This window comes from Muscardinus avellanarius (assembly GCF_963383645.1).
Source record: "Muscardinus avellanarius genome assembly, chromosome: 5".
Classification (NCBI taxonomy): domain Eukaryota; kingdom Metazoa; phylum Chordata; class Mammalia; order Rodentia; family Gliridae; genus Muscardinus; species Muscardinus avellanarius.
This window is the reverse complement of record NC_137790.1, coordinates 51,266,500-51,338,588: the sequence shown is the minus strand read 5'-3', so window position 1 is coordinate 51,338,588 and position 72,089 is coordinate 51,266,500. Positions and strand designations below refer to the sequence as shown.

The window sequence follows — 72,089 nt, the reverse complement described above, 5'->3', positions numbered from 1 at the left end:
TTCTGGCTCTCATGACTTGGTTTGGGAAGTCTGGAGTGATTCTAATTGGTTTGCCCCTAAATGTCACTTGATCTTTTGTTTTTATTTCTTTTAAAATTCTTTCCTTGGGCCGAGCATGGGGGCGCACGCTTGTAATCCCCATGCTTGGGAGGCTGAGACAGGAGAATCACACGGGTTCGAAGCCAGCCTCAGCTACTTAGTGAGGCTTTCAGCAACTTAGTGAGACCCTGTTTCCAAATAAAATATAAAAAAGGTCTGGGAGTATAGCCCAGAGGTAGAAAGCCTCTGGGTTCCACCCCCAGTACCACCAAAAAAAAAAAAAAAAAAAAAAAAAAAAAAAAAAATCTCTCCTTGGTTTCTACATTGGTCATTTTGACTATTATGTGGCATGGGGAACCTTTTCTCTGATCCTGTCTAAAGGGAGTTCTAAAAGTTTCCTGGACCTGTGTATCAACTTCTTGCTCTATGTTTGGACATTTTTCTGCTGTTACTTTCAAGAGACTATTGATCCCTCTGGTTTCACCTTCTTTTTTCTTCTCTATGCCAATTATTCTTAGGTTAGCTTTCTTAAGATGGACCCATATTTTTTCAATGTCTAATTCCTGTTGTTGAATAATTTTTTCTAAGCTATAAACTATGCATTCAAGCCTGGCATGGTGGCACACACTTGTTATCCCCGGGTTCAGGAGGCTGAGACAGTAGGATCGCACAGGTTCAAAATCAGCATTAGCTACTTAGTGAGGCTCTCAGCAACTTAGTGAGATTGTGTTTCCAAGTAAAATATAAAATAGGTCTGGGAGTATAGCCAGAGATAGAAAGCCCCTAGGTTCCACCCTCAGTACCACCAAAATAAATAAATAAATAAAATAAACTATGCGTTTGTTTTTGGAGTGATCATCTTCTAGGAGGGAGATTCTATTCTCCATGTGGTCTAATCAATTATTTATGGTTTGAGTTGATGCCTTTACTTCAATGATTGCATCCTTTATTTCTTTCAGACTCTCTCTAAATTCTTTTCTAAAATTCTGTGTTATTTCTACAGTTACATTCCTGATTTGATCTTCTGGAGGTCTCTGCATTTCTGTGTTATCAGGTTTGGTTATTGTGGGTTTGTGAGAGCTCATTGCTCTGTTGTAGTTCCTTCTTCCCATAATTTCAGATGTTTGTACCTGTTGCTTTTGGTGGATTTCTCTCAGTCTTTTTGTGTCAGCAGGTATATTCAAGGGCAAGTTGTACTGTATTCAACACTGAAGGTTGAGTAAGGAGGGAAGTGAAGGAGATGATGGAAGAATAGGGTAAGGTCTCTGATAGGGTCGAATAGTTTGAATATATGAGTTTGGTAAGGTAGTATATAAAAGAGATTAGAGATAGTACAAATATAGTAGTATTCTTGTAACCACTGTAGAGTTTCTGGTATAGTGATATGAAGTGGATTTAATACAAGACAAGGGATCAATAAAAAGAAGAGAACAGATAGAAAGGGATAGAGAAGAGAGAGTACATATTTACAAGGGAAGAAGCTTGGGAGAGGATTTTGGAAGAGGGTTAAAAAACAATACAAAATAAAACAAAACACAGCCAAGACCTCCCCCATAAACTACCCCCAAAAGAAAAAAAAACAGGTATACCCTGTCACACACAAAAAAGAACGAAAAACTCCAAACAATCCCAATAAGTAAGTAATGCAATTCTACAAATAAATGACTACTCAGCAGACTCTCTGTGTAGATATCGAGTGCCTCCAACACCTTTCCCTCTATAAGTCTGGTTCTCTGAATCTTCTCAGTCTATGAAGATGGTTGATATCAATGGGGCTGGATTTAATATTGAGTATAGGGCACCCTCCACGCTTTCCACTGATTTAGAGTCTAGGTGTCTCCCTGCCTCTGTTGGTAGCATATGCCTCTGAGACTAAATGTAGGAGTCTATGTTCTCTACAGCTAGGGCTGAACTAGTCTGACTTTTCCCTGTTCACCACAATTGGGATGTCTGTGGTGTTCCGGGACATCCTACTCACTGAGTTTAGTGTAAAGCGTAAGACTCCCCCAGGCTTTCCACTGATCTGAGCCTGAGTTTGTCTGAGCTTCTGATATGATCAACAGCAGATTTCACTCCCACCTTCTCTGGGTTTTTCTCTGGTTTTTCCCATGGCTTCACATTGTGCTCTGGATCTCTGGAGGATGTGATAGTCTCAGCAGCCACCACTCCTTCCCTGGGTTCTATCCCAAAGTCTCAGACCAAGGAAGTTAGTCACAACTGCGCAAGTACCTGAGGGTGTCGGGTGAGGCATTTTCCCTTGGGAAACTGTGACTAGGGTGTGGTAATCTCTGCCACCAGTACTCCTTCACTGGGTAGATCTCAGACCCAGGGAGTTTATCAGTGCTACGTGGGTCCTTGGGGGTGCAGCACTGAGATTTTTACTTTAGGTGCCACTATTTCACTTACAATTGTGGTCAATGCTGCTGGGGCTCTCATGGGCATGGTGAACTTGAAGCCACTGCTGGCAATATGGCCTCAATGCCACACCCTCAGCCATGAGGCTGGTGGATTTCTTTTCTGGTTTTGGGCTCTGCTCTGAATCCCTGGAGAAGAGCATGGCCTGGCCACTGGGAATTCTAGCTGATCTTTCTGCTGAAAGAACTGATGAATTACAGCCAACTGGACTAGAACTGGTCACTTCAGCTCCTTATTTTCGTCCCTGGAATCTGGTTCTGTGAGGCAAGATGGTGCTGGTGAGCCGGCCGCCACTGCACACACATGGTGGGCAGGTTTATTTTCTACTCTCTGATTGTTCTTCTAGTCTTCTTTTTCTCTGTCCCTTGTATTTGTAGCTTTTATTTCTCTATTGATAGTATTTTCTGGCTTTGTAAGGCGTTATTTTTGAAGCTATGGAGATTGAGTGTCAGCAGTTTTCATAGACGCTGCTTTACTCAGTCACCATCTTCCCTATCCTCAAAATTTAAATTAAAAGTAGAAATTAAAGCAAAAAGGGACCATTATGCAGAAATGACAGAGATATAAAACACAGTACATAAGTGTAAATAGTTTTGGTAAAAAAGGACAAAAATTAAAATATTTTGGAATAAAAAGAATCTTATATGGTAAAGTAAAATTTATTCTAAAGATTGTCTCAAATAAGAAAGAAAAGACTAGGATAAAAATCAAAGCTACCTGCAAACTGGTTGAGTAAATCACAAAATGTTTGTGGAAGATAAAGCTTATAAGGACTTTTGCAAGTCTAATAAAGTTGGTTATATTTTTTAAATTATTTTAAATGTTTACAATAAGGTTAAGATTATTACCTATTTCCTACTGTCTATGTTGCCTTAGATTCTAAATTTCACTTCAAAAGCAAACTATCTGTGTAATTATGATGTTATATTTGTGTTTCCTAAATATTCTAATATTCTCCTCTTGAGGTTTTGTAAGTCCAGGACCATCATACACCTCATTAACGAACCTACTGAAATCTGTCCAATGGATTAGCCCTCAAGCATAGTTTTCTGGACTCAACTTACAAGTTTTGGGACTGAAAGAATTTCCTATTTTTTAATTCTATTCACTCTTTTTGTAGTAATCAAGAGACTCAAGGGTGTGATTCATCATCATCACAAGAAAACGAAAATATTTATAGCCTTCATAAATCTCTATCATCTCAAAACAAAAAAGGGGGAATTGTGGGAAACTATTCTAGGTCTACAAAGTATTAGTTAAAGGATTTATGAGCTTCTTGCTTACTTTGGCAAAAGACGGCCTTTCTTAGAGAAAATCAGTGACCTTGATGTATCTCTGTAATCTATGCTACTTCACTCTTCTATAACTGTTTTGGCTTGCTTTGCTGAAGGATGGAAGGCTTCCCTAAGGAGAAAGCTAAAAACAGTAATCTCTTAAGCCCAGAAATTACTGCCAGACAGGAACTTACTTTCTAAAACACTCTTAACATAAGGCCCTACTTCTATAGCTAGAGACAAAAACTGATGACCTGATCATAACCTTGTAAAAATAAAATAATAGAAAGAGCTGGATTTTGTTCTGGGAATTGGCTTTCTTACCTTCTTCCTTCTCACCTCTTGAGACCAGGAATAAAGTCTCAAGAGCATTCTTTCATCTCATCGTCCTGTACACAGCTGGTACAGAGCCTGGCAGATAACAACAGTTAATATAGTAAGTAGAAGCCAGGTGTAGGGGTACATACCTCTAATCCCAGTAATTTGGAAGTTGAGACTGGAGTAGTACAGGTTCCAGACCAGCCTTGGAAACTCTGTAAGATCCTATTTCAAACCATAAAATAAAAAGGGCTGGGGGAATAGCTCAGGGGTAGAATGCCATTGGGTTCTATCTCCATTCTAAAAAAAAAAAAAAAAAAGCAAGCAAACAAAAAACTACTAGGTAGGGCTGGAAGTGGTGTCTCAGCCTTGTAATCCCTGCGCTTGGGAGGATGAGACAGGAGGATCACACAGGTTCGAAGCCAGTCTGAGCTACTTATTAAGACTATCAGCAACTTAGTGAGACCTTGTTTCCAAATAAAGTATAAAATAGGTCTGGGAGTATAGCCCAGAGGTAGAAAAATCCGCTGGGTTCCACCCACAGTAACACACACACACACACACACACACACACACACACACACGAAAGAAACGAACAACATTGGTGAATAGTAAGATTTAACTTGTAAAAAAGAAAATATTTATTTTATTTTATATTATTTGTATTGGGAGTTGAACCCAAAGGCATTCTACCTTTAAGCTACAATACAGCCCCTTTTTAAATTTTGAAACACTGTTTTGATAGGTTGTTAGAGTCTCACTAAATTGCTGAGACTACATTTGCAAATAAGGATAGTTTTAATTCCTCTCTTCCTATTTGAATTTCTTTGATTCCCTTCTCTTGTCTTATTGCTGTGTCAAGAGTCTTAAGGACTATATTGAAAAGGAATGTGATAGTGGACATCCTCGTCTTTTTCCTGAGTTTAGAGGGAATTCTTGCAATTTTTTCCCATTCAATATGATGTTGGCTTTCATTTTATTGTATATTGTCTTAATGATGTTGAAATACATTCCTTCTATCCAGTTTTCTGCAGTGTTTTTAACATAAATGGGTGTTGGATATTGTCAAATGCTTTTTCAGCATTTATTGATATGATCATGTGGTTTTTCTTCTCAGTTCTATTTATGTGGTGAATAATGTGTATTGATTTGTGTATGTTGAACCAGCCTTGCTTTTCTGGGGTGAAACCAACTTGGTTGTGGTGTATAATTCTCTTGATATGGTTTTGAACGAGTATAGCTAGTATTTTGTTTAGAATTTTTGCATCTGTGTTCATTAAGGATATTGGTCTGTAATTTTCCTTTCTTGAATTATCTTTATTTGGTTTGGGAATTAATGTGATACTGGTCTCCTAGAAGGAATTTGGGAGAATTCCATCTCTTTCAATTTCCTGAAACAAGTTGTGAAGTAATGGGATTAGTTCTTCACTGAAGGGTTTTGTAGAATTCATCAGGAAACCCATCAGGGCCTGGGATTTTCTTTGATGGCAGAATTTTTATTGCTGTTTCTATTTCTTTGCTTGCTATTGGTCGGTTTAGGCTTGCTATGTCCTCTTGGTTCAGTTTAGGTAGTTTATATGTGCTTAGAAATCTATCGATTTCTTCCATGTTTTCCAGTCTATTGGAGTAAAAATTTTCAAAATAGTTTCTGATAATCCTTTGAATTTTCGCACTGTCTGTGGTAATGTCTTCTTTTTCATTTCTGATTTTAAGAATTTGGGTTGATTCTCTCTTTTGGTTAGGTTGGCCAGGGGTTTGTCAATCCTATTAATCTTTCCAAAGAACCAGCTTTTTGTTTTTTTGATTCTTTGAATTGTTTTGTTGTTGTTGTTGTTGTTGTTGTTGTTGTTCTCTGATGGAGGACATGGACTAAGCCTGAAAAATGAAAGATTCTGAAGGATTTAAAAGAGGGCTGGTGAAAGGTCAGACTCCTTCAAGACTCTAGGCAGAACTCCAGTCCCCCTCCCAGTATTCACACCCCAAGGCCCCCCAGTGAAAGCAGGAACTTATCTTAATCCTTCACTGAGCAGCTCTGCCCTCCCCCACACTTATTAGTTTGTTAGTTTTCTTTGACGATTGTATCTTAGTGATTTATGGCACCTTTCCTATCTCTAACATTCCTCATGGTATTGCGGTGTCTGTTTTTTCCCATGAGAATGTGATACTTAACTTAGTTGGGAAAATGGTAATAAAACCATAGTTTCAAAGAATACAACTGTCAGTTTCACAAGAGGCAATTATCCAGGTCCTTCATTTCAGGGCTCTCCCTCCAAAGTTCCAGAGAGGAATCTCCACAGTTCTCTATTTCATTTATTTCTGCTCTGATTTTAATAATTTCTTGCCTTCTGCTGGCTTTGGGATTAGACTGTTGCAGTCTTTTTAGGTCCTTGAGTTGTGCCATTAAGTTGTTTACTTGGTGACTCTCTGTTTTTCTTATGTGGGCACTCAATGCTATAAACTTTCCTCTTAACACTGCTTTCATTTACTATTTTCATTTATTTCCATAAATGTCTTTATGTCTCCCCTAATTCCTGATCTTACCCACTCATTGTTCAGTAGTGTATCATTCAATCTCCAAGTATTTAAATAGTTTCTTTTGAGTTTTGTATTGTTGATTTCTACTTTTATTCCATTATGATCTGAAAAGATGCTGGGAATTATATTACTGTGTGTGTGTGTGTGTGTGTGTGTGTGTGTGTGTGTGTGTATGTGTGTGTGTGGTACTGGGGGTGGAACCAAGGGGCTTTCTACCTCCAGGCTATACTCCCAGGCCTATTTTATATTTTATTTGGAAATAGGGTCTCACTAAGTTGCTGAGAGACTCACTAAGTAGCTGAGGCTGGCTTTGAACTTGCGCAATCCTCCTGTCTCAGCCTCCCAAGCACGGGGATTACAAGCGTGCACCACCAAGCCTGGCATATTACATCTTTTGAATTTGCCATTGCTTGCTTTGTGGCCCAGAATGTGATCCATTTTTGAGAAGGTTCCATGAGCTTCTGAGAAGAATGTGTATTCTGCTATACCTTGAAATATTCTGCATGTGTCTATTAGGTCCATTTGGTTTATAGTTTTTTTTTTAGTTCTGAAGAATCTTTACTCATTTGCCTTGAAGATCGATCCAGTGGTGTGAGAGGTGTGTTGAAGTTTCCCAATATTATTGTATTTGGGTCTATTTGAGATCTGATATCCAGAAGGGTTTGTTTTACAAATGTAACTTCACCCACATTTGGGGCATAAACATTTACATCATTATATCTTCTTGGTGGATTGTTCCTTTTAATAAAATGAAGTGCCCTGCTACATCTCTTCTGATGTGTTTTAGTTTAAAGAAAGTTTTGTTGGATATCAGCATTGCTACCCTTATCCATTTTTGGTCTCCATTGGCATGATATATATTTTTCCATCCTTTCACTTTCAATCTGTGAATTTATTTGGCTGTAAGGGAGTTTATTGCAAACAGCATATATTTGGATTATGTTTTTTAATCCACATTGCCAGTCTATGTCTTCTGGTTGGTGAGTTAAGTCTTATGACTTTCAGAGTTATTATTGAAATTTAATTTTTGTTTTCTATCATTTTGTGTTCTAACTTGTTTGGTATAATATTATTTCTTCTTTTACTTAGAGGCCCTGATGATCAAATTTATCTCTTCTCTGTTTCTGTTACTTGCTTCTTTATGGCTTATTTCTTTAAGTACTTTCTCTAATGTTGGCTTTGACTTTTTTTGTGTGGTACTGGGGTTCCTGGAAGCCCTTCTACCTCCGGGCTACACTCCCAGACCTATTTTTACATTTTTATTTGGAAACAGGGTCTCCTAAGCCAGCGCACGCAGCTGGCTTTGAACCTGCGCGATCCTCTGTCTCTGCCTCCCAAGTGTGGGGATTACAAGCGTGTGCCACCACGCCCAGTTTAGTGTTGTCTTTGAATTCATGATTTTTTTTTTGAGATTCTGCTTATCCTGAAACACTTTTGTTTCTCCATCAATTTTGAATGATAATTTTGCTGCATGTAGTAGTTTTGGTTGGAAGTTGTTTCCTTCCAGGGTCTGAATCACATCATACTAGTCTCCACTGGCATTCATGACTTGGGTTGTATAGTTTGGGGTGATTTTTATTGTTTTGCCCTGGCATGTCACCCGTTCTTTTGTTCTCACTGCTTTTAAGTTTCTTTCCTTGGCCTCTATGTTGGTCATTTTGATTATTACATGATGTGTGGAGGTTCTTCTTTGATCTTGTCTTAATGGTGTTTTGTATGTCTCCTGAATGTGTAAGTCCAAGTCTCTTTCCATGTTTGGAAAATTATTTCTGAAATTATTTCTCTGAAGAGATTACGAATGCCCTTGGTCTGTACCTCTATCCCTTCTTCAATGCCTTTTATTCATAAGTTGACGGGTCCTGTCAGCAGTAGGGCTGAGCAGGAAGGTTGATTGCCGACGGCCGGAACAGAAACACACCAGCCAGGAGTCGAGTCAAGTAGGATCTCATTTATTTCTCTCAGACAACCCAATTTAAAGCAAAAAAACGCAAGGGGGATTTCCAACAGGAAACTATTCTAACCTATCAAGCTAAAGGTCACCCTTGGTGTGCAAAGCACATAACTTGCAGCCAATCATTATCCAATGCATGAGGGGTTCGTGAGCACAGAAGCATTATATGAGCCAATAAGGCTCAACATTACCAAATCGGGCTAGCGGGGGCAAGGAGAGTAGTTATGCCCTCCATATCCGTTTGGCGCTACATGTTGCAGATTCATTCATCGGAAGTTCAGGCGGTTGTGCAGACCTGTGCTGGACGCTAAATGCAGCTGATTCATCGGAAGTTCTGTCAGGCAGTTGTGTAGACGTCAACGTGCTTAGCGCTACATGTAGCTAATTCATCGGAAGTTCTGTCAGGCAGTTTGAGCAGACCCCAACATCTCCCCCTTTCTTTTTTTATACATGAGGGCGAAATGCATGGTCTCTGTCTGAGGTTGTCCTTTTTTGAGGCTCTTACCCGTCATTGGGTACTCATGCTTGATAGCCACTCATAAGCCACCCCATCCCCTGTCTTAGGTTGTCCTCCTCTGAGGATCTTACCCGTCATTGGGTACATGGAGAACAGAGGAGGGATGTTTATAGTCAGAACGCCAGTCATACTGATTGGGCTCTCTCTTGGTAAGCTTTGATATTGGATTTTTACTTGATGTATTTTCCTACAAACTGAACTAATCTATTGAGGATACAGGGGCCCAGGGTACAATCAGGAGAGACACAAGGAGGGCCCAATAAAGGGAAAAAATAAGGCAAAAGCCCATTGAAGCTTGTCCATAATGGGTTGTCTTATAGATCTTGCTGGCATTTTTTTAAGGTCTCTTGGAGTTGCTTTATCTTGTCCTGGGCTAAACACAATTTTATAAAATCAGCATTTTTTCTGTAAAAACAAGCATATGCCTCCCTTTTTGGCTGTTAACAAGTCTAATTCATTTTGGTTTTGTAACACTTTATCTTCAAGGGAGTCTAAAGGTGGCTTGTAAAATGGATTACTCTGGATAGCCTGTCCATCTACTGGGAGTACTGGGAAGGTACCCCCTCCACAATCACAGGGGAGCCCCATCCTTTTATTAAGGATCTCTATTGCCTTACCTGAGTCTCCAAATCCTTGTATACCATCCCTTATTTGTGCTAATAGGATTAGACTGATGAGGATTTTTGTCTCTTTTTGCAATTAAGAAGAGGGAGCTAATATCAGGGATCTCTTTTTCCCTGGAATCACAATTATTAGTTCATGGAGGAAGATATTTCATGTCCCTTGCTGGTACCCACAGGGGTCTTTTTTTCATCTGGAGGGAAGACGCATCCAAATCCCCTTCCAGCCATAATCAATGTGTCTGGCTCTCTCCATATGCCTGTGAATGGGTCTTTCCATTTCACCAAGACAGATGTATATATGATTGAGGACGACCAATGTTTTTGGAATGGTGAAAGTTTGGGGCTGTATTTTGAAAATTTTAATATTCTAAGCTGATCGTGTGGGGGTAATGAGTCCCCCTTTGTTTTCGTAATTCGACCTTTAAGGTATGATTAAATCTTTCTACAATGGCCTGTCCTCTAGGATTATATAGAATGCCTGTAGTATGGGAGATATTCCAGGTTTGGAGGAAAACAGCAAAGGCCTTGCCCATAAAACATGGTCCATTATCTGTTTTTATCTGGTCGGGCAACCCGAGGATGGCAAAACATTGTAGCATATGACTAATATCATGTTTGGTCTTTTTCCCAGCATGGGCTGATGCCCAACATGCCCAGGAGAAGGTATCAACTGAAAAAAAGATATATTTTAGTCTGCCAAAGGGGGAATAATGGGTAACATCAATTTGCCAAAGATTGTTGGGGCACAATCCTTGAGGGTTTTGTAGGTTTTGCCCGAGATTTGTAGGGGGGATATTTGAAGGAAGTGTTGGCAGGATCAACAGTTGCGCACAATCTTTTTTAAATCAGTTGCTGATGTCTGTGGGTATTTATGTTTCAAGCCCCTCCAATTGATGTGAGTAAGTTGATGGAATTTAGTGGCCTCTGTTATGGAGGAAATAGAGGAGGCTAATTTGTCTGCAGTTTGATTGCCTTTAGAGAGGAGGCCCAGTAGATTTGGTGGCCTCACAAATGTTGTACAAATATAGGATGTATTTGTTGATTTAAAATTGTTTCTGTTTGAATCATTAGAGGGGTACTAGGATTGTAATCTAGTTTAATATGGGCCTCCATCAATAAAGGTAACAGATTAGCCACATATTGGCTATCTGAAAATAAATTGATGGGTTCATGAATGGCATTTAACACTAATACTACTGAATATAATTCTTTGAACTGGGGGGAGCCTTCTATTGGATGGGATATTGTTTGAATTGGCAGTGCATCTTGTCTGTTGACAAATGAAAGATATATAACCACAGCTTTCCCCATACACCCCCCATCAGTAAGCACCATCAGAAAATTTGAATTAGGCTCTCAGATAAAGATTTTGGGGGGCCTCCACTCCAATCTAGTAAAATAGCTCATCCACTTATAGGGGCCATAATGACAATCAATGTTACCCCAAAATCCCTCTAATGCTATTACCATTCTTTTATTATTTTTTTGGAACCAGGTGAAATCAGATAATTGGTAGGGGATAATTATATCTTGAGGGTCCATTCTAAAAAGCCAATCTGCTAGGTCTCTTCCTTAATAATGTAATCTGCTACTTGATCAATTATGGAATATACCCGGGGTGTTCCTCGTATAGAGAGGTGTATCCAATGAATGGGCTCTCCCATCTGAGCCAAAAGAGCCATGCATAGGGTGCTTCCCATGAAAACACATAAAATTAAAGGCAGCGTGGGATTAAATCGCCTTAAGGATGTCTCATTAATTGATATTCGTATTTTTGCTTTTTGGGTTATCCCAGCAATAGGGGCTTCAGTAGGTCCTTCATCTAATTTCCTCCGTGCTGTCAAAGCGGCTGTCTGTACCTCGTCTTGGTGAAGGGGGGGGGGGGAGTAAGGCCGCCTGTTGGAGGCCAGTGGTGAACTGATTGCCTGTATCAGAGAGCATACTATAATTTAGAGGTATAACAGGTTGAGCAGCTTGATTTTGTTTTCCCTGGATTTTACAGTTTTTCTGAAAATATGCTGTCCACTTAAGAAAAAGAGTCCCAGGGAGCACAGCCTTAATGAAGTCTCTCCAGTCGCGAAGAACATGCGCACGGTGGGCTAATCCTTTTATAAGGGTGTCTTCCCGAGGTGCGTTAGGCCCATCCTCTGCCACAGCCTTTCTAAGTTCTTTTAGGTCTTGTGGTTCCCACGGGTACCAGGCTGCAGGGCGTTTTTTTCTGGGTTGACATTGACAGGAGAGAGGCCCACAGTTCCTCCGGCTCCCCATTCACCCACATATAGCAGCGGAGCGGAGAGTATAGAGAAGGAATTGGCTGGGGAATGGGGCTGTGGGGAGCCCTTAGCATCCCCAAAGGAATTGGAGGGATTGGGAGGTTTCTTAGGGGCTTCTGGAATGGGTGAGGGTGTATGCTCGGTGGTCCCTTCTTTCGCTGTCTTGGAGCCACAGCCAGCGAAATTTTGGGGGGGCCACAGGGGTAAACAACTTTCAAGCATGGAGATGGTGGGGAGAACCCCTAGTGGGGGAATCTCCCCTTGCTCTGTCTGGCCTCACCTAACCAGACCCTCAACTTGATCCCAGGTATCCCAAACAAAAAGATTACTTTTGGGGAGCCATGGGGCAGATTTTAAAAGGTACCCCCAGGCCTGGGTGGCTTGGTTATCAGCGAGATTAAGTCCTCAGCTCTTGAGAAAGAGTTGAAGGGATTCTAGGGCAGGGTCAGGTTTAGAACTGGACTTCCCCATAATTTATGGGGGGGGAACACTCACCCATGGACCAATTAGCCTGTCAGCGTTTCCTTCAGAGTGAGAAGCGGCGGTGCCTCACACGGGGCACCAGACTGACGGTTCCGCCCATCAACGGTGGGGCTAAGAGGGAAAATGAGTACGAGTACCAATGGCCAGAACAGAAACACACCAGCCAGGAGTCAAGTCAAACAGAATCTCATTTATTTCTCTCAGGCAACCCAATTTAAAGCAAAAAAAAAAAAAAATGCAAGGGAGATTTCCAACAGGAAACTATTCTTTTTTTTTTAAGAATTTATTTATTTTTTTTAATTTTTTTTATTGGTGCACTGTATTCATACATCATAGTGGGATACAAACTTTTGTAGACATACATGCACACATCGCCCATTCAGCCCCCACCCAATCCCCACCCCATTCTCTCACCATCCCTCCTTCCCATGCTTGGCTTAGTGGTTGACATCTAGTATTATAGCAATTTATCCTAAATTAAAAATGATAATTTCACATAACAGTTTCATTTGTCTGATACCAAGCTTTTGATGACTTAAAGATAACATGTCAATATTTCTTTTTGCTTTCTTTCTTACCAGAGAATATTTTTTTCTATTTTTTTTAGTGAAACTATCATATATTTATATATTTATTTTTCAGAAAAAAAATCTATCCTAATATGGAATATGGACTCTAGATACCCAAAACGATCTTGAAAAAGAACAAAGCTAGAAGATATATATTTTCTGATTTCAAACCATATAAAGCTACAATAATTGAAACAGTGTAGTACTGTTCTAAAGGCAGATATATAAACCATTGGAGTTAAATACAAGCCTAGAGCTAAATTCTTCCCTATATTGTCAAGTTATTTTTGACAAGGTTTCCACGAACATTTGGTGGTGGAAATAATAATCTTTTAACTAAATATTATTGAAAAATAATAATTACATGGAAAAGAATAAAATTGGACCCTTACCTAATCCCATATACAAATATTAACTCAAAATAGATAAAAGACCTAAATATAAATCTTAAGACTATAAACTTTTAGAAGAAAATCTGGGTCATAAAACCTCACAACATTGAAATTGGCAGTGATTTCTTGGATATGATTTCAATGGCACAGGCAACAGAAGAGTATACAAACTCCCTAAAAAATAAAAAAATATTGTATATCCAAAGACAATGTAAACAGAGTTAAAAGTTACTAATAGAATGGGAAAAAAATATTTCCAAATACTATATCTGAAGGTATATTAATATTCCAACTAGACATCCTAAAAATTAACAACAATAAAGGCAAACAATACAATTTAGAGATAGGTAAAAGACTAACATAAATAATGAATCTCCACAGATAACCAATCTTAGTTGTCTGTTGGATGGAAAATCTTATTTCTCTGGTTCTGGTGTGTGTTATCTATTTCTTCTTTGTAGTTAATCTCTTTGAGTATTTTCTCTAGCGCTGGTTTTGAAGACATAAATTCCTTCAGTTTCTGTTTGTCATGGAAGCTTCTTATTTCTCCATCTAATTTGATAGAAAGTTTTGCTGGGTAGGAAATTTTTGGCTGGAAGTTGTTTTCTTTCAGAGTTTGGAATATGTTACTCCAAGCCCTTCTGGCTCTCATGACTTGGTTTGGGAAGTCTGGAGTGATTCTAATTGGTTTGCCTCTGAATGTCACTTGGTCCTTTGTTTTTGTTGCCTTTAAGATTCTCTGCTTGGCTTCCACATTGGTCATTTTGACAATTATGTGGCGTGGGGATCCTCTTCTCCGATCCTGTCTAAAGGGAGTTCTATAAGTTTCCTGGACCTGTGTATCGACCTCTTGCTCTATGTTTGGAAAATTTTCTGCTATTACTTCCTTGAAGAGATTGTTGATCCCTTTGGTTTCACTTTCTTTCCCCTCCTCTATTCCAATTATTCTTAGGTTAGCTCTCTTAAGATGGGCCCATATTTCTTCAATGTCAGATTCCTGCTGTTGGATATTTTTTCCTAGATTAGAAACTATGCATTCATTATTGGAATGATCATCTTCTAAGAGCGAGATTCTGTTCTTCATGTGGTCTAATCGGTTGTTCATGCTTTGAATTGAGGCCTTTACTTCATTAATTGCATCCTTTATCTCTTTTTGGCTCTCTCTGAATTCTTTTCAAAGCACCTCTATTATTTCTACAGTTATTTTCCTGATTTGATCTTCTAGAAATCTCTGATTTTCAGTTTTATCGGGTTCTGATGTTGTGGGGTTGTGGGCATTCATTGCTCCAGTGCTATTCCTCTTTCCCATGATTTCAGAAGTTTGTGCCTTCTCTGGGTTCTTCCCTTGGGTCACTATGACTTCGATTAAGGTGCTCTGGATCTCGAGTCTGTGGTATCTCAGACCCCACTACTCCTTTACTGGGTTGTATCACAAAGTCTCCGACCCAGGGAGTCGATAGAGGCTGCTTTAGGCTATGGGGGGTGCCAGGTTGCACGTTCTCCTATGGTGTGATATCTCTGCCACCGCCCCTCCCCCACTTGGTCAAGTCCCAGGGAGTACAGTACTGGGATTTCTCCTCTGTGGCCCGCAATTTGACTCACTGTTCTTGAGTACGCAGATGTAGCTGACTGGACTCGGTGAATTCACTGCTGCTGCCACCGGTGGCAATATGGCACCGCTGCTACGCCCTCGGCCGTGAGGCTGGCGTATTTTTTCTTCTCTGATTTTGATTTCCACTCTGAGTCCCTGCAGCGTGTGCTGAGCTCAGCCACTGGGAGCTTTAGATGCTCCGTGCGCCGAAAGATCCCTCCTGGCTGTTCCGCAGTGGCTCACCTCGGCTTGCTGTGGCCGTCCGGTGAATTCGCCGCTGCCACCGGCAGTATGGCACTGCTGCCGCGTCCTCGGGTGTGAGGCCGGTGTATCTCCTCTGTGGCTCTGAGCTCTGTTCTCAGTCTGCTTTCTCTCTGGAGCCTGGTGATTTTTTTGTTTCTCTGGTGATGGTGTTTTCTGGCTATGAAAGGCGCTGATTTTGTGGTAATGGAGATTGGTTGTTAGCGGGGCTCTTAAGCCTCGCTTTTCTCGGTCGCCATCTTCCCGGAAGTCCAAAGTAGAATTTATATCAACAAATTGCTAACTGTAACAGAAAATGATATCCTAATGTTAAAAGTCAATTTCATTGTATGGGCATAAAAGTTATGAAAATCTGTGTACCACATATCTGTTTTGTGGTGCTAGGGATGAGATCCAAGACCTGAAAGATGCTAGGCAAGTACTCTACCACTGAAGTATACCAACAGGAAACTATTCTAACCTATCAAGCTAAAGGTCACCCTTGATGTGCAAAGCACATAACTTGCAGCCAATCATTATCCAATGCATGAGGGGTTCATGAGCACGGAAGCATTATATGAGCCAATAAGGCTCAACATTACCAAATCGGGCTAGCGGGGGCAAGGAGAGTAGTTATGCCCTCCATATCCGTTTGGCGCTACATGTTGCAGATTCATTCTTCGGAAGTTCAGGCGGTTGTGCAGACCTGTGCTGGACGCTAAATGCAGCTGATTCATCGGAAGTTCTGTCAGGCAGTTGTGTAGACATCAACGTGCTTGGCGCTACATGTAGCTAATTCATCGGAAGTTCTATCAGGCAGTTTGAGCAGACCCCAACAATAAGTTAGGATGTTTCCTATTGTCCCATAGTTGTTGGATGTTTAGGTTTTGTTCCTGTAATTACTCCTGTATGCTGTTGACTGTGCTTTCAGTTTTGAATGAGCTGTCTTCTAACAATGATATTCTATTTTTTATTTCATCTCATCTTCCAGAATTTCTTTCTATTGTTGTCTTCATTTCATTTATTGACTCATTTCATTCCACACTTCTTTTTGATTCTTTCTTAGTGTCTCTATTTCCTCTTTCATTTCCTGTACACATGCTTTGAGGGCTTTCATCATATTGCAGATCAAAATTTGAAATTCTCCTTCTTGCATTTCTTGTAGGTCAGTATTCGTGATTTGTGTTGTTTCTTTACTATTCCTAATTCTTGTATTTTCAAGGTTCTCATACTTGTTTTCAATATTTTGGCATCTTTTGTGGTTATTATGTCTAATCCAGTCTTAGTAGTAGGAATTTAGAGGTGTCAGCAGGTAAGCAGTACTTTTTCCAATGGTGAGGGTTAGGTGATAGAGGAGGACCTGGGGTGATGGGTACAGGAGTTGGATTAGGTAGAGGATATGTTTATATTGAATAAGAATTTAAGTATAATAAGGTAGTATCTTGTTGGGAATGGGAGAAGGTTATTTCCTTATTTGTATCTGGTTGAGAACGGGAGAAGGTTATATCTTTATTTGCAGATGACATGATCCTTTAATTAGAAGACCCAAAAAACTCAACAAAAAGAATTCTGGAGATGATTAACCAATTCAGCAAAGTTGAAGGATACAAAACCAACCTAAAGAAATCAGTTGGTTTTCTTTATGCCAACAATGAATCCACAATGAAAGAAATAAAGAAAACAATTCCATTCACTGTAACCTCAAAACCAATAAAATATCTAGGAATAAATCTAACCAAAGATGTAAAAGACCTCTACAAAGAAAACTATAAAACATTAAAGAAAGATTTTGAAGAAGACCTTGGAAGATGGAAAGGTCTCCTGTGCTCATGGATAGGCTGAATAAAGTCTTTCAAAATGGCTATTCTGCCAAAATTGATCTATAGATTCAGTGCAATTCCTATTAAAATACCAATGACATTCTGCATCGACCTAGAAAAATCAGTCATAAATTTTATATGGAGAAAGAAAAGACCCAGAATAACCAAAGCAATTCTCAGCAATAAGAATCATGCAAGAAGCCGGGCGTGGCGGCGCATGCGCATGCTTGTAATCCCCGTGCTTGGGAGGCTGAGACAGGAGGATCACATGAGTTCAAAGCTACTTAGTGAGGCTCTCAGCAACTTAGTGAGACCCTGTTTCCAAATAAAATATAAAAGAAGGCCTGGGAGTGTAGCCTGGAGGTAGAAAGCCTCTGGATTCCACCCCCAGTACCACCAAAAAAAAAAAAAAAAGATTCATGCAAGAGACATCACAATTCCAGACCTCAAATTATAGTATGGAGCAATAGTAGTAAAAACAGCATGGTATTGGCAAAACAATAGGCATACTGACCAGGAACAGAATAAAAGATACAGAAACAAACCCACACAACTATAGTCAATTAATCTTTGACAAAGAGGCCAAACCCATATCCTGGAGAAAAGACAGCTTTTTCAACAAATGGTGCTGGGAGAACTGGCTATCCATTTGTAGAAAGATGGAACTAAATCATTACCTCTCACCATGCAAAGGAATCAACTCAAGATTGATTAAGGACTTAGAAATTAGACTAGAGATTGTGAAGTTATTAGAGGAGGGTATAGGACCAACACTCCAATAGATAGGCACAGGCAGTAACTTTCTCAATAAGATCTCCAAAGCACAGAAAATTAAAGCAAGAATTAACAAGTGGGATGGCACCAAACTAAAAAGTTTCTTCTCATCAAAGGAAACCACCAAGAACCTAAAGAGAAAGCCTACAGAATGAGAGAAGATCTTTACCAGGAAGCACTCTGATAGAGAGCTAATATCCAGAATATAACAAAGAGCTCCAAAGACTATACACTAGCATAGCAAACAATCCAATCAAGAAATGGGCAACTGAACTGAATAGATGCTTCACAAAAGAAGAGATACAAATGGCCAATAGATACATGAAAAGATGTTCAATATCATTAGCCATCAGGGAGATGCAAATCAAAACTACTCTGATATTCCACCTAACCCCAGAGTGGCAAGCATAAAGAAATCAAATAATGCCAGGCATGGTGGCGCACGCTTGTAATCCCCGCACTTGGGAGGCAGAAACAGGAGGATCATGCAGGTTCGAAGCCAGCCTCGCTGGCTTAAGAGACCCTGTTTCCAAATAAAATATAAAATAGGTTGGGGAGTGTAGCCCAGAGGTCGAAGGGTTTCCAAGAACCCCAGTATCACCAGAGAGAGAGAGAGAGAGAGAGAGAGAGAGAGAGAGAGAGAGAGAGAGAGAGAGAGAGAAGTCAACAACAAATGCTGGCTCGGATGTGGGGAAAGAGAAACTCTTTCACACTATTGGTGGGAGTGCAAACTAGTTCAGCCACTATGGAGATCCATGTGGAGAATCCTTAGAAAACTGGGACTAGATCCACCATATGATCCAGCTCTACCACTCCTGGTTATTTTTCCAAAGGGGTTGAAATCAGAGAACTACAGTAACATATGCATACCTACGTTCATAGCAGCACAATTCATAATAGCCAAAATATGGAACCAACCTACATCTCCTACAACAGATGAATGGATTGCAAAATTATGGGAAATACACACAATGGAATTCTATTCAGCTATAAAGAACAAAATCATGTCATTCACAAGAAGATGGAAAGATCTGGAGAACATGTTAAGTGAGATCAGCCAAGCACAGAAAGAGAAGGGACATATGTTTTCTCTAATATGCCCAAACTAGGGAGCATTGGGAATACCAGAGGGACTCCAGATAATGGAGGGAAAATCTCAGCAAAGCTAGAATGGAAGGATAGGAGAGGAAGAAGGCTGAGGTTGATCAATGGAGGAGCTATACCTTAATTTTTGTAAAAGTATGAATATAGCATGTTTAACCTGGACACTCATTGTTGGGAGGGACAGAGGTATGGAAGGGGAGAGAGGGCACCAAGCACAGTCTAAATATATACCATTTTCAATATCTTCCACATATAAATAAAATTTTAAGAAATGAATAAATTGCTGTGACTACATTTGAACCTGGGATCCTCCTGTCTCAGTCTCCCAAGTACTGGGATTACAGGCATGCACCACCACACTTGGCTATAAAGGTGATTTTCAAATTAGGATTTAAAAGAAGTAAATATAGCTGGGTGTGGTGGTTTATGCTTGTAATCTCAACACTTGGGAGACTGAGACAGGAGGATCACACAGGTTTGAAGCCAGCCTCAGCTACTTAGTGAGACCCTGTTTCCAAATAAAATAGGTCTGGGAATATAGCCCAGAGGTAGAAAATCCCCTGGGTTCCACACCTAGTACCACACAAAAAAAGAAGTAAATATAAAACTTTGAAGTTAAAACTTAGCTATTATTTAAAGAACTGAGCGATGTGTTGTGACACATGCCTATAATTTCAGTACTTGGAAGGCTGAGACAGGAGGATCAAGGTTCAAGGCCAGTCTCAAAAACTTAATGAGATCAAAATAATAATAATCTTAAGAAAGGGCTCAGCCAGGAGTGGTGGCTCACAATTCTAATCCCAGCGCTTGGGAGGCTGAGACAGGAAGATAGCACAGGTTTGAAGCCAGCCTCAGCTACTTAGTGAGACCCTGTTTCCAAATAAAGTATAAAATAGGTCTGGGAATATAGCCTGGAGGTAGAAAAGACCCTGGGTTACATCTCCAGTACCAAAAAAAAAAAAAAAAAAGGCTCAGGGGTAGAATGCTCCTGAGTTAAATTCCCAGTACAAGAAGAAAGAAAGAAAGAAAGAAAGAAAGAAAGAAAGAAAGAAAGAAAGAAAGAAAGAAAGAAAGAGGAAGCTACACACTAAGAGTTTCATGTGTTGTCTGTACATTTACCAAAAACAAGGGCCAAAGCTGGGCATGGTGGCACATGCTTGTAATCCCAGCATTTGGGAGCCTGAGACAGGAGGATCAGGTTCACAGACAGCCTCAGCTATTTAATGAGGCCCTTTGCAACTCAGTGAGACCCTGTTTCAAAATAAAGAATAATAAAAAAAATAGGGCTGGGAGTATAGCTCGGAGGTAGAATGCCCCTGGGTTCCTTCTCTAGTACCACACACACACACACACACACACACACACACACACACAACCCAACAACAAAGAAACAATCAAAAATGAGTCACAGCTCTTTGAGACTATGGCCTGGCAGAAGTAGTCTATAAGCCAAATGAAATTTAGAGTAAAAGTTAAAGAATTTCATGTTTGTAACCCCGGTAGTTGGGAGACGGAGACAGGCATATCATGGGTCCAAGGACAGCCTCAGCTACTTAAAGAGGCTGTCTGCAACTTAGTGAGATCCCGTTTGAAAATAAAAGAATAAAAAATAGGGCTAGGGGCATACCTCAGAGATAAAATGCCCCTGGGTTCCATCCCTAGTACCACAAAAAAAAAAAAAAAGAATTTTAACAATAAGTATGGTGGTGCAAGCCTGTAACTCCAGTATTTTTGGGGCTGAGACAGAAGGATCACAGGTTTAAGGTTAGTCTCAAAAATTTAGCAAGACCCTGTTTCAAAATACAAAGTCATACGGATATATCTTGGAGGTATAATACCCCTAGGTTCAAGGTTCAGTCCCTAATACTAAAAAGAAGTTTTTCAACTCTAGAGGTGTCTAAGAAAGGAAAATAGAAGAGGTTATTACCAGGGAATGTTTGCCTCCACCACTTCTCTTTAGGTGAACTGCTAGCCCACTAGTCCCCAAACAGTGAGACTTCAGTAAGGTGGTCAGACACTCTTAATCCTAAATTGAAAGCAATGTTAGGAGCTGCGTATGGTAGTGCATGCCTGTAGTACCAGTACTTGGGAGGCCGAGACAGGAAGAGTAGAGGATCAAGGACAGCCTCAGAAACATAAAAAGGGCTGGGGGTGTAGATAAGAGGTAGAATGCCCAGAATTCAATACCCCATAACCCACACACCAAAAATGATAGGGCCAAAATGATAAATATATAAGTGTTAGCCATCTCAAGATGAGATTCTAAAATATTTTATTTCCCCCTATATATCACCAAAGATATGAGAGAAAAACGGTGGAATATAAATGAATTCCAAGAACAAAGACATGGTTAGATTGATTGATTGATTGATTGATTGATTTGCTTATTGGTAGAACTGAGGATTGAAGCCAGGAGCATTCTACCTCCAAGATACACCTCCAGTCCTATATTTTATTCTATTTTATTTTTATGTGGGTCTGGGGGTGGAACCCAGGGGCATTCAACCTCCGAGCTACACCCCCTGCTCTATTTTGTATTATTTTGCAACAGGGTCTCACTAAGTTGCAGAGGGCCTCACTAAGTAGTTGAGGCTCTCCGCAAACCACGGTTCTCCGTTCTCAGCCCCCAAAATGCTGGGATTACATGTGTGTGACACCATGCCCAACTTTATTCTTTATTTCAAAACAGGGTCTTACTAAATTGTGGAGGGCCCCACTAAGTAGCTTAGGCTGGCAGCAAACCTGTGATCTTCCTGTTTCAACCTCCCGGGTATTGGGATTTTGTAAAAACAAGTCTACTAATAAAAAGATTTAAAATTTTTCTTCAGATATATTTTTTTACAAAATTGTTTACTTAATATTATATTTTGAAGCTGGGTGTCATGGCACATGCTTGTAATCCCAGCATTTGGGAAGCTGAGATCAGAGGATCGTGGTTCGAGGACAGCCTCAGCTACTTAGTGAGGCCCTTTGAAATTCAGTGAGACCCTGTTTCAAAATAAAGAATAAAAAATAGGGCTGTGGGTGTAGCTTAGAGATAGAATGCCCCTGGGTTCCACCCCCAGAACCACTAATATATATATGTATATATATGTATATATATAATATATATGTATATGTATATATATATATATATATATGTGTGTGTGTGTGTGTGTGTGTGTGTGTGTGTGTGTGTATGTTATACTTTGAATTTTCCAATAAAATGTTGTGGAGATCGGTTTCTTTTCTTGTTCTATAAGGATCCACATAATTTTGCTTCAGAGCACAAGGCTTGAGATATATACCATCTAGTTTTTACAGAAAAAGTTTGCCAACCCCTATTGTAGTAAAAACCTAAGTAAGAATTTAGCCAGGGAAAGGAAGAAAGCTTTCCAGCCAGAGGATAACCTGGGAACATGAAAAAGCTAAGAGTATGTAAAAAATGATAATTATTACAAAGCCAGGTGCAGTGGTGCATACTTGTAATCCCAGTCCTTGGGAGGGGAAGACAGGAGGATCACAGGTTCAAGAACAGACTCAGCAAGTAGTGAGACTCTCATCAACCTAGCAAGACTTTGTCTCAAAATAAAAATAAAATAGGGTTGGGAGCTGGGCTTGGTGGCGTACGCTTGCAATCCCAGCATTTGGGATGCTGAGACAGGAGAATTGCAGTTGGTGGACAGCCTCAGCTACTTAGTGAGGCCCTTTGCTGTGGAAAGCCATTAAGGTTTTCCCCTAAAAGAATATTTCTTTTTTTTTTTTTAAATTTTATTTTATTGGTGCACTGTATTCATACATCATAGTGGGATACAAACTTTTGTAGACATACATGCACACATCGCCCAGTCAGCCCCCACCCGATCCCCACCCCATTCTCTCCCCATCCCTCCCTCCCATGCTTGGCTTAGTGGTTGACATCTAGTATTATAGCAATTTATCCAAAATTAAAAATGATAATCTCACATAACAGTTTCATTTGTCTGATACCAAGCTTTTGATGACTTAAAGATAACATTTCAATATTTCTTTTTGCTTTCTTTCTTACCAGAGAATATTTTTTTCTTTTTTTTAGGTGAAACTATCATATATTTATTTTTCAGAAAAAAATCTATCCTGATATGGAATATGGACTCTAGATACCCAAAACAATCTCGAAGCAAAAACAAAGCTAGAAGATGTATATTTTCTGATTTCAAACCATATAAAGCTACAATAATTGAAACAGTGTAGTACTGTTCTAAAGGCAGATATATAGACCATTGGAGTTAAATACAAGCCTAGAGCTAACTTCTTCCCTATATTGTCAAGTTATTTTTGACAAGGTTTCCACGAAGATTTGGTGGTGGAAATAATAATCTTTTAACTAAATATTGTTGAAAAATAATAATTACATGGAAAAGAATAAAATTGGACCCTTACCTAATCCCACATACAAGTATTAACTCAAACTAGATAAAAGACCTAAATAGAAATCTTAAGACTATAAACTTTTAGGAGAAAATCTGGGTCATAAAACCTCACAACATTGAAATTGGCAGTGATTTCTTGGATATGATTTCAATGGCACAGGCAACAGAAGAATATACAAACTCCCTAAAAAATAAAAGAAAATATTGTATATCCAAAGACAATGTAAACAGAGTTAAAAGTTACTAATAGAATTGGATAAAATATTTCCAAATGCTATATCTGAAGGTATATTAATATTCCAACTAGAAATCCTAAAAATTAACAACAATAAAGGCAAAAAATACAATTTAGAGATAGGTAAAAGACTAACATAAATAATGAATCTCCACAGATAACCAATCTTAGTTGTCTGTTGGATGGGAACTCTTGTTTCTCTGGTTCTGGTGAGTGTTACCTATTTCTTCTTTGTAGTTAATCTCTTTGAGTATTTTCTCTAGCGCTGGTTTTGAAGACATAAATTCCTTCAGTTTCTGTTTGTCATGGAAGCTTCTTATTTCTCCATCTAATTTGACAGAAAGTTTTGCTAGATAGGAAATTTTTGGCTGGAAGTTGTTTTCTTTCAGAGTTTGGAATATGTTACTCCAAGCCCTTCTGGCTCTCATGACTTGGTTTGGGAAGTCTGGAGTGATTCTAATTGGTTTGCCTCTGAATGTCACTTGGCCCTTTGTTTTTGTTGCCTTTAAGATTCTCTGCTTGGCTTCCACATCGGTCATTTTGACAATTATGTGGCGTGGGGATCCTCTTCTCGGATCCTGTCTAAAGGGAGTTCTATAAGTTTCCTGGATCTGTGTATCAACCTCTTGCTCTATATTTGGAAAATTTTCTGCTATTACTTCCTTGAAGAGATTGTTGATCCCTTTGGTATCACTTTCTTTTCCCTCCTCTATTCCAATTATTCTTAGGTTAGCTCTCTTAAGATGGGCCCATATTTCTTCAATGTCAGATTCCTGCTGTTGGATATCTTTTTCTAGATTAGAAACTATGCATTCATTTTTGGATTGCTCATCTTCTAAGAGCGAGATTCTGTTCTCCATGTGGTCTAATCGGTTGTTTGTGCTTTGAATTGAGGCCTTTACTTCATTAATTGCATCCTTTATCTCTTTTTGGCTCTCTCTGAGTTCTTTTCGAAGCACCTCTATTATTTCTACAGTTATTTTCCTGATTTGATCTTCTAGAAATCTCTGATTTTCTGTTTTATCAGGTTCTGATGTTGTGGGGTTGTGCACATTCATTACTTCAGTGTTATTCCTCTTTCCCATGATTTCGGAGGTTTGTGCCTTCTCTGGGTTCTTCCCTTGGGTCACTATGGCTTCACTTAAGGTGCTCTGGATCTCGAGTCTGTATTATCTCAGACCCTACTACTCCTTTACTGGGTTGTATCACAGAATCTCCGACCCAGGGAGTCGATAGAGGCTGCTTTAACCTATGGGGGGTGCCAGGTTGCACGCTCTCCTATGGTGTGATATCTCTGCCACCACCACTCCCTCACTGGGTCAAGTCCCAGGAGGCACAATACTGGGATTTCTCCTCTGTGGCCCGCAATTTGACTCACTGTTCTTAAGTACGTAGATGTAGCTGTACTGGACTCGGTGAAATCACTGCTGCTGCCGCCGCCGGTGGCAATATGGCGCCTCTGCCACGCCCTCGGCCATGAGGCTGGTGTATTTTTTCTTCTCTGGTTTTGATTTCCACTCTGAATCCCTGCAGCGTGTGCTGAGCTCAGCCACTGGGAGCTTTAAATGCTGTCTGCGCCGAAAGATCCCGCCTGGCTGTTCTGCATCGGCTCACCTCGGCTTGCTGTAGCCGTCCGCTGAGTTCGCCGCTGCCGCCGGCAGTATGGCGCTGCTGCCGCGTCCTCGGGCGCGTGTGTCTCCTCTGTGGCCCTGAGCTCTGTTCTCAGTCCGCTTTCTCTCTGGAGCCTGGTGGTTTTTTTGTTTTTCTGGTGATGGTGTTTTCTGGCTATGAAAGGCGCTCTTTTTGTGGTAATGGAGATTGGTTGTTAGCGGGACTCTTAAGCCCCGCTTTTCTCGGTCGCCATCTTCCCGGAAGTCCCCTAAAAGAATATTTCTGACTCAGCTCACTGTCCTTCACCCAGAGTCAACAAGGTTTGGGGTTATGGAAAGTTCAAAGTAAAAGGTCTGAGAGAAGATCAGGTGGTGATGGCACAAGGGTACTGATTAACCTACCTGTAATGTATGTGCTTTGGATTGGCCTCTATTGTATTCTAGTGGTGATAGCACGAGGATATTGATTGACCTGTAACTCTATAAATACCTCAAGAAAAATAAACCCATTGTCAGCCAGTAGGTCGTCCAGTAAGTCAGCCCAAGAGAGAGATGCTATTGACCCAGAAGTCGGAGTCGGCCAGTAGGTCGGCCAGTAGGTCGCCCAATAGAGAATATTGACCTAGGAGCAGGGGTCAGCCAGTAGAGATAGTAGGCTGGTGCCCCCCCACAATGTTAGAATTTAAAAAATTCTTGGAATCAAATTCTTAAGAGTTTAATTCTTCATCCTCACACCTCTCTTCGGAACCCGTGCTTTTCCTGGCTGGCTCCGGCACTTTGCAACTCAGTGAGAACCTGTGTCAAAATAAAGAGCCAGAGCCAGGCAGGTTGGCCCATGCTTATAATCCCAGCATTCAGGAGGCAGAGAACTGAGGATCAAGGTTCACAGCCAGACCTAGCTACTACTTAGGCCCTTTGCAACTCACTGAGAACTTGTTTCAAAATAAAGAATAAAAAGTAGGGTTGGGGGTGTAGCTAGAAGGTATAATGCCCTTGGGTTCCATTTCCAATACTAAAAAAAAATAAAAAATAAAAAATAGGGCTGGCAGTGTTGCTAGGAGGTAGAATGCCCCTCGGTTCCATCCCTAGTAACACACACACACACACACAAAATAAGGCTGAGGATGTAGCTCGGAGGTAGAATGGACCTGAGTTCATTTCCCAGTGATACACACACACACACACACACACACACACACACACATCAAATCACATAAAAATTATTTGTTGGGTTTGCCTCTTTGAATCTATCAGTAATGCCAGACTTTTCCAGAAGATGGCGCATGATACTTAGTTTCCTAAAATATGAAAATTTTTAAATGGAAATATGAAAAAAATTTTACAGTGAAAATTCACGTCAGCCTCTTCAAATCTATTATCAACATTTTAAATTCTTGTTCTTATAACGTATCTACCCATTTATCTATTCTTCTATCAATCCATTATGGTTTTTTTGTTTGTTTGTTTGTTTGTTTGGTGGTACTGGGGGGTGGAACCCAGAGGCCTTCTACCTCCGGGCTATACCCCCAGACTTTTTAAAAATTTATTTGGAAACAGGGTCTCACTAAGTTGCTGAGAGCCTCACTAAGTAGCTGAGGCTGGCTTCGAACCCGTGCGATCCTCCTGTCTCAGCCTCCCAAGCGCAGGGATTACAAGCGTGCGCTACCATGCCCGGCTTCACGTTATGTTTTTTTTTTTTTTTTTTTTTTGGGTTTTTTGGGTAGTACTGGGGTTCCTGGAAACCCTTCTACCTCTGGGCTACACTCCCAGACCTATTTTATATTTTTATTTGGAAACAGGGTCTCTTAAACCAGCGCAGCTGGCTTTGAACCTGTGTGATCCTCCTGTCTCCACCTCCCAAGCACGGGGATTACAAGCTTGCGCCACCACAGCCGGCTCCATTATGTTTATAACGTTATCCATATACTTTTCTTTAATACTTCAGTATGCATTACCTTAGTGCTCAACATTTTTCTAATTTCCTCTCCTTTGCAGTAAAATTTATATACCATGGCCGGGTGTGGTGGCGCACGCTTGTAATCCCCGCGCTTGGGAGGCTGAGACAGGAGATCGCGCAGGTTCAAAGCCAGCCTCAGCTACTTAGAGAGGCTCTCAGCAACTTAGTGAGACCCTGTTTCCAAATAAAATATAAAATAGGTCTGGGAGTGTATCCCGGAGGTAGAAGGGCTTCCAGGAACCCCAGTACCAAAACATAAAAAATAAAAAGTTATATACCATGAAATGCTCAAACCTTGAATATACTGAGTTTTTACAAACTACAATAAACCCATCAACTAAACTGCAATAAATCCATCAACTACTTCAAACAAGAATGTTTACAACAGCTTTATTAATAATAATCAAATACAAAAAACAGTCTGGGTGTTCAATAGATGAATACATAAGCAAACTATAATATTTATATAATGTGCAATATTCATCAATAAAGGAAAATGAACTATTAATTTATATATCAACACAGATAAGTATCAAACATTATGCTAGTTGAAAGCCTTACATTAAGAAGTAAATATTATATGATTTCTTATATATCTTGTTCTATATCATATAAAACTAACCGATGTTGGGGGAAAACTCAAAGCAGTGGTTGCCTGTATAATGTATATTGTTGGGTTTTTTTTTTTAGTGTGTGTGTGTGTGTGTGTGTGTGTGTGTGTGTGTGTGTGTTTTGCTTTTTGGTACTGGGGATTGAACCCAAAGGGATTCTAACTCTGAGCTATACTTTCAACCCTTTTTCTTTTATTTATTTGTTTATTTATTTTGTGGTACTGAGGATGGAGCCCAGTGGCCTGCTATCTTGGGCTATACCCTTATCCCTATTTTAATTTGAAACAGGGTCTTGCTAAAGTTGCTGGGGCTGACTTTGAACCTGTCATCCTCTTGTCTCAGCCTCCCAAGTACTGGGATTGATAACAAGTGTGTGCCAGCATGTGCTACCATGCTTGGATATTTTTAAAAACAGTTTGTTGCACTAGGTTGTTGAGATTTTCACTAAATTGATGAGACTGACCTTGAATCTGAGATCCTCCTGTCTCAGCCTCCCAAGTACTGGCATTACAGGTGTGTACAGACCATGCCCCACAGGAATGTATTTTGTTAGTGGTAACATATATTGATGGGTTAAGGGAGAAAATTAAAACTGTATTTTTTAATGTAAAAGCCATATGTCTTGCTGGGTAAGGTGATACATGCTTGCAATCCCATTACTTGAGAGATTGAGACAGGAGGATCATAGGTTTGAGACCAGCCTCAGCAATTTAGTGAGACTCTCAGCAACCTTGTGAGACCCTGCTTAAAACAAAAACAAAAAAATAAAGAAAAAAGGGCCGGTGGTGTATATCAGAGGTAGAATGCCTTTGGGTTAAACCCCCAGTACCACAATCAATCAATCAGTCAATCAATAAATACCATATGCCTTTTGCCAAAGTTCTCATACCTTTCTCCCCAAGCTTGCCACTCCCAAATTTTTTGTAAATCTGTAAATCTTAGAATTACTGTAAATTCACTCACTTGTGAAAATTACCTTGTGCACTATTAGTTAGCCTATGTAATAAATAGATGAGGTAGAGATATAATTTTTTTAAAATTGATATTCTAGAGTACTCTCCAAAGTCATCTACTTATCAGATAATTGGGACCACAGTTCTGCCTAGGGATACTAATAATGACCAGAACACCATAAAATGTTTTTTAGTCACCAGACTGATGTCATCCCTATATACCTTCTTATAATGACCCTAATTGAGTGTCCTTAAAAAAAAAAGCCCAGGACCAATATGGTGGTGCACACCTGTAATCCACCTGAGAGGCTAAGACAGGAGAATTGGAGGTTTGACGTCAGCCTTAGCAACTTAGCAAGGCCCTCAGCAACTTAAGATACTGTGTTCAAAATAAAAAAGAAAATAGGGCTTGGGGTGTGGCTTAAGAGGTAGAATGCCCCTGGGTTCAATGCCCAGTAACCCTCTTTCTCTCTCTGTCTCTGTCTCTGTCTCTCTGTCTCTCTGTCTCTGTCTCTCTTTCACACACACACACACACACACACACACACACACACACACACACACAAACACACAGAGTCTGGGACCCCAAAAGCATATCTCGCTTTCTTGCTTTATCTACAAAGGGTGTCTCACTCTTCAGACAGCCCACATTTTCCCTTGAATGTATTTATGTTTTCCTAAATCAATCTCTGTGTCTCTAACTTATGCTTTCTTAAATAATTCCTGCAATATTTGTTGAGACCCTCAGTCATCCCAAGTTGAGGTACCTTCTCTGGGAAGTCCTTGGTCCTCCACCAGAGACAGTTCCTAAGTTCCTTGCAAAGTTAACAGAGGTTCAGGTGGGCCTGTAATTAATTTCCTCTTCTAACTAACACTGCTTTTCCTCTTCTGGTCACAGGACTTGGTCTGTAAAATAAATATCTTACACCCTAAACCCAGTTTAAGTAACTGCTTCCAGAAAAGCCAGGCTGTGACACTAGCCAATGTTATCCCACATATATTCTGTCACCATAGGTTCGTTACTCCCTAATTATATCCTATTCCAAACACTCCTTTGAACTTCTCACTACCCAGCTTTATTTTCTTGTTCTGGGAGCATATTAAACCCAGCTTTCCAAAACTGACCTGTTCCCTGCCTTGCAAACCTGCTCCTTCCTCTATCTGTTCTTCCTTGACAAATAATACCACCATTCAACAAGCCCCCATCATCACTTTTTTTTTCCCCCCTTTGGTACTGGGCATGGAATCCAGTGGCAATCTACCTCCGAGCCACACCCCCAGCCCTATTTTTTATTCTTTTTTAAGCAGGGTCTCACTGAGTTGCAAAGGGCCTCACTAAGTATCTCAGGCTGTCTGCGAACCACGATCCTCCTGTCTCAGCCTCCTAAATGCTGGGAATACAAGCGTGCACCACCATGTCCGGCTTCCATCATCACATTTTCTTCATCCCGTATTGCTATGTAACCATTTACACACACCCCCCCCAAAAAACATAGCTTTGTTAATTTTGTTTTGGGTACTGGGGATTGAGCCCAGGGACATCCTACCTCCAGGCTGCACCCTCAGCCCTTTTTATATTTTGAAACTGTCTCTCGCTGTACTTGTGAGAGTGCCCTTGAACCCTAGAATTTCCTGCCTCAGCCTTTCAAGTACTGGGATTACAGGTGTGTGCTATCACGCGCTCAGTTTTGTTTGTTTGTTTGTTTGTTTTTTTTTTAGAGGAGGTAATCCTATTGTCAGGATTGGCCTCAAACTCCTTAGCTCAAATGATTCATCTGCCTTAGTCTTTTGACAAGTTGGCACTACAGGCACGTCATGGTGTCTGGCTTTAGTGGTGTAAAACATTCGTCAGATGTGGTGGCCCACATCTAAAATCCCAGAACTCGGGAGGCTGAGATAGGAGGACCGCAGGTTTTTGGTCCGCCCCGCAATTGAGTAAGATCCTGTCCCAAAATTAAAAATAAAAAAGAGGCTTGGGGGTGTAGCTCGGAGGAAGAACACTCCTAGGTTTAATTCCTAGCGTGTTTTGGGTCCAGGGGGTGGAACCTTTTATTTTTGTTGTTTGGGTACTGGGGATGGTACCCAGGGGCATCCTAGCTACTCTCAGCCCTTACATTCCTGGCAGCAGGATGTGGGCGCCACCGCGCTACACCGGAGAGGGGACTGCCCAGGACTCCCAGCCAGGCGGCCTGCGGCGCGGCCCCTCCCCACCCCCAGAGCCTTAGCGGCGGGCGGAAGTCTACGTCATCACCGAGCGCCGGGCTGCGAGGGAATTCGGGGAGGAGATTCCTCCGCGACGCTATAAGGCCTCTTCCCATGATCCTCTCTGCCTCTTCGCCATCTTTCCTCTTCCCTTTCAGCCGCCGCCATGAAGTAAGCGGGGCCGAGAATCCTAATCCTCTTCCATCCTCGGGCTGAGCGCCCCTGCGGCGTCCCGGGCATGGCTCCTTCTTGCCGGCAACACCCTCCTTAACGGGATTTTGTTTTCCCTTACAGGGTCGAGCTGTGCAGTTTCAGCGGGTACAAGATCTATCCCGGACACGGGCGGCGCTACGCCAGGACGGACGGGAAGGTAAAGGGCCACATCGGCTCAGCGCGGCTTCTCGGCCTCTGAAAAGGGTGCTCGGGCTGGGCAGGTTCATTTCCCGCGCGACTGCCGGTCCCTGAGCCTCCGGGGCGGTCTGTGGATCAGAAACCAAGTGAACTAGTGTCGAGCTTTAATGTTCTTGTAAGGGAAGTCGCGAGGTTGCCGACGGGTCTGGTTTGATGGGTTCCAGGTCCTTTTGGGATTCCGGAGGGACTAGAGCAGGATTCCTTCCAGAATTTGACACCTCACCCTCGATCACGCGAGCAGACAAGGCAGAGACCAGCGGGTTGCCGCCCAGTTACTTCCCAGTTTTGGCCTCCGCAGCCCTCAACTGAAAAGACAGAGCTAGAATATTTTCTACTGGTTAAGTTCACCCTCTTGTAATTGTGTAACTCAGTCGGTAATTACTTTGAATTTGTTATACTAGGTTTTCCAGTTTCTTAACGCAAAATGCGAGTCGGCTTTTCTTTCCAAGAGGAATCCTCGACAGATAAACTGGACTGTCCTCTACAGAAGGAAGCACAAAAAAGGACAGTCGGTAAGTAGTCTCTATTTGGGTGTCGTGTTGTAGTCTCTTGAGACATTTAAGCTGAATGTTGGTTTCCACTCTGTAAACAAATTGTAAGCCTGCTGTGGTGGACGCTGAGATTGGAGGATTGCAGATTTGATGCCAGCCTTCAAGTAAATACATATACTGGAAGTGTAGCTGGAAGGTAGAATGCCTTGGGTTAAATCCCCCATATAAAAAAGAAAGGTGCTTAGAAAAACTGTAAAGCATCAATCAATGAAATGAACAAGGTCATATGAAATTGTCTCCAGCTGGGTACAGTACTTGGGAGGCTTAGACAGGATTCAGGTTTCAATCCCAGACTCACTTTACAATTTAGTGGACACTGTTTGAAAACAAAATAGTGCTAGGGGTGTAAAGTGCTCTGGGTTCAGTCCCTAGTACCAAAAAAAAAAGTGTCTCCTTACATATTTAGGTCACTATCAAGTTGGAATTTTAAAGTATCCCTTTATATAAGCTAGACATGTTACATTAAGCATGTTTGAGTTATAGAGCACCATGGAAGAGTTGAAAGGATTTCACTGGATGGAAGTTGGGTCGTGATGATAACTTGGTTTTTATTACAATTTTTATAGGATTGGCTCTTAATACAGACATCAGTGGGGTCTTAAAACATGCAGTACTGGTTCATCCTGAAGTTTGAAGTTTTTGGTGTGTTTTAGTATCCTTTAGCTGGATGAAGGAGATTAGGAAAAGTTTAAGGTGGTGATAGAAATACAGGGTATTATTCAGGTTTAATTAATGTAGATTCATTTAGCATCTCCTGGGTGGCTACTAGGTATGGGAAGGAAAATGTGCTGTCAGACATAAATTTTGTTAAAGGAAGGAAAGATGGTTCAGTGTGGTGGTGCATACTTTTAATCCTAGATACTTGGGAGGTTGAGGCTGGAAGATCTCAAGTTTGCATTTAAAAGGTGGTGATATAGCTTAGTGGTAGATTGCTTGTCTAAAAAATGTTGGAGGCTCTGGGTTCAATTCCAGCAATAATGAAAAAAAGACCTAGTTGTAGTTAATTTTATAAGTGGATTTGACAGGCCCATTAGGGTAGCTATTGTCACAAAAATGGAATATTACAGGTGTTCATGAGAATATGGTGAAACTAGAACCCTTGTGCATTGCCAAATGTACAGTGGTGCGGTTGCTGTGGAAAAGCATTTAACACAAGTGCTGAAAAATCCTAACACCTCCTGACTCAACTCTGTATCTACCCAAATAATGGAAACTTGTACACTGATGTTAATAGCAGCATTGTTCATGATAGCCAAAGGGTAAAAACCAGCTGTATGTATATCGGTCTGTCTGTCTGATCAAATGATTAAGAAAATGGTACAGGTTGAATAGTTTCCATCCCAAGTGCTTGAAGCTATATTAAAGCCAAATATGGTTTCTTTTGTGTGTTGGAGGGTACTGGGGATCGAACCCCCGGGCCTTCTATCTCTGAGCTACATCCCTAGCCCTTTATTTTTGTTTTTAAAACAGGAGGATCCAAGTTTCACTCCCCTTACTGAGTTGCTGAGATTCTATGTTGCAGAGGCTGACCTAGAACCTGCCATTGTCCTTTCATTGTCCTATGTACTGAGATGACAGGATTGTGCCACCACACCTTGCTCCATTGTTTTCTAATAATGAATTTTTATTTTTAAGATTTATTTATTTATTTGCGGGTCTGGGCCTGGAACCTAGGGCCATTTGACCTCTGAGCCACAAATCCCCTGCCCTATTTTTTATTCTTTATTTTGAAACAGGGTCTCCCGAAAGCTGGAATTACAAGCATATACCACCAAGCCCGGCTTTATTTTTAAGGAATTTGGAATAGTTGTATATACATGGTGAGATATTTTGATGAGAGGACCCAAATCATGACATGTTTCTTATATGTTTTTTAGACACACACCCTGAAGGGAATTTTGTGCGCTATTTTTAGGGCATTTGCATTGTGAAAGCAGCCCCTCACTTGAGGTTATATGTTCATTCCTGGTACTGGGGATGGCACCCAGGGGCATTCTACTTCAGATCTACAACATGAGCCCTATTTTTTTCTTCTTTATTTTGAAACAGGGTCTCACTAAGTTGTGGAGGGCACCTGTGATCCTCCTATCAGGCTCTCAGGTACAGGATCCCAAGCCTGGGCCACCACATAAGACAATGATTCCACTTTTATGAGATACTTAACATCTAAAAAGTAAAAGAGGGAGGCATGGGACGTTAATGTTTAATGGTTGCAGTTTGGGATGATGAAAATATTCTGGAGGTGTTTAGCATGGTTAATAGTGATGGTCAGAAAGCCAGGCGTGATGGCACACACTTGTAATCCCAGCATTTGGGAGGCTGAGACTGGAGGATCGCAGTTTGCAGACAGCCTCAGCTACTCAGTGAGGCCCTCTGTAACTCACTGAGACCCGGTTTCAAAATAAAGAATAAAAAATAGGGCAGGGGGTGTAGCTCGGAGGTCGAATGCCCCTGGGTTCCACCCCTAGAACCACAAAAAAAAAATAGTGATGGTCACGCAACATTGTAATTGTACTGAATGCTCCAAGATCAATGCTTAAAATCATATTTATACTGAATTATAAGAATGTTTTTAAATGGATTAGGGATAAGAAAAATTTAAGAAACTTATTTGGTGGCATTTCCCTGTAGGAAGATAAAATCTTTGTAAAATGATTAGGAAAATGAAGACTTATTCTAAACAAGCGTGCCATGTTTCCTCCATATGTTTTTTGTATATCTCTTTGAATAGTATTTGTTCTGGAACTTAGAGGTGCACCACAAAGTCGTTCCTCATAAGCACTGTAGTATAGGTTTCCAATATAGAACTTGCAGGTAAAGTTGGATTTCTGGATATTGCCTAATGCTTGGCTTTCCTGTCATAAACCATTGTATTAAATCATGTGAGTTGAGGTTTGATCATTTTTTGGTAAGTGGATGATAATTTCTTTCTGTGTATGTGTACTGGAGGTTAAACTCAGTACCCTTGCCCAATTTTATTTATTTGGATGGTCTTGCTAAGTTGATGAGAGTCTCACTACTTGCTGAGGATTGTCATTGAAGCTGGATACTCCTGTCTCAGCCTCCCAAATGCTGGGAATACAAGCCTGTACCACCATGCCTGGCTCCTAAGTAGAATCTTAAATGTATAAATCATCTTTTAAGAGCATTTTAGAGCTTAGTATGTAGCTCAGTGGTTCAGTGCCTTGCCTAGTTCGGCAAGACCATGCTAGGTACTATCCCCAGTTCTGGGGGAAAAAAAAAGACAGGTCTCCTGAAGTCTTAAAAGTTCATAATCAACAACAGAATTCATGCCAGTTAAAACATTCATTTTTTCACTTATTGTGGGAGCTATATCCCCAGTCCTATTTTTTTTTTAATTTATTTTGAATCCGGGTCTCACTGAGTTGCAAAGGACCCAGCTAAGTAGCTGAGGCTGTCTTTGAACTGTGATCTACAAGCATGTCTCACCATGTCTGGCTAGGAGCCCTGTCTTAAAAGACTTAAAGCTGGGTGTGGTGGTGCACAATTGTAATCATAGTACTTGGATGACAGAGACAGGAAAACCTCAGCAACTTGGTTAGGCCCTCTACAACATAGACTCTGTTTCAAAATAAAAAATAAAACAGGACTGGGAGTGTAGCTTAGTAGAATGCCCCTAATCTCCAGTAGTGAAGAAAAAAAAATTTGGGTTAAGCCAGAAGTGATGGGCCACTTCTGAAATCTCAGTACTCTGAGGCTGAGACAGGATCACAGGTTTGAGGCCAGCCTTCGCAAGACCCTGATTCAAAACAAAGGGCTAGGGTGTAAGGTTCAGAGGTAGAACAACTGGGCTCAATCTTTAGTACTAAAAGAAAAAAGGGCTTAATAAGTATGTTCCCCATGTTTTTGTTTTGTAGGAAGAAATTCAAAAGAAGAGAACCCGACGTGCAGTCAAATTCCAGAGGGCCATCACTGGTGCGTCTCTTGCTGATATCATGGCTAAGAGGAATCAAAAACCAGAAGTTAGAAAGGCTCAACGAGAACAGGCTATCAGGTAAGAATGTTCTGCTATGAACATTCCACCAATTAGGTGAATGTTGTTACATTATATGGGTTTATAGATAAGGAACCCAATATGACATATTGGGGTTATTAGTGTTCATAATGAAGGAATTTATACCACAGCTTTAATTTATGTTAAAATCCTATATGCAGTTAAAGTTATTATCCAATCAGATGTTAAAATAACTTGGAAAATAACAAACCCCTTAGAGTTTGGATTTAGCCTACACGTACAGAAATGGAAAAGGAATGTGATAGTTCTACTTTTCCAAAGTTCTATCTCCTTGTTAATGATATGTACCATTATTTTTAACTCAGGGCTGCTAAGGAAGCAAAAAAGGCTAAGCAAGCATCTAAAAAGACAGCAATGGCTGCTGCTAAGGTAATTGTGGGATTTCTTAATATAACAAGATGTTTTATTTTCAATCCAAAGGTTATTAAATGAATGTTTTTTTAAAAAATTAGTGCAAGGGTCTACTAGAAATTATATTTGTAAAGCTGGGTGTGGTGGTACAGGCCTGTGATCCCAGTACTTGGAGGCTGAGATAGGAAGATCTTAGGTTCAAAGATAGCCTCAGCAGCTTAGTAAAGACCCTGTTCCTAAATAACCCAGGACTGGGGTGTAGTTCAGAGATTGAATGCCTCTGGGTTTAATTCCTAGCACCACAATATATATGGTTTCTGGGTGAATCAGATCTCTGAAGATTTCTCTAGGAACCAGTGAGTCTGTTAATATTAGACAACTGAGAAAGACGGAAGAACAGAGTAGCTTTGGTGTGAGTGTGTATGTTTTGCCAGGGATTGAACCTAGAGGCATTCTATCTTGTAGCTATATCCTCAGTTCCTCCTTTTTTTTATTATTTTTTTTTCTCGAGGTATTGGGGGTGGAACCTAGGGGCTTTCTGCCTCCGGGCTATCCTCCCATACTTATTTTATATTTTTTTCAATGTGAAAATATGAAAGTTTATTTGGAAGCCAAGGAAAATAAATTCTAGAAAGAATATATTTTCTTTATTCTAGAAAGAATAGCTTCTGCATAGGGTAGAGGTTCTTGAAAGAACATAGCCCTAGCTGGGCATGGTGGTGCATGCTTATAATCTGGGTACTTGGGAGGCTGAGACAGGAGGATTGCACAGGTTCGAAGCCAGCCTCAGCTACTTAGTGAGGCTCCCAGCAACTTAGTGTGAGACCTTGTTTCCAAATAAAGTATAAAATAGGTCTGAGAGTATAGCCTGGAGGTAGAAAAGCCCTTGGGTTCTACAAGAAAGACAGGGAGGAAGGAAGGGAAGGAAAGGAAGAAAGGTCATAGCCCCTAAGCTTTATTTTGAAATAATTTAGATTTAGTAAAGTTTTGATAACAGTATAGTGTTCAGTTTTCCTCAATTTTGCCATAGTAAAAATTTTAGAACCAGAAAGTTAGTGTTGGTTGCTATTAATAAAAATAGTATTCTTTTTCTATTAGTATACAATTTTGCATTTACTAATTTTATCTTCTTACTCTCCTCCAATGTGTGATACTCTTGGTCTTTAATTGTAAAGAAGTGAACATTTAACAGGTGGGGGGGTTTACATAGAGATTGATATTAGGAGTAATCTAGGATATATGTATATATAGCTGGACATAGAGTGGGGTGCTTGACTTTCATGAAGTAATGTTATTTAACATGTTCTTTTTACAGGCTCCCACAAAGGCAGCACCTAAGCAAAAGATTGTGAAGCCTGTGAAGGTTTCTGCTCCCCGGGTTGGTGGAAAACGCTAAATCAGCAGATCAGATTTTTAAATAAAGATCTATAATTCTCAAATTACTGGATATTTTACTTGAAACAGGCATGTTGGGATTACATGGTAATAGGTACACTCTAAAATTACCAACTTAGACGCTATTGAAACCAGGGACATTCTACCTCTGAGCTACATCTACAGCCCTCTTTACTGGGATTTACATACAGGGGCCACTACACACAGCTAAGACAGGCATCTTTTAAATGTTTGCTTTCTGGGGCTGGGACTGATGCTCAGTGGTAGATTGCATGCTTAGCATGGGCAGGCCCTCAGTTTGATCCCAAAAGCAAAGGTTTTATTTCTCAGGAATGACCCCACCCAATGTAAGCTGCTTGGTGAGATGTTAAATAAAACAAGATCTATCTGATGGCTGATTGCCAGCTTTGCTTAGTTGTGGTGTGTATGGCATATTATACAGGCTACTGTCTTTTGTTTTTAACACTTTGATTAGGTGGCCCAAAGTACAAGAGTACCGCATAGATTTATTCCAGGTCAGTTATTAAAAGATGTTCTTTTTCTTTTCATTTCTGTCAGCCATAGACTTGTTTATTTTATATTGGGACTGCCTTCTATTTACCGGGATCTCATATCATTAGCTGTTCGGTGAATTGAAGTGGCAGCTATAGCTGGGTATGGTGGGGCATGCATCTAATCCCAGTACTTGGGAGGCTAAGACAGGATTGTAGGATTGTGGACAGCCTCAGCTACTCAGTGAAGCCCTCAACAACTTACACCTTAAAAAAATAAAGAATAAAAGGGCTAAAGGTGTAGCTCGGAGGTAGAATGCTCAAGGATTCAATACCTAGTACTGTAAAAGCAAAAAAAAAAAATTTTTTTTGTTTATATTAATCTTGGTCTCAAAAAGTAAGCCTCCCCCAGGGGTGCTTTTAAGAAAGGGTCTTGATAAGTTGCTGAGACTGCTGGCCTTACTTGGGATACTCTTGAGTAGCTGGGATTATAGGTGGGTGTTATCACACCACCCAGCAAATGCAGAGTATATTGTACTTAATCCTGGAGTCGTCTTTTTTTAAGGTAGGGGTTTGACAGCCATGCCAAATTAAAAGTTTTTCAGTAGCTAGCAGATATTAAAGCTGTTGTGTATATTAGATGTGGTAAGAAAGAGTAGCTGTAGCAAAAGTAGCTTTGCCACTTGCCAACCTATGCCAAGTAACAAGGATACAACAGTGAACAAGCCATAGTCCTCTTTTGTGTAATAATACTTTCTTCACCTATAGTAATACTGGGTGCGTTTAACAACCAATACCAACATTTTCCCTCATCATTGTATCCCAGAGACATGGAATTACCGATTTTTCTTTCCAGTGGTGTATGTTAGGTTCAGGCAGGCATAATTCTAAGCCTGGGGTATCCTAAATTGGGGATAACAAGATGAGTAAGTTTGGGAAAACCTGAAAACAATTTATAAAAACATAAATGTAGAAGATAAGCTGGGTCTGGTAACCCATGCCTGTAATCCCAGTGTTTGGGAGGCTGAGACAGGAGGATATCAGGTTCACTGCCAGCCTCAGCAAATAAGACTCTTCAAGACCATTTCAAAATAAAATTGGCCTCTTCTATCAGTGTTTGATGTCCCCTGGGTTCAAGCCCGAGTTCTTAAAAAAACAAAGCTCAGTTGTTGGTAATGGCAAGGTTCTATTTATGAAGTTAAAGTGGAAATAAAGTCATCTATGAACAAGGAAAGCTTGTTTAGTCGAAATCAAATGAAGTCAGATTCAGTGGTGCACACCTGTAAGCCCAGTGCTTGTGCAGCTGAGATTTCAGGTTTAAGGGCCAGCCTCAGCAACATAGCAAGACACTGTTTATTTTTATTTTGAGGGGGGGTGTTGGGATGGAACCCAGGGGCATTCAACCTAGCTATACCCCTGACCCATTTTTTATTTTGGAACAGGGTCTCAGTAATTTGCAGAGGGCCTTACTAAGCTGAGGCTTTCTGTGAACTGTGATCCTCCAGTCTCAGCCTTCTGAATGCTGGGATTACAAGTGTGTGCCACCACACCTAGCTAAGACCCTCTTTTTAAATGAAAAAAAAAAAAAAAATGGGGCTGGAGGTGTAGCCTAGAAGTAGAATGCCCTTCAGTTCAATCCCCCCCCCCCAAAAAAAAGAATCCAAAATGAATGCTTAAATGGATACACATTGGCCAGGCGTGGTGGCACACGCTTGTAATCCCAGCGCTTGGGAGGCGGAGACAGGAGGATCGCACTGGTTTGAAGCCAGTTGCGCTGCCTTACGAGACCCTGTTTCAAAATATAAAAAAATAGGTCTGGGAGTGTAGCCCGGAGGTAGAAGGGCTTCCAGGAACCCCAGTATCACCAAAAAAAAAAAAAAAGGATACTCATTTTTGGACACTATAAAATGTCCCCTTTGTGGTCTAAAGTGGAACCACCAATTCTGATGGCCCAGGAATCCTAGTTAGACTAGAAGGGACTAGAAATAAACACTGGTTAGTAGGTCTTAGTCTTGAGAAAGGCTTTGCTCAGGAAGAAAGATACTTTGACCACCAGGAAAGCCTTTTGTTAAAAAGACATTGTTGGCACCATTTGTAAACGCAGTACCTGGGAGGCTGAGACTAGTGGACTGCATGTTCAAAGCCTGCTTCAGCCATTCACTGAGGCTCTCAACAACCTAGCAAGACCCTGTTTCTAAATTAGGTTTGGGGTGTAGCTCGGAGGTAGAAGACCTGAGTTTCATCCACAGTACCACACACACACGAATAAAAAAGTATTTCTATTGGTCCCAAAGGAGAATTCTTAGTGGGCTTCTCAGTTCTTTTTTGTTGTTTTCACACTGTGCTTGAGAAACTGAACTGGGTTGGCCATTTTCATAAAGCTAGATTTTCTTTAGTGATATTTGCTACTTCCATCCTACCTGTATTGTTTATTTAAATTTTGTTTAAATCCCTTTGCTTTATTATTTTTTAGTGTTAACTTTTGTCTCTATTGCAGGCAACTTACCTGATTTCTTTAAAACATTTTTATGGAATGAAACTAGGGATTAAGTCTAGGAGCACTCGAGTTACATCGTCATCCATCCCCTTTTTTTTTTTTTTAACTTGAGTCTTGCTAAGTTTCCAAAATTGGTCTAGAATTTATCCTCCTTTCCATTTCTCAAATACCTGTGATTATAGTCATGTGTAAAGCTTTTTTTATATTGTTTATGATCTTTTTTGTGTGTGTATAGTATTGGGAATAGAACCCAGAGCATTTTACCTTTGAGCTACACCCCCAGCCTTATTTTAGTTTTGAAACAAAGTGTTGCTAGGTTGATGAGTCTTATTACTAGGTTGATGAGTCTCACTACTAGCAGAGGCTGTCCGTGAACCTAAGATTCTCCTGTCTCAGCCTCCCAAGTAATAGGATTATAGGATAATAGGATTATAGGATAATAGGATTATAGGATAATGGGCGCCTTCATGATCGGATTACTGTTTATTTTAAGGGGAGTTGATGTCACAGTATAAGAGTAGTGAGGCTGGCCCAACACCATAGACCAATCAGCTCCTTGGGTAGATTTGGACATGTGCTACCCCCTTACCCCATGTAGGGGTGCATTTCCACCTTATAATTTCTTCCACCCCTAATTACAGTCGAAAACTGCAGACTGAGTAACCCTAAATGGATCCCATGCCTAAAAGTTAAGTTCTGGTTTGAGTGCCCTGCAATTCACTTGCTTCCCCTCCTGTCCCAACAAGGGTCAAAGAGCCTATTACAGAGATTGCAGAACAGACTGGGGAAAGATGATTGACATGTCTGGGATCAAAGCCCCAGAGGGGAAGCCAAGGAAGATAGGCTCTTGGAAGCATCACAGATTCAGCACAGAAAAGGATGGCCAGGGCCGCGGCTCCTACTACTAGCTCTCAAATTTGAGTTAGCATACAGTTAAAAATCCCCTTGATCTTTTATGCCTTTACATTGAGTGTAATATAGAGAACATCTCCTCCCTAGATTTATATGAAATATGTGCAATGAAGCTTAATAGTACTAGCTACTCCTTCCCATTCCTTTACAAATGATTGCCGTTTATATAATCTATATGGTGATCATTCCAGAGAATTCTATTTCTTGGGTCACTGGGAGCTAGGGGCTTAAGTTTAGAAATATTTGCAAACATTAAAATTTTAGAATGCTTATTAACTAGGATCTACATTTCCATGTGAATGGGGCTATCTTTGGTCCAGGGTCCAAAGGAATTTGTTAACACCCCAATAGCTAATGCTTTCATGACGTCAAGTGTCTGAACGAAGACAGAAAAACACATTGCCTTCCGGGTGGTTCGGATAGGATAACTGCCCGTCAGCTCCTACACGTGGCTGTTCTTAGAGCCAGGGGAAAGGGGAAACTAAACTAAAAAAAAAAAAAGAAAAAAAAAAAAAAGGGAAATTGCCAGGACTTAAGATGGCTCCTGGGAGCACTTTCCATTTCCTAGGAAAGGACTACCCGCTTCCAAAATGTCCGCCCGCAGTCCTGACGTCACTCGATCCGTTCCCTCAGGCCAGGCAGCGCGAGCGCTCCAATCGGGGCTCAGCCCACTCCCTCGGTGTGCGTCACTTCCGGTGGTGCAGCAGCCATTTTGTCAGTCGCCAGCGGATCCCGCGCGCTGGAGAAGTGCAGTTCCCCCTGGTTACAAACTCGTCCGTTCTCCCGCCGCGCTGCGGGCGCCGTGGATGAGCACTCACCAGGGCTGAAACTGGTCCGCCGCGGAGTGCCGCCGCCGCCCGCGCCGCGGACAGTGCGCGGCCTCCCTCCCGCGCCGCTGACAGGCGCCCTCGGGGAGCCGCCGTGCGCGATGTCAAGCGAGGAGAGCTACCGGGCCATCCTGCGCTACCTGACGAACGAGCGCGAGCCGTACGCGCCGGGCACCGAGGGCAATGTCAAGCGCAAAATCCGCAAGGCCGCCGCCTGCTACGTGGTCCGCGGCGGGACTCTGTACTACCAGCGGCGGCAGCGGCACCGCAAGACCTTCGCGGAGCTGGAGGTGGTGCTGCAGCCCGAGCGGCGCCGGGGCCTCATCGAGGCGGCGCACCTGGGCCCCGGCGGCACGCACCACACCCGGCACCAGACCTGGCACGACCTGTCCAAGACCTACTGGTGGCGAGGTGAGCGGCGAGCGCGGCCGGCGCCGGCTCCGCGGCGACTGAGGGTGGGGGACGCGAAAGCCGCCGCACTTCCACAGGAAGGAGGCCGGCCGCGGGGGCGGACCCTCGCCCGGGGTGGGGCCTGCGCGCCCGGCCCGCCCCGCCCGGTGCCCGGCGCCCGCACTGACGCCCGGACCCGGCGCCCCCAGTGACGCCCCGACCCGGCCCCCGCACAGACGCCCCGGCCCCGCGCCCGCAGTGACGCCCGGACCCGGCGGCCGCACTGATGCCCCGGCCCCCTGCCCCCTGCCCGCACTGATGCCCTGGTCCCCGGCCGGCATTGATGCCCCGGCCCCCCGCCCGCACTGACGCCCCGACCCGGCCCCCGCACTGATGCCCCGGCCCCAAGACCCCAGTGACGCCGCGGGGCCGGGCGGTCAGAGGCTTTTCTGGCCCGCGGTTCCCAGATTCCGCTACCACGGTGTCAGTGAGGAATAGTGCAGTTTTGTGCAGAAGTGCTGAGAAGTGATGGTGTGAACCGTGGTCTCCTACCTGGTTTTGCGGTGCAAGGGTTATAAAGTATCAGATACTCCTAATTCTAGACGCTCTGACGCTCTTCCATCTGCGCCTGGGAAGAGCGGCTGGGGAATGGCGAGGCGCTGAGTATATGCAGAAGAGCCTTGGTTACTAACGGGTCTCAGTCGTCAGAAAAAACCTCAAATCTCTTGACTCTTTGGGAACCAGCGTTAAGGAGGACCGCAGGTGCTTTTGTTTTCTCAACCACCTTTCCTTTCCACGAAGTTGGTAGATATTAAACTGCCCGGCTAGAATTAGGGAAGTGTACAGCCGCCACATAAGAGGAGTGCTGGGCGTGGTGGTGCATGCCGGCAATCCTAGTACACGTGCTGGAGTTGGCCGGGCGTGGTGGCGCACACTTGTAATTCCAGTACTTATGGAGCTGAGACAGGAGGAACGCAGGTGCAGGTTCGCGGCCAACAGCCCGCATTAGCAACTTGTGAGGGCCCCTACAACTTAGTGAGACCTCGCTTCCAAATAACGAATAAAATAAGGCTAGGGGTGTAGCTCAGAGGTAGACCCCCCCCCCCCGGGTTCAATCCACGATAAGAAAGGAAAGAAAGAGAGAGAGAGAAAAAAAGAAAGAAGGTTGGGGGTTTAGCCCAGAAGAAGTACGCCCCTGAGTTTAATCCCCAGTAATGGCCTCAATACAACACACACAGTGAAGTTTTGTTAGGAAGGATTCTCCCTCTCTTCATGTAGCACTGTAGAAATTAACTCAGGAATCTTGGTTACTTAACCTGTGAATACAGAAATTAGATTACAATACTAGTGTAAGTTTTATTCAGTTTATAACTTTATCATTAAACCTTTTCATTTACAAACTGCTGAGTAGTCCTTTTGTTCCACAGAGCATTATTTCATGCTTTCAGAAACACTCCAGATGTATATTCTTAAATGCTTTTTCTTAATTTATTTCCATTTTAGAAATAACTGAATTAAATTACAGAAACAATGCTGAAGAATAAATACAGGGTGATCACTCCATTTTGTTAGGATTGGTTTGAGCAGACAATATTTTGTTGAACTAATGTCTTGGGCATAGTATGTGTTAAAGATAGTAATTACAACCTAAGGTAACATTGATCAAGCTTTTACATGTGGGTGTAGAAATTACTTTGTTTTCACCTATTTGATTTTTTTTTTTTTTAATACTGGGCCCAGAGGAGCAGTCTGTCTCAAGCTACACCTCCAGTGCTTCTTAGTTTTTATTCTTATTTTTTATTTTTGTGGAACTGGGGGTTAAACTCACGGGAATTCTACCTTCAGTCTACACCTCCAGCCCTATTTTATGTTTTATTTATTTACTTTTTGCAGTACTAGGAATGGAACTCAGGGACATTCTACCTCCGAGGTATACCCCCAGTCCTATTTTTTTAATTCTTTATTTTTTGAAACAGGGTCTCAATAAGTTGCAAAGGGCTTCACTAAGTAGCTGAGGCTGGCTGTGAACCTGGATCCTCCTGTCTCACAAGTACTGGGATTACAAGCATGCACCACCACGCCCAGATTTTTATTTTATTTTTTGAAACAGGGTCTCACTTAATTGTGGATTGCCTCACTAAGTAGCTGAGTCTGGCCGTAAACCTGGGATTCTCTTATCTCAGTCTTCCAAGTACTAGGATTACAAGCATTTGCCACGATGCCTGATGCCTGGCTTCTTTTTTTTCTTTTCTTTCTTTTTTTTTTTTTTTTGAAAAAGGTCTCAGCCTGATATGGTAGCATATGTCTCTAATCTCAGTACTTGTGAGGCTGAGACAGGAGGATCACATGTTCATAGCCAGCCTTACCAATTTAAGGATGTTATAAGCAACTTAGTGAGACCCTGTTTTCCAGTAAAAAATAAAATAGGGCTGGTAGTGTAGCTCAGGAGTAGAATGCTATTGGGCTCAATCCCAGTACCATAAGAAAGAAAAGAAAAAATGATTACAGGTTTATAGGTGTGCTTCAGATGCTGAGCTTAACCACCCCCCCCCCCCCCCCGTGGGTCTGGGGATGGAAACCAGGGGCATTCGACCTTCAAGCTTCATGTCCTGCCCTATTTTTTATTCTTTATTTTGAAACAGGGTCTCACTAAGTTGCAGAGGGCCTCACCAAGTAGCTGAGGCTGTCCTCAAACCGTGATCCTCCGGTCTCAGCCTCCCAAATGCTGGGATTACAAGCGTGCACCACCACCCCTTGCTGTGTGTGTGTTACTGGAGATTGAACTGAGGGGTATTTGTCTCTGAGCTATGCCCTATTTTGAAACAGTCGAGTTAAATTGCTGAGGGCCTCGCTAAGTTTCTGAGGCTGGTCTCAAACCTGTAATCTTCCTGTCTCAGTTTTCCAAGCACTAGGATTACAAGTATGGGCCATCACACCTGCTACTTAACATTCTTTATGGACTTGAGTGTGTTTACACATTTGCACTTAATCATACATTAGTATACCCAAATTAAGTAATGATATAATCTTCAATTTTCTGAAATTTGACTTGTTTTTATTTTTACTATAGGTATATTAAAGCAAGTCAAAGATTACATTAAACAGTGTAGCAAATGCCAGGAGAAACTAGATCGTTCTCGTCCAATATCAGATGCTTCAGAAATGCTGGAAGAATTGGGACTAGACCTTGAATCTGGAGAAGAAAGTAATGAATCAGAGGATGACCTGAGCAACTTTACTTCACTTCCAACTACAGCCTCTAAATCTTCAAAAAAGAAGCCAGTATCCAAACATGAACTTGTCTTTGTAAGTATTACTTTCCATTTAGCTTTAACATTTTGAACTATTGTATTACTATTTGCAGGCTTGGTGAATTTTCTTTTATAAACCACTAACGCAAGCCGGGCGTGGTGGCGCATGCTTGTAATCCCCATGCTTGGGAGGCTGAGACAGGAGGATTGAACAAGTTCGAAGCCAGCCTCAGCTACTTACGTGAGGCTCTCAGCAACTTAGTGAGACCCTGTTTCAAAATAAAGTGTAAAATAGGCCTGGGAGTATAGCTTGGAGGTAGAAAAGCCCCTGGGTTCTACCCCCAGTACCACCAAAAAAAAAAAAAAAATCCACTGACCCTGCTTAGCTATTGGCACTGATGTTGAAGATTTAAGCAGGTATTTATGTCTGAAGTAGATCTTACTGAGTAAGACAAAAATGGGTCTTGCAGTAAGTTGTTATATAAGCTAAAAGTATGTTAGTACTGTTTTTTCACTGGTCATAAATATTGCTCTTCTCTAGAATGAACTTAATATCCTCTTGGCTTGGCTCTTTGTTAATTACCCCATCTTTAATATATCTTTGTAATGATGTATTAATACAGGTAGGCAAGCTATTTTTCTGGAGTAGTCTCTGGGTCATATAGAAGGTAAGATTAATCTAGCTAGGGTTTGAGTTGTAGTTTTCCAGCTAGTTTTTGTTTGTTTGTTGCCCTTTGTCCATTTCATACATCAAATTTATAATCAGTAAGAAGAGATAGCAAGAAGTGAGATAACAGGTTTTTACTATGTCAAGTAGAATAAATGTAGAAAATAGCAAGGGTAGTATATCTTTTTAATAATTTAGAGACATAAATAACAAGAAAAGAATAGAGGGTTATTTATCTATACCTAACAAGAAGGATTATTTCTTTTAAGGGTAAAAGATAAAGATGATATATAATACACCTTGATCTCCATCTTGTGACAGGTTGACACCAAAGGAGTGGTAAAACGATCTTCTCCGAAACATTGCCAGGCTGTCTTGAAACAGCTGAATGAACAGAGACTTTCCAACCAGTTCTGTGATGTTACTTTGTTAATTGAAGGAGAAGAGTACAAAGCTCATAAGTCTGTTTTGTCAGCTAATAGTGAATATTTTCGAGATCTTTTTATTGAAAAAGGCGCTGTTTCCAGTCATGAGGCTGTGGTGGATCTTTCTGGTAAGAATTTTCTAATACCCTTGCTTTATGGTATGAGTAGAAGAGGTTTGTGTATATGTGTGTGCTCCAAACACAGAATTTATGCTAACATAAAGGCTTAATTATAGAAGTAGACCGACTCAACTTTAAAGGCACTTCTTTTTAGCAAGTCTTTCAAGAGTTATAGAAAAGGCTGTTCTTAACAGCCTTTTTCTGGCTTCTTAGGCCAGAAAGTTGTAACAGAAGAATTATTTCTGGAATTTAAATAGATAAAAACAGTTTGAAGGAAATCCACAACTGCATTGGTATTATTACACTAAATGAAAATGCTATTTTTAAATTGCCTCTTTATATCTTAATTTGTGTGAGATGTGATTATACAAGGAGTACATTTGTCTTTTTATATAAGATTAATCATTAGGTGGGTTTGGTAACACATGCTTATAATCCCAGTACTTTGGAGGCTGATATTGGTGGATTACAAGTTTGAGGCCAGCCTCAGCAACTCAACAAGACTATATTTCAAAAATTAAATAGAAAAAAAAAGACAGGAAGTATAGTTCAGAAGTGGAATGCCCTTGAGTTCAGTCATCAATACTAAAAATTAAAAAAAAATTAAAAATCATTAGGTCAAACTATCAGTGTAAAAAAACCATCAGTGTAGAAAAATAAAATTTTCAGGTTAGGTTTTTTTAGTTATTATTGCTGTTGTTATAAATGACTAGTTTAAAGCCAGGCATGGTGGTGCACACTTGTAATCTCAGCATTTGTGAGGCTGAGACAGGAGGATCTGGGTTCGGGAACAGCCTAAACTATTTAGTGAGATAGTGAGGCCCTTTGCTATTCAGTGAAACCCTGTTTCAAAATAAAGAATAAAAAGCCGGGCCTGGTGGCACACACTTGTAATCCCCATGCTTGGGAGGCAGAGACAGGAGGATCACGCAGTTTCGAAGCCAGCTGCACTGGCTTAAGAGACCCTGTTTCCAAATAAAAAGCATACAATAGGTCTGAGAGTGTAGCCTGGAGGTAGAAGGGTTTCCAGGAACCCCAGTACCACCAAAAGAAAGAGAGAGAGAGAGGGAGGGAGAGGGAGAGAGAGAGGGAGAGAGAGAGAGAGGGAGAGAGATAGGGAGATAGGGGTGTAGCTGAGAGAGAGAGAGAGAGAGAGAGAGAGAGGGGGGGGGGAGGGAGGGAGGGAGGGAGGGGTGGGTGTAGCTCGGAGGTAGAATGCCCGAGTTCCATCCCTAGTACCACAAAAAAAAAAAAAAAAAGACTAGTTTGACTTTCTCTTTCCTGAACTAGAATTTATATGTATTTAAAAAGAAGATAGGCCGGGCGTGGTGGCGCACGCTTGTAATCCCAGAATTTGGGAGGCTGAGACCTGGAGGATCTCGGTTCACGGACAGCCTCAGCTACTTAGTGAGGCCCTCTGCAACTCAGTGAGACCCGGTTTCAAAATAAAGAATAAAAAATAGGGCAGGGAGTGTAGCTCGGAGGTCGAATGCCCCTGGGTTCCATCCCCAGACCCACAAAAAATAAATAAATAAATAAAATAAAAAGAAGATTGGAGCCAGGTATGGTGGTGCACACTTGTAATCCCAGAGTTTGGGAGACTGAGACAGGAGCTTTGCACCGGTTCGAAGCCAGCCTCAGCTACTTAGTGAGGCTGTCAGCAACTTAGACCTTGTTTCCAAATAAAGTATAATAGAGGTCTGGGTATATAGCCTGGAGGTAGAAAAATATTAAAAAATAAAATAAAAAGAAGATAGGAGTATAGTACAATGTGTATATTTCTATACTTTCTTTCCCTTTTTTGTACTAGAGATTGAACACCAGGGCATGCTACCCCAAAGCTACAATCCTAGACATATTTTATTTTTATTTTAAAACAGGCTCTTGGTCTGTTGCTGAGACTGGCCTCCAACTGCTCAACTTCTTGTCTCGGCCTCCCAAATACTGAGATTATAAGTGTGTGCCACCATACCTGGCTGTAGTGTTATTTTCACAAGTGTTACTTTGCTTGATGGGAGTGCTTTTTTTTTTTCCAGTGCAATATTTAATTATTTAATTTTGTGTGTGGCTATGTGGTACCGGGGAATGAACCCAGAGGCATTCTGCTTCTGAGATACATCCCCAGACCTTTTTTTTTTTTTTTTAACCTTTTTTGAGGTACTGGGGTTTGAACCCAGGGGCATTCTACCTCCGAGCTACATCCCCTTCTCTATTTTTTATTCCTTATTTTGAAAAAGCGTCTCACTAAGTTGTGGAAGGCCTCACTAAGTTGCTGAGGCTAGCTCAAACCTATGATCCTCCTGTCTCAGCCTCCCAAGTACAGAGATTACAAGTGTGTGCCACCATGCCTGGATTTTATTTTCTTTTTGTTTTGAAACAGGCTCTCACTAGGTTGATGATAGTCTCACTACTTTCTGTGGCTGTCCTTGAATCTGTGAGCTTCCTGTCTCACACTCTCAAATACTTGGATTACATACATGCACCACCATGCCCAGCAAATTATTCTTTTATTTACTGATTTTGTGTGCTTGATTATCAATTACTGAAGAAGGTATTTTAGAACATTAATTAATGTGATTCATTTGTCTGTTTATCCAGTTTTTATTTCACATATCTTGAGGCCATGTTAGGTGCAGTATCAGTTTAGGATTATTCCTTTATGATAAACTATCTTTTATGTAGTGGCTTTCTTCATTGTTCACTGTTAAATTCTGTTTTTGGTTGCTATTACTATAGCAGTGTGAATAGTATTTTTTGTTTCCTAATCAGCTTCCTCTGTTTATCTCGCCTAGCCCTATCTTACTTATTTTTTTTTTTTATTATTTTGAAAGAGTCTCAGTATGTTGGCAAGGACCTCTCTTAAGATGCTGAGGCTAGCCTCAAACCTGTGATTCTTTCTCAGCCTCCCAAGTATTGGTATTATTGATGTAATACCAATTACTGATGTGCACCACCGCACCTGGCTTATTTTTAATTTTCAGTCTCCTTGATCTTGTTTTAGATGTTTACTTAAATATATTTCTAGAGTTTTGTTTTTAATTGGGTATAATGATCCCTGACTTCTGTCTTGCATGGAAACTGTTGGACATCCTGAATAGGTTTTGAAAGATTGCATTCTCAGCCCAAAAATTGTCTTTACCTCATTCTCTTCTGTTTTTCTGAAACTAACGAGACAGATATCCACACTTCATCATCTATGTCTCTTAGTGTCTCATTCATATTTTGTCCAACTCTTTGTAGTTTATGCTGGAAATTTTTAGTTTATTCATTTTTTCGTTGTGTTTAACTTATTATTTATCTAATTTGTGTTCCATTTTTAGAGATTCTGTTTTTATCTTTCTCTTTGAGGGCAGCTTGCTTTTATGGTCCTTTGCTCTTTACTGTGTCATTTCTTTATTTTCAGTACTTGATAATTATAGTACCTAATTTATTTTCTCTTTATTTTTCCTTTTACAGTCCTTAAAATTCTTACTGACTTTGTGTGTGTATGCTTGTGTTTTACTAGAGATTGAACCTAGGGGCTTTCTACCTCTGAGCTATACCCCCAGCCCTTATTTATGTATTTATTTATTTAGTTAGTTAGTTTGTGTTTGTGTCTGGTACTGAAGATTGTACTTCCACCCTTTTTCTTTTTGAAATAAGATCTCACTTATAAGTTGCACAAGGAAGGCCTTGCTAAGTTGCTGAGGCTGGCCATGAACTTCTTCTGTCTCAGCCTCATTAGTACTGGGATTAGAGGTGTGCACAGCTGCACCTGGCTTTTTAAAAATTTTTATTTATTTTTCTTGAAACGGGATCTTACTAAGTTGCTGAGGCCTCATTTTCATTCTGATTCCTGTCTTATCTCAGTTTAAGTCTTTCCTTTATAGTTGTATGTTCACTAGCTGGTTATATAAAAGTGTCACATTTTGCATATTTTGAGTCAAAACTGAAACAGCAAGTAAGAGTTTTTGAAAGATTGCATTGGCTCTCTGTGTAATAAACCTTTCTAATTTAAGATAAATTATTATATAAGAAAAAATCAAGATGTGTTAGTATATATTTATATCATCTAATGTAAGAAGGGGAAATATTTTTACTATATTAAAAAAACTAAAGAAAGCTGTACAAATTCTTTTTTGGGAGGAGATGGGGATAGAAATATAAATAGAACTCAGGACCTTGAAAACATGTCCTACCACTAAGCTTCACCTTTAGCCTTATATGACTTCTTAGTAATCTACTCATAGAATTATCACTGTATAATGGTTTTGTCTGATATTTTTAATGATGTGAATATTGAAAATTAAAAATGACTTTTGAGAGTCAAGTTCTGACCATATTCTCCCACATAAAATAAGAATATAAGCTGGGTGTGATGATGCTCACCTGCAATCCCTGTACTGGGAAAGCTGAGACAGGATAGCAGGTTTGAGGCCAGCCTCAGTAACTTAATGAGGTCTTCCACAACTTTGCAAGACCCTGCTTGGCAATAAAAAAATACAGCCAGATGTGATGTCCCACACTTGTAATTCCAGTACTTGGGAAGCTGAGACAGGAGGATCGTAGGTTGTCACCAGCCTCAGTTACAGTCACTTAGTAAGATTTCAACTTAGTGAAACCCTGTTTTCAAAATAAAGAATAAAAAATAGTACTGGGACTATAGCTCGGAGGTAGAATGCTCCTGGGTTTAATCTCTAGTACTGCAAAAAAATAAAGAAAGAAAATAGGGCTGGGCCATAGCTTGGAAGTAGAAAGTCTGGGTTAATCCCTAGTACCACAGACACACACACACAAAGAGTACAATTTATATATATAAATATTATATATATATATTATATACATATGTAATAGATATTATGTATATTTATATACAAAATATATAAATACACATATCTTTGAATTCAGAATAAGCAAACTACAGCCCCAGGGCCATTGTCACTTTCCTCCATTTGTAAAGAAGGTTGTATTAGCGCAGCCATGCCCATTGTGCACATCTACTTTCTAGCTACAGTGTCAGAGCTGAGTACTTGGAGCAGGCATCTTGACAACTTTATGGCCTGTAATGTGTATCATCTGACTCTTTTAAGAAAAATTTTGCTGATTCCTGCCTTAGTTCTTAATTTTTAGTTGTAGAATACTTTGTTAAATTTAAATTAAATTTTTATGTGGACTATTTGATTAACAAATAAACCTATACTTATTGAAGTGAGGTTAGGGAACAGGTTGGTTGAACCCTACCTACTCACCTACCTCCCTTTTTTTTATACCCTCCATTCTCCAGCAGCTGATTCTTGAGGGGAATTTGAGGACCCCCCCACAGGGTTCTAAGGAGTACAGTTTGAAAATGACTGCCTTACAACAACTCTTGAGGTAGTAAATCTGATATTATTTTCTATTATTAGGTATTGAGCGACTTGGCTCATCAAAACGAGTCAAACAGCCAGAACAGAAAGCAAATCCAAGGGTAATTAATGGCAGAATAAATAGTCATAATTGTCTTGTATTATATTTTATATTGTCATAATTCTATGTTAATTATTCTTATAGGGTGGTTTAATGATGATTGACTTTTTTTTTTAATGCCCTACCTTTTTTGTTTCATATAGGTTTTTGTAAGGCAAGCTTTCTTCCTCTGCTGGAATTTGCCTATACTTCCGTACTCAGTTTTGACTTCTGTAGCATGGCTGATGTTGCCATTTTAGCTCGTCACCTTTTCATGTCAGAAGTTTTAGAAATTTGTGAAAGTGTACATAAGCTAATGGAAGAGAAGCAACTAACAGTGTATAAGAAGGGTGAAGTACAAACAGTCGCATCTACCCAGGACTTATCAGAACACAATGGAAGTATAGCACCTCCTATCGCTAGCAATGAGGGTACTGCAACGACTTTATCTAGTGAACTTGGGGATTGTGAAATTGTACTGCTGGTAAATGGAGACTTGCCAGAAGCTGAGCAGAATGGAGAGCTAGAACGACAGCCTGAGCCCCAGGTTTCTTCAGCAGCTGAAGCTGCTTTGTCTTCTGTGGAATGTATAACTGATTCCCATCCTGAAATTGAATCTGTTGATTTAGTAACAAAAAACAACCAGATGGAACTGGAAACTTCAAACATCAGTGAGGATGGTACAGTTTCTAATTTTCATCCTAAACTTTCAAAAGAGAATATAATCAGCAGCTCTCAAGAGAACAGTGATACAGGAAATGATACATCAACTGAGGATATCTGTGTTGAAGACATTTCAAAACATGGGGAAAACTTTGATCAACCTTTAAAAGATCAGGAAAGTCAAGTTACACCAATAACAAAGACAGAACCTGATCCTGAGGATGATACTTACAGAAGTAGGCTTCGGCAGCGTTCTGTTAATGAAGGGGGATATATCCGACTACACAAGGGAATGGAAAAAAAGCTGCCAAAACGGAAAGCCATTCCCAAGTCAGCAGTTCAACAGGTATGATGTTAAAAGAGTTGACCTTTGTAGTTTTAGCTTTAGATTGAAAGCATTCTGGTAATGAACTTATACCTAAGGAAAAAATTATTGGGGAGGGGAAATGGATATAAGAGAGCAACTTCAAGTTTGAAATACTGTTTTAATAAGGTAATATGAACTTGAGATATTTTTGTTATATAAAACTTGATACATGGCCTTAAAAATCAAATGTATATATTCACTTAGATTTTTGTTTTCTGTTCCTCAACTAGGTAGCCCAAAAATTAGTTCAAAGAGGGAAAAAGATGAAACAGCCAAAAAGGGAATCTAAGGAGAACACCGAAGAAGTGTCCCATAAATGTGGGGAATGTGGAATGGTTTTTCAGAGACGGTATGCCTTTATAATGCACACACTGAAACATGAAAGAGCTAGAGAGTACAAATGTCCAGTAAGTATCTGGAAAGATCATTGAAGGTGGCTCTAAACTCATAAATAGAATCCAGCTTATTGATTGGTTATTATTCTTACCACTGAATTCTATTTCTCTTAAATTGATGTAAGAATCATTTATCTCATTCATACATGTCATTTACTTTTCCCCTCAAATATTCAGTGATTTACCTCTTTTTCCTCTATTTTATTTTGTAGTACTGGGGATCAAACCCAGGGGCATTTTACCTCTGAGCTATACCCCCACCCCTATTTTATTTTATTTTTTTGATACAGAACCTAAGTTGATGAGAGTCACTACTTGATGAGACTGTCCTCAAACCTGTGATTCTCTTGTCTCAGCCTCCCAAGTACTGACATTACAGGCGTGCACTGTCACACCCAGCTTCTTTGCTTCCTCTTGAAACCATACCATAGTAAGCTGGTGTGGTGCGCATGTGCTTGGGAGGCTGAGACAGGAGGATTGCACAGGTTCAAAACCAACCTCAGCTACTTTATGGGGCTCTCAGCAGCTTAGTGAGACCCTGTTTCCAAATAAAGTATAAAATAGGTCTGGGAGTATAGCCCAGAGGTAGAAAAGCCCCTGGGTTCTACCCCTAGTACCACCAAAAAAAAAAAAAAAAGAAAGAAACCATAGTAAGAAAATAGTAAAAAGATCATCAAAAAATATAAACTGAAAGCCAGGCGTGGTGGCACACGCTTGTAATCCCAGCATTTGGGAGGCTGAGACCGGAGCGTGGTTCACGGCCAGCCTCAGCTACTTAGTGAGGTCCTCCACAACTTAGTGAGACCCTGTTTTAAAATAAAGAATAAGCCAGATGCGGTGGCGCATGCCTGTAATCCCTGCGCTTGGGAGGCTGAGACAGGATCGCACGGGTTTGAAGCCAGCCTCAGCTACTTAGTGAGGCTTTCAGCAACTTAGACCCTGTTTCCAAATAAAATATAAAATAGGTCTAGGAGTATATGCCAGTGGTAGAAAGCCTCTGGGTTCCACTCCCAGTACCACCAAAAATAAAGAATAAAAAAATAGGGCAGGGGATGTAGCTTGGAGGTCAAATGCCCCTGGGTTCCATCCCCAGACCTGCCCCTTCCAAAACAACATATATATATATATATATATATATATATATATATATATATATATATATATATATTGAAGCCTGGTGTGGTGGCGCATGCTTGTAATCTCAGTATTTGGGAGGCTGAGACAAGAGGGTCGCCAGTTTTCAGCTATCCTTAGCTAGTTAGTGAGGCCCTCTGCAACTTAGACCCTGTTTCAAAATTAAGAATTAAAAATAGGACTGAGAGCCGGGCGTGGTGGAGCATGCTTTATAATCCCAGCATTGGGAGGCTGAGACAAGAGGATCATGGTTTGCAGACAGCCTCAGCTACTACTTAGTGTGAGGCCTTTGCAATTCAGTGAAACCCTGTTTCAAAATAAAGAATAAAAAATAGGGCTGGCGTTGTAGCTTAGAGGTAGAATGCCCCAATGTTCCATCCCCAGTACCGCAAAAAAAAGGAAGGGCCTTGAGCATACCTCGGAGGTAGAATACCCCTGGGTTCCAACCCTGGTACTGCAGTAACACACACACACACACACACACACACACACGAATTCAGTCTTTTCCTCCTGCTGCTGAGTCATGCAGAGGCTAAGGCTTGGGCGCATTCAAAATGTGGCTATTTGGCTTCACCTGTAACCCACTTCTGTAGAGGAAGGCATTGGCATTGGAGGTGTAGTGGACATCAGTCAGTACTGCTTTACAAGGTCTCCCTCATTCATGGTGGATAGCATGTGGAATTCCCAAAGCTGCCATAGTCTTAGATAAGCACCAAGCTTTTTTGTGTGCTTGCAATTCAACCATGATGAACCAACATGTGTCAAGTTGGAGGAGGCCCTTTGTGCTGTGCACCAAATCATCCTAATTAAAGTTGGTGACAATAAGAAACTAGGGGAATGGGAAGGCCTCTGTAAAGTTGACTCAGAGGGGAAATACCATAAAATGGTTGGTTGCAGTTGTATAGCAGTTAAGGGCTATGGCAAAGAATCTAAGTTCAAATATGTCATTAAAGATGCACTTCATATTCTGAGCTGAGTGGGTTGCATGCCTATAGTATCAGTACTTAGAAGGCTATGACAGGAGAATCACAAATTGGAGGCCAGCCTTAGCAGTTTAGGAAAACACTGAGCAACTTAATGAGACCATATTTCAAAATAGAAAGGGATAGAGGTTTAGCTTGGAGGTGAAATGCCTGTGGGTATAATCCCCAGTACAAAACAAAATTTTTTAAAGTACTGGTGATTGAACCCCAGTCCTATTTTATTTTTTAGTTTGAAACCGGGTCTCACTAAGTTACTGAGTTTGTCCGTGAACCTGTGATCCTTCTCTCTCAGCCTATCAAATAACTGGGATTACAGGTATGTACCAGCACACCTGGCTAAAAAAATTTTTTTTAATATTTTATTCTGAAATATAGATAGGCATCAGGAATCATCAGATTCATGAGAAAACATTTCAAGAACAAAAGCAACTTTCTGAGCATGGTGGCACACACTTATAATACCAGTACTTTAGACGCTGAGACAGGAGGATCGCAGGTTCAAGACCAGCCTTAGCAACTTGGTGATACCCTGTTTCAAATAAAAAAAATAAAATCGGGCTGAAGGTGTATCTCAGAGGTAGAACACCCTAGGGTTCAATCCCCCTTAACACACACACACACACACACACACACAAAGCAACTTTAAGGAATCTTAAGACTGTAGTAAAAAACACACAAACTCTCACAAACTATGACTTAGAAGATAAATGAAAAAAAATCTATGAAACAAAAACATACACTTTTTCTTGTTTTAGTTCCTGAATGTAACAACAGTTTACTTAACATTTTTATCTTATTAGGTATTATAATTAGTCTAGAGATAATATAAAGTTTGAAAGGATGCAGGTGGGTAAAATATAGATAGTAGTAAAGGGAGATCCCCAGATAAAGCTGTGTACCAAGCATAGGGAGCAACCAGTTTCAGTTGCTTGCAACAAGACATAGGTGATTGTGTGTTTTAAATAAACTTAGTGAGACCCTGTTTCCAAATAAAATATAAAAAATAGGCCTGGGCGTGTAGCCTAGAGGTAAAAAGCCCCTGGGTTCTGTTTCATCCCCACTACCACACACACACACACACACACACACACACACACATACACACACACACTTCTCAGTAGACAGTTGAAAATTTAGTGAAGAATTAGTACTAAATACAAGGAAAAAGGAAGTTGGACATAGTGATATTTTTAATGTAAGCTATTTGGGGGGCTGAGGCAGGAGGGCCTCAAGTTTCAGCTCAACCATGGGCAACTTAGAAATCGTAACTGGACTGGGTGTGTTGTCGCATGACTGTAATCCCAGTATTTGAGAGATGGAGACAGGAGTGTCACAGATTTGAATCTAGCCTCAGCAATTTAGGGAGGCCCTCAGCAACTTAGAGAACCTGTTTTAAAATAAAATTTAAAAAAAGTAGGGCTAGGGTTGTAGCTCAGAGGTAGAGTATCCCTGGATTCAATCCCTAGTACTCAAAAAAAAAAAAAAAAAAAGATGAATTTTGTCTCAAAATTTAAAAGGCTAGGAATGTTGCTCAGTGGTAGAACATTTGTCTAGCATGCTAGGCTAGGGTCAATCCCAAGTACAGCACCCCCCCCAAAAAAAAAAATAAACAGGAAAGGCTCATAGTTCATCCTGTGGCTCAACTTTTCCTAAAATTTACAAGCGAATAAAACACGAATATAACTATTTTTAAATTAGGGTAGTAGGAACTTATACGTGTGTAGGGAATGGGATAAAGAAGAGAAATGGCAACCAGTAAATATGTTAGTTTCCAAAGTTAATATAGAGAGTGAAGTAGGCCTGTAAATCCCAGTTCTTGGGAGACTGGAACAGGAGGATATCAGGTTCAAGGCCAGCTGCAACAACTCAGGGAGACCCTGTTTCAGAATAAAAAGTAAATAAAAGGCCTAGAGCTGTAACTTGGAGGTAGAACACCCGTGTGTTCAGTCTCCAGTACCAAAGGGGAAAGAGAATTGTAGCCAGGTGTGGGGATACTGTAGTTTAAACTATAAAGGGCTCTGGATGTAGTCCAGTGCTGAAGTGCCCCTGGGTTCAGTTCTTATTACTGTCTCTTCTTCAAATGTTTTGTAGACAATAAGCATGTATTTTGATTTAAAAAAAAAAAGCCGGGTGTGGTGGTGCACACTTATAATCCCAGTACTTGGGTGGCTGAAATAGGAGGATACAGGTTCGTGGCCAGCCTCAGCTACTTAGGCCCTCTGCAACTTAGACTTTGTTTCAAAATAAAGAATAAAAATATATGCCTGGGGATGTAGTTCGGCAGGAGAATGCCCCTGAGTTCAATCCCCAGCACTACATACATACATACATACATACATACATACATACATACATACATCTCCCACGAATCCCTAGCAACTACAAGGTAAAAATTAGTCAGCTGGGTGTGGTGGTACACTCTTGTAATCCCAGTACTTGGGAGGTTGAGACAGGATCGCAGGTTGTGGCCAGTCTCAGCTATTTGGTGAGGCTCTCTCCAACTTAGTGAGACCCTGTTACAAAATAAAGAATAAAAAACCAGGCTGGGGTGTAGCTTGGAAGTAGAATGGCCCTGGTTTCAATCCCCAGCACCACCAAAAAAAACCCATTAGTCTTTAACCTTTCTACTTTTTCCAGTTCTTTCTGCTTCAGTTATTAGTAATATAGCGATAATATTCTGTTTCTATCAAACATTTTTGAAGAGCCAGCTCAAGCCCAGTCCTTTCCTCATTTCTCTCATTTTTCTCTTTGTGTGTGTGTGTGTGGTACTGGGGATGGAACCCAGGGGCATTCTACCTCCGAGCTACACCCCCAGTCCTATTTTTGATTTTTATTTTTAAACAGGGTCTCACTTAGTTGCAAAGGACCTCAATAAGTAACTGAGGCTGTCTGTGAAACATAATCCTCCTGTCTCAGCCTCCCAAATACTGGGATTCCAAGTGTGCACCGCCATGCCCGGCTCCCACTTCTTAAATACATTTTTACACAGAAATCCTGTGCTGTGTTTAGATTTTAAGCTTCTTTGAAGTAGGGTCTAAATCTTTATTCCTTCCATCTTTCTGATCTGGTAACTAGCATATTATCTTTTACATGGCATATGTGATTATTGATTTTTAAATTCCAGAGATGGGAAGTTGAAATATTAGTTGAGTTTTATGCTATATTTTATAATAGAAATATATTTAGACAAATTTGTTTACTTTTTCTTTTAGTTATGTAAAAAACAGTTTCAGTACAGTGCCTCTTTGCGAGCGCACCTTATTCGACACACCAGAAAAGACTCACCAACTTCATCCTCATCCAATCCCACCTCTAATGAGGCATCAGGAACATCATCTGAGAAGGGCAGAACGAAACGAGAATTTATTTGCTCCATATGTGGAAGAACATTGCCTAAATTATATTCTCTTCGAATACATATGTTAAAGCACACAGGTGTCAAGCCACATGCATGCCAGGTAAAGTTGTAACATTTAGTTTATTAAAGATTACAGCTTAATTATGGTGATGATGCTAGTTAAGGTGTATTCTGGAGTCACCCTCAGTCTTGTAAAATGTCAGGAAACTTAATGACTTCTTCAGTTGCCTAGATTAAGGGTGATTCACTATTCTTTAATTTGCTCTCTGAAGTTGTAATATAAAAAGAATCTGTTTTGTTTGTGAAATACATTAAAGTCTGGAGGATCTGTTGGGTGAAGATACCCAGTTCATCATCCTAATCATCCCTTAGCCCTCAGTAGGCTAAGGATGGACTGGAAAGGAACTGATAGGTTAGACAAGTCCCCTTGGTTTGAAAAAGTCCTCCCCAAGCTATGTGTTCTTCTCTCTTTCTGAGTATTAAGGTAACCAAATGCCAAAATATGACTTCTGGATAAAGAGTCTTGTGATTGTTGGGCATGGTGGTGCACACTTGTAATCCCAGCATTTGGGAGGGTGAGACAGGAGGATTGCGGTTTGCAGACAGCCTCGGCTAGTTAGTGAGGCCTTCTGCAACTTAGTGAGACCTTGTTTCAAGATAAAAAATTAAAAATAGAAAAATAGGGCTGGGGATGTAGCTCAGAGATAGAATGCCCCTGGGTTAACAAGAAAAGAAAAAGAATCTTCTGATTAGTTAGCTTTAGGCTGTTTCCAGTGAAAAGTTTTTAGTAGCATCTGGTTATGCATGTAAGCAGGACCCACTATTTTTTATAATTAAACAGCTTTGAAATCAGTAAGATTTTTTAAAGTATTTCCTTTTTAAGTTTTTAATTATATGAGGGAGGGTATATTCTAAGAGAAGGGGATGAATCCTTCACCCAGCTTTAATAATTATCAGCTGGATTTATCCATACTGTCTAACCCACTGCCCTTTTCCCCACCACCACAATTATTTTGAAGCCCAGCCCTAAGTATAATTTTATTCATAAATTAAATACCAACTAATAGTTGAGCCTCTGGTGTTCCACTGTAGCAGTACTCAAAATAGGTGGCTCAGTGGAAAATAAATCAGAAATAAAAGGGTAAACATGTAAGCCAGGCGTGGTGGCACACGCTTGTAATCCCAACATTCGGGAGGCTAAGACAGGTGGATCATGGTTTGTAGACAGTCTCAGCTACTTAGGCCCTCTGCAACTTAGTGAGACCTTCTTTTAAAAAAAAAAATAGAGCAGGGGGTGTAGCTCGGAGGTTGAATGCCCCTGGGTTCCATCCCCAGACCCGCAAAAAAGAAAAAGAAAAAATAAGTAAACATGTAGAAATTCTTACAGCTATTTGACATTATTGTGAGATTATGTTTAACAAACCTCCCTCCCCAGTGGATTGGGGAAAGAAAAAAGTTCTTCATCAGAGTTTGAGAAAGACTATTTTATGTATAGGAGGAGATGAGTATATTGTTCATTTAACTTTAGTCTCTCTTAAATGTACTGTTTGCCAGTTTATAAGGGTATCACAAGATCTTTTTTGTGTGTGTGGATTTTTGGGTACTCCTTTGTGCTCCTCCAGTGGTCATATAGATTTAAGGAAAATAGCATTCATTTTCGTTAAGTACTGAATTGGAAAAGAAATCTATTAGTTAGCTGGGTGTGGTGGCACATGCCTGTAATCCCAGGGCTTGAGAGGTCAAGACATGAGGATCACAGGTGTGAGGCCAGCCTCAGCAATTTAGGGAGATGACACTTTTCAAAAAAAAAAAAAAAAAAAAAAAAGGGCTGGGGCTGTAGTTCAGAACTTGAATGATCCTGGGTTTAATCTCTAGTAAAGAAAGAAAGGAAGGAAGGAAGGATGGAAGGAAGGATGGATGGATGGATGGATGGATGGATGGATGGATGGATGGATGGATGGATGGAAGAATTTACTAGGTAGCCAGGCATGGTGGCACATGCTTGTAATCCCAGCATTTAGGAGGCTGACAGGAGTATCACAGTTTGTGAACAGCCTTAGCTACTACTTACTGAAGCCCTTTGCAACTCAGTGAGACTTTAATTCAAAATAAAGAATAAAAAATAGGCCAAGTGTGACGCAAAGAAAAGTAATAATAATAATAATTTACTAGGTAGTATACCTTTGACACTTATGGTTTCAACTTTCATTTTGTTGTTTGCTAATAATTTTAATTACACAAATTCAAATTTAATTTAATTATATTATTTAAAGGTTTTGTTTGGTTTTGGTTTTGTACTGAGGATGGAACCCAGGGGCATTCTACCTCTGAGCTACACCCCCAGCCCTATTTTTTAGTCTTTTATTTTTGAAATAGGTTCTCACTGAGTTGTGAAGGGCCTTGCTAAGTAGCCAAGACTGTCCGTAAACTGTGATCCTCCAGTCTCAGCCTCCTGAATGCTGGGATTACAAGTGTGCACCACCATGCCCGGCTGTTTAAGGTATTTATTTAAAATAATAGGAAGTTTCTCTGTTCTTATTCTTCAGAAACAGCACCTATTTCCTTTTTTGTTTTATTGACTTAAACATTCTTTAGGGCTGGGGACATAGCTCAGTGGTAGGGAGCTTGCCTAGCATGTACAAGGTTCTGGGTTCAATCCCCAGGGCTGAAAACAAAACAAAATATCTTCTATTCTGTCATAGGTCTGTGGGAAGACTTTTATCTATAAGCATGGTCTAAAATTACACCAGAGTCTCCATCAATCACAAAAGCAGTTCCAGTGTGAATTATGTGTTAAGTCATTTGTTACTAAACGGAGTCTTCAGGAACATATGAGCATTCACACAGGTAATGAGAAATATATATTGACATAGCTATGTTGTATATACTTTACTATTATGTTGATTGTGCTTTAATTATATTAGATATTGTGATACTGCTGGCTATAGGGGTACAGTTTTTTTAATTATTAAACAAAGTTAAAAGGTTTTCTCAAGCTGGGTGTGGTGTTGCACACTTGTAATCTCAGTGCATGGGTAGCTGAGACAGGAGGATCACAGGTTGGGGGCCAGCCTCAGCAACTTAGTGCCATCTGCAATTTAGTGTGTTTCAAAATGAAGGAATAAAATAGGGCTAGGAATATAGCCCAGATGTAGAATACCCCCCTGGGTTCTATCCCTAGTACTACCACACACACAAAAAAAAGATTTTCTTAAATCTAGTTTTAAAACTCTTATGTAAAAATGTGCTTTTTATTTCTCTTAAAGTAGAAAAATATGTACGGTATATAAAAATCAATGAATACTGAGTCCTAAAAAAACTTCATACTTCTAGAATGTTAAATGGCGGCAGATGTAAATGTCAACATGGTAGATTGCTTATAATTTCATTAGAATTTTTATTCTGCACATACTTATTTTCAGATGCTTTAAAGTCAAAATGTGGGAATGGCTACTGAACTGTAAATACCTGATACAAGAACATGTATTCAACTCTTACTATTTTACAAACCACAGATTATGCAAACATTCTTTAGGTAGTAGCCTTTGCTAGAACAGGCTGGTACCACATAACAGTGTTCAGTCACCAGTGGACTCTACGTAACAGTGGTTCCATAAAATTATATTACCTAGTGTCATAGCCATCTTAGTTTAGATGTTTGTACAATAAAGAAATCACTTAAGGACACAATTCTCAGATTAGTGTCCCTTTCATTAAGCAATGCATGACTATGCTATAGTTTTGAGAGGAAATAAATATTTTTTTTTTTATTATTTTTGGTGGTACTGGGGGTGGAACCCAGAGGCTTTCTACCTCCGGGCTATACACCCAGACCCATTTTATATTTTATTTGGAAACAGGGTCTCACTAAGTGGCTGAGAGGCTCACTAAGTAGCTGAGGCTGGCTCCGAACCTGCACGATCCTCCTGTCTCAGCCTCCCAAGCGCGAGGATTACAAGCGTGCACCACCACGCCTGGCTTTTATTCTTTATTTTGAAACAGGGTCTAACTGAGTTGTGGAGGGGCTCACTAAGTAGCTGAGGCTGTCTGCAAACCATGATCCTGTGGTCTCAGCCTCCCAAATGCTGGGGTTACAAGCATGCACCACCACGCCCAGCTAGAAAAATAGAGATTTTGACAAGCTTTGTTGTTACCATTAGAAGACTCTTGTCAATATTACATGGCTTCCATGAACTCTTGATAAAATAACTTCTGAAATATGACAGAAAATTCTTTTAGCCAGGTGTGGTGATACACATTTGTAATCCCAGCATTTGGGAGCATTTAAGACAGGAGGATTGTGGTTTGCAAATAGCCTCAGCTACTTAGTGAGGCCCTTTGCAACACAGTGAAACCCTGTTTCAAAATAAAGAATAAAAAATAGGGTTGGGTGTATAGTTGGGAGGTAGACTACCCCTGGGTTATATCACCAGTACTACCAAAAAAAAATTATTTTAGTTGAGCATGATGGCGCATGTCTATAGTCCTAGTACTTGGAAGGCTGAAACAGGAAGATTGCAAGTTTGAAGCCAGCCTTTGCAATTTAGTAAGATCCTCAGCAACTTAGGCCTTGTTTCAAAATAAGAAATTAAAAAAGGGATAGGGGTATAGCTCAGAAATAGAATGCGCTTGGGTTCCATTTCAGTAGCCACACCCCTGTTCCCCACCCCCCACATATTTGTTTAGAAGAGGACCTGATTGCTGGATCTTTGACACATTTTTTACATTTTATAGGAGAGTCCAAGTACTTTTGCTCAGTTTGTGGAAAGTCTTTTCATAGGGGCTCTGGACTCAGTAAGCACTTAAAGAAACATCAGCCAAAACCTGAGGTTCGAGGCTACCATTGTACTCAGTAAGTATGTAGAATGCGAAACATTGAGTTAATTTCATTACTTTCTTATTTGGTTTACTTGAAAGTTGTTTTTATGAGCTGGGCATGGTGGCCCGTGCTTGTAATCCCAGCATTTGGGAGGCTAAGACAGGAGCTGAGTTAACAACTAGCCTCAGCTACTTAGTGAGGCCCTTTGCAACTCAGTGAGATCCTATTTCAAAATAAAGAATTAAAAATAAGGCTGGGGGTGTAGCTCGGAGGTAGAATATCCCTGGGTTCCATCCCCAGTACCACACACAAAAAAAAAAGTTGTTTTTATAAGAAAATATTTAAAGTTACTACTAGATTATACTTTAATCTTTATTTTGCCTAGGTATTGCTATTTATTTTTTAAGTTTTATTGAGATAGGAATCACAGTGACTTAAAGAGATTTTCCCACTGTACACCATAGGAGGACTGTAGGAAAGTAGTCCACAGCTAGCCAGAGTTCCTTTCTAAGCAGTTACTCTAAAGAGCTAGATACCCTACTAGCTTATCCTTCTTTCTGACTCTTTATTTCTCTTGCTCTATTCATTTTCCCAATGCTTCCTGAAATCTTTGTTTTTAAATATTTGAGATTAAATTCATATAAATCACTTTAGCCAGATATGGTTGCTCCTACTTATAATCTCAGTGTGAGACTGAGTCAGAAGGATCAAAAACAGCCTCAGCAAATAGTGAGACTTTTATCAACCTAGCAAGAACCTGTTTCAAAATAAAAATAAAATAGGCCTGGTGATGCAGCTCCGAGTTAGAATGCCCCTGAGTCATTTCTAATGACACGTGCGTGTGCGTGCGCACACACACACACAAGTTCCTTTTTTTTTCTTTTTTTGGCAGTACTGGGGATGGAATCCCAGGGGCATTCTACCTCCCAGCCACTCCCCAGCCCTATTTTTTATTCTTTATTTTGAAATAGGGTTTCACTGAGTTACAAAGAGCCTCAGTCCTCAGTAGCTGAGGCTGTCCCTCGAACCGCAATTTTCCTGTCTCTGCCTCCCACATGCTGGGATTACAAGTGTGTCCCACCATGCCCAACTAAAAAAGTCACTTTTAAATGTATTATTTAGGGGCTTTTAGTACATTCCCAGTGTTGTACAAATATTACCACTAAGTTTAGAATTCCTCCAATACTGAAGCAATTTATAGCTCTGCCTTAGCTTTTAACTTCCTATTTGTGCAGATTCGGGTCGTCTAGAGGTCGTAGATCAGGGCCTTTTCACGTCTTTTCTAAGCATGTCCTTAGTTCTGATTAAACATGTGGACTCTTCTGTGTTTCCAGAAAGAAGATTTTCAAAATCCTATGCCCCAAAACATCTTATTTCCTTGCTTTCAATTTATTTACACAAAATCATTATTTTTTGCCCAATGTGGCAGTGGTAAATGCTTTACCTTTTGATATTTGCAACAAACTCCCTACCCCCAACCCTCAGTAATAGAAGAGTTTGGATAAATAGAGGTAGAGAGAGGCTCCTTCAGAGATAGGTCAAAACAACCATAGTTCTTCGGGAGTCCCTTTAGCAGGAAAATCATAAGTCCAAGGCCAGCCTGAGCAACAGAATAAGATCTGAGAGGAGAAACCATTGGGGGATATAGCTCAGAAATACCATGCTTTTCTGACATGTTTGAGGCTGGGTTTAATCCCCAGCACCAAAAAATAAATAAAATAAGTTCCTAAAGTATTAGGACTCTATTTTGGGAATGCAGGCTATTTTCAAGGGTGTGTCTGAGCTCAGGCTCTGAGAAGGATAAGGGGCTGAGCTAAGTTTAAAAATTCAATATTTTGAGCTGGGTATGGTGGTGCATGCTTGTAATCCCAGTACTTGGCAGGCTGATACAGGAGAATCACAGGTTTATGGCCAGCCTCACACAAGGCCCTCCACAGCATAGAGACCCTGTTTGAAAATAAAGAACTAAAAAATAGGGCTAGGGGTATAGCTTGGTGGTAGAATGCCCCTGTGTTCAATCCCCAATACCACACAAAAGAATTCAACAGTTTGTTGTTCTGGATTAAACATTTAGTTTCAACTGTAAACTTTTTAAATTAGTTCCTAGAGATCCCAGTGAAGTTGATTCTTTCTGTTATTTTGTGGTACTGGGGATTTAACCCAGGACATTATACCCTAGCCTTTTAAATTTTATTATTTTTATACTTTTACAGATATAATTTAATTATACATCAGTGAGAGTCACAGTGTACAAACATACAGGTACACATCACTTGGTGTATTTCCCTCCATATTCTTCCCATCCCTGCTATTCCTTTTTTCTTTCCAAACATAATAGTGTGATTGGTAGTGAAACCTTGTATGGACATACCTTGTTTGAACTGCTCCCTTCCTCAGTCCTCATTCTCTTTCCTCACCTTCTTCCCCCAACCTCCTTCCACTATTCTATTGGCCTCTCTCATATAACTGAAGTCCCTTTTGCTTCCTATTTTACTCTAGATTCATTTTAAAATAGTTTATTATCAACACATTTTTCATTATAAGTGAAAGAAAACCCAACCCAAACTGGCTTGAATGAAAGGTAAATCTAGAAGCCTGAGTAGTTTATTGTAATCTGGTTTCAGATTGATTAATACTTGGTTTCTCTCAGGCTTCATATGGATAAGGCAGTGGCAGTGGTTTCAGCCTCACATCCTCTCAATTTCCACGTTGGCAAGCTTCTTTTCTGGTAGTTCCTGTAAGAGCCCTGAAGTTCACTCTGATTAGATCAAGTTAAGTTATTTGGACGCCCCTAAGTCAATCGCTCTGACCAAGGGAATGCTGTTCTCTGATTGACTTGGGCATGGCATGAATTGTTCAAACCATAGAGTCAAGGGTGAAGCCTGCCTTTAACTCATGGACAGAGACTGAAAGGGGTGAAGTGGATACAAAAGGGGTAGCAGAGAGGGAAGAGGAGGGATGGACAGTAAACTTCTATAATAGCCTTTGGGAACTCTGTGAGATTCTTTCTCAAACATATGTAATGCCCTAAAGATAAAGTAACTTAAAACTATGCATCCTTGATGTAAGATGGAAAATTAGGACTTTTTAAAAATTTGGGATCATCTTGGGGAGTTTTCAAAAACTTGAGAATATACTTAGGTTGTGGAAAATTTGTTTTAAAAGATTAAATGATCTGAGTTACCAATCTTCATTGCAGATGTGAAAAAAGTTTCTTTGAAGCTAGAGATCTTCGCCAGCATATGAACAAACATCTTGGTGTGAAGCCATTTCAGTGCCAATTTTGTGATAAGTGTTATAGTTGGAAAAAAGACTGGTATTCCCATGTCAAGTCTCATTCTGTCACTGAGCCTTACAGGTAGGTAAATTTGAGAAGGATTTGAACTTAACTGAGAAATATACTTAGATTGATTCTTGTGCCTGCTAGTGCTTTGGGAAAATAATTTAGGTCTTTTCTCCTATTTTAGGTGCAATATATGTGGCAAAGAATTTTATGAAAAAGCTTTGTTCAGAAGGCATGTAAAGAAAGCCACCCATGGGAAGAAAGGAAGAGCAAAGCAAAACTTGGAACGGGTGTGTGAACAATGCGGAAGAAAGTTCACTCAGCTGAGAGAGTATAGAAGACACATGAACAACCACGAAGGTAAGCACACAGCACATACACAGAACGCAAGAGCCAGGCTAGTGCTGGTTCTTTCTGTCCTAGTGACAGAGGTGAACTAGAGCCCCACAGCACATGTTTATTAAGGCTCCATTGCCTTATCCTGGGATTGTAGGATTGCTGTGAATGAATAGACAAGATTATTATGGTGGCGCACGCTTGTAATCCCAGCATTTGGGAGGCTGAGACAAGAGGATCACGGTTTGTAGACAGCCTCAGCTACTTAGTGAAGCCCTTTACAACTCAATGAGAGCCTGTTTAAAAATAAGAATAAAAAATAGGGTTGGGGGGGTAGCTTGGAGGTAGAATGCCCCTGGGATTCATCCCCTGTACTGAAAAAAATAAAAAAGATTATGCTCCTATCTGCAACTTTTTTTTCTCCCTCTTTTCTCCGTCCTGGGGATTGAATCCAGGCCTTCTGCCTCTGAAGTACACCCTAAGCCTTTTTATGTTTTATTTTGAAATAGCTTAAGTTGTTGAGGATGGCCTTGAACCTGCAATCATCCCAAGTACTAGGATTATAGGCCTGTTTTATCACAATTGGCTTATCAGTAACTTCTGTCCATGGGAACATCTTTAGAGAAATCATAGAGCAGAGACTGAAGCAGTAGAATTGCACAGTTCAAGGCTGATCTGCACAGTTTAGGTAAGAACTGTTTCAAAACACAATTTTTTCAAAGGTCTAGGGAGCTGGGTGTGATAAAGCCTCTTATCCCATCTACTCAGGCTGAGGCAAATTTGAGGCCAGCCTTAGCAGCTTACTGAGACTCTGAACATAAATATAGACTAGGGTTGTAGCTTAGTGCTACAGCATTTATCTAACATGCCTGAGGCCCTGAGTTCAATCCCAGTATAGCAAAAGTATTGTCATAGTCAAGGTAAATAGGCATATAGTATACTGTACTTTTAAAATATTATTTGCCAGCCAGGTGTGGTAAGTGATTGCCTGTAACCCCAGTACTTGGGAGGCTGAGACAGGAGGATTGCAGGTTTAAGGCCAGCCTTAGCAACTCAATGTAGACCCTTAGCAACTTAGTGAGACCCTTTTTACAAATAAAAATAAAGTAGGGCTGAGGGTATATAGCCTGGAGGTAGAAGGCCTCTGGGTTCCACCCCTAGTACCACACCCAAAATGTGTGTGTGTGTGTGTGTGTGTGTGTGTGTGTGTGTGTGTGTGTATTTGCCAAGAAAATTTCAGTATATTTCAACGCTTCCATATCATCACACTTTTTAATTTTTTTTTTTTTTTTTTTTTTTTTTTTTTTTTTGGTAGGAGTTAAGCCATTTGAATGCTTAACATGTGGAGTAGCTTGGGCTGATGCTCGATCTCTGAAACGCCATGTCCGAACACACACTGGTGAAAGGCCGTATGTCTGTCCTGTATGTAGCGAAGCCTACATAGATGCTCGAACACTCCGTAAACATATGACTAAATTCCACAGAGACTATGTGCCTTGCAAAATTATGCTGGAAAAAGATACCCTTCAGTTTCATAACCAAGGGACTCAAGTAGAACATGCTGTTAGCATCTTAACTGCAGACATGCAGGAACAAGAAAGCAGTTGTCATCAAGAACTTGAGACTGTGGTGGTGACGGGAGAAACTATGGAAGTTCTTGAAGCTGTTGCCGCTACTGAAGAGTGCCCATCAGTATCTACGCTTTCTGACCAAAGTATTATGCAAGTGGTTAATTATGTGTTAGCACAACAGCAAGGACAGAAGCTGTCTGAAGTCGCAGAAGCTATTCAAACTGTTGAAGTAGAGGTGGCACATATTTCAGAAGCAGAGTGAATATAGTAATGACAAAAAGAAGACATTTCATGTATACTGAACTCACAGAACATCTGTTTACAATTTCATGTGGCTATCCACTTAGAGTTTATATGTCAAAGCTTTGGCTGTTTGGTGACATTTCCAAACCCTTTGTCCAGCCAATGAGTTCTGTAGTGAAGTCTGTTCACTGTAAAGAAATTCACATCTCTTGGTTTATCATGGTATGCCTTTTATGAATTAATGTTTAAAATGTACTAAATATAAAGCTGTATAGTTAAATTTATTTTGACATTACTATATATTTTGAGTTTTAGAGGCTGCACCAGTTGACTTTTTTGTTTTGTTGTGTTTTACTCTCAAAATATAAGGTTCTGTGATTTCAGTTGCCCTGTTTATGGATTACAAAGAAAATTCTAATATAAAGCATTTCAGTAGGACACATAGGTATATTACAGTTTTAAATGCTTTAGCTCTGTGATTCTTGACTTATTATTTATTTTAAGCCCTTCTAAGTCAGGGATTCTTTATTCTGTTTTAAAGCACTTAATGAGTTACATGTTGTAATCAAGTTTGCACAATATATTTAACTATATGGGAAACCCATAAATGAGTAGCTAATTTTCAAAATGCCATTAAAATGCATGAAATGCCTATTAAAGCCTTACTATAGTATCTCTTCAAGGCAAGTAATTGACCATGAGAAAAGAGAACTGTTACAAAACACTGTTGATGGTAATTTCTCCTTGATAACATAGGACTATAAATGGAAAAAAACCCCAAAACTCCCTCATTCTTTTGTTAAAGAATGTACAAGTTATGTTTGGTGTGTTTTCAGCTTTTGTATCATGTTTAATTGTTTTAATTTTGTTGTTAACCTGCAGTTGAAAAATAGGACAGTATATAGACACCTACAGTGGTCCTGTAGATGCCATGTAATTATCAGATATCTTCAGAATATTGAGAATTCCTAAATGCAGCCCTCTGTTTAATAATTGATTATGGCCCTACCAAATTGTTGAAAATATTTTGAAAGTTATCGGAAGCCTAAATTATATTAATTCATGTGCTTGATTTTTAAATTTTCCCTTCTTTAAGCTATCTAGTTTTCTGATTTCCAAAATAACCATGGGGAAATGCCACATTTCTCTCTAGGACACTACCATTCAAGCTAAAATTAAAATTAAGCTTTTAGGTAATAAAAGCTGTTATGAGGTAAGAAAGTTAAGATATAAACAAATCATATGTAAATCATTCCTAAAGCACAAGAAAAGAATGTGCCTTGTTGTATATATATTAAGATGCTTATTCCAGTTTACTTAAAAATGGCTTTAAGGATAAAGAATAAATGTGATAGCTGTGCATGCATTATACTTGCATATGTAATATTTGCATTTGCAAATTTCCATTGTTTAGCTGTGTGGCTGACTTTCAATTTTAAGAAGTGAATTGACATACAGCCTAATAACTTTATAATGGCTGCTTGTTTATTGTATCTGTTAGTGAAAAAGTATTTCAACTGGCTAAAATTTGAAATTGTGTCTTTTATGTTTCAGTTTGACTATTAGTTACTTGTATAAGATCATTAGTGTATGTCATAAATATGTAAATAAAAATGTTGAATCTTGTTTTAAAAGTATAAGCTTTGGAGTTGAGCTTGTCACTGTTTTCAGTCCATAAATCAGATGTTATATGATACATATAAGGGAATTGATCACATGAAAAAATAACTATTGGGGAGACACTTAATATTAAAACTTCTTACTCCTATATATAATCTTAATTGTAAAAATAAATGTAGTGCAAGTACTTGTCAACTCTGGATAATTTAAATTTGTAGAATTAGTCCACATGGAAAAATATATTAAGAAGATTACAAAAGTTCAATAGTTTTAATGTTACCACGGGAAAGACTTATTTATAAGGATTCCATTTTAGAAATATGAAGTGTTATCCAGGCATGGTGGCGCACACTTGTAATCCCAGCATTTGAGAGGCTGAGAGAGGAGGATTGCGGTTCAAGGCCAGCTTCCGCTACTTAGGCCCTCTGCAACTCAGTAAGACCCTGTTTTAAAATAAAGAATAAAAAATAGGGGTGGGGGTGTCACTTGGAAATAGAATGCTCCCAGGTTCCATCCCCAGTACCACCCCAAAAAAGAAAGAAAAAAAGAAAGAAGTGTTACCCTGGGTGTGGGCATGGTGGTGCATGGATTTGGGAGGCTGAGGCAGGAGGACCGTGCAGGTTTGAAGCCAGCCTCAGAAGCTTAGTGAGGCTCTCAGCAACTTAGTGAGACCCTGTTCCAAATAAAATATGA

At 40.3% G+C, this 72,089-nt stretch overlaps 2 protein-coding genes across 2 annotated transcripts; both read left to right on the top strand.

Moving 5' to 3' along the window:
* The first annotated feature begins 31,042 nt into the window (after window positions 1–31,042).
* Window positions 31,043–37,629, top strand: RPL24 (ribosomal protein L24). The gene is made up of 6 exons (XM_080695684.1): window positions 31,043–31,048; window positions 31,172–31,247; window positions 31,690–31,800; window positions 35,718–35,854; window positions 36,181–36,244; window positions 37,542–37,629. The coding sequence occupies exons 1-6, from the start codon at window positions 31,044–31,046 to the stop codon at window positions 37,620–37,622; spliced, it is 474 nt and encodes a 157-aa protein (XP_080551810.1). The 5' UTR covers window position 31,043; the 3' UTR covers window positions 37,623–37,629.
* Window positions 37,630–42,202: 4,573 nt separating this feature from the next.
* ZBTB11 (zinc finger and BTB domain containing 11) lies at window positions 42,203–69,795 on the top strand (the record flags this gene model as incomplete). Its single annotated transcript, XM_080696354.1, has 11 exons — window positions 42,203–42,759; window positions 45,809–46,044; window positions 46,978–47,209; window positions 52,789–53,633; window positions 53,885–54,061; window positions 59,379–59,624; window positions 62,227–62,371; window positions 64,259–64,376; window positions 67,543–67,701; window positions 67,811–67,986; window positions 69,278–69,795. The coding sequence occupies exons 1-11, from the start codon at window positions 42,450–42,452 to the stop codon at window positions 69,793–69,795; spliced, it is 3,162 nt and encodes a 1,053-aa protein (XP_080552480.1). The 5' UTR covers window positions 42,203–42,449.
* Window positions 69,796–72,089: the final 2,294 nt, after the last annotated feature.

What these genes read in the sequence shown, in the direction of transcription:
- RPL24 (XM_080695684.1), top strand. An exon ending in ACGCCAGGACGGACGGGAAG is followed by an intron (nt 31,248 to 31,689) that starts GTAAAGGGCCAC and finishes TTGTTATACTAG; the next exon opens with GTTTTCCAGTTTCTTAACGC. An exon ending in CAACGAGAACAGGCTATCAG is followed by an intron (nt 35,855 to 36,180) that starts GTAAGAATGTTC and finishes TTTTTAACTCAG; the next exon opens with GGCTGCTAAGGAAGCAAAAA.